The sequence below is a fragment of the Dipodomys spectabilis genome, unplaced genomic scaffold (assembly GCF_019054845.1).
Source record: "Dipodomys spectabilis isolate Male_0828 unplaced genomic scaffold, ASM1905484v1 ptg000567l, whole genome shotgun sequence".
In the NCBI taxonomy this organism is placed as follows: Eukaryota; Metazoa; Chordata; class Mammalia; order Rodentia; family Heteromyidae; genus Dipodomys; species Dipodomys spectabilis.
In genome coordinates this window covers 3,156,456-3,228,544 of record NW_024871244.1, presented here as the reverse complement: position 1 = coordinate 3,228,544, position 72,089 = coordinate 3,156,456, and positions in this window count along the sequence as shown.

The following is a 72,089-nucleotide window of genomic DNA, read 5'->3' as shown; positions in this document are numbered from 1 at the left end:
ATAGTCTCTATAACTGAATAATGTATAGACATCTCTGGCACTCTATAAACATATACATTTATTAGTGTACTGCAATCTGAATGTCAATCTGTTCATATTTTGTCAAACCCTGGGGCTCTATTTCAGGTCCTGGGAACTGCCGGTCAGCTCAATTTGTCCCAGGATGGCATGCTGACACTCACCCATTCATGAATTTAGCCCTATAGGCCATAAGTTCAAACAATGAATCTTGGAGTAAGAAGCTGATGGTGACACATATTGTCCTTTCCTGTGAAAGTCCTTGGTGTCAGGTATAACTGTAATACATATGCAGACCTATATCCTATGTAATCAATGTAATCAATGTTCTATGTGCTATAATAATCAATAAAATAAACAGTCACTACATGAATGAAATAAAACATAAAATGAATACACTGAATGCAATATGGAGTCAACATACGTGTGTAAATATATGTCATATATTTAAAATGTATATGAATAGGATGTTATCTACTGCTGGGGATCGTTTCAGATCTAAGGAGCACACATGAATTTCTTGACATCAAGGAAGCGAGCTTCCCCTCCCCACACAGTGCAACAGAGTTACGCAGACCAAGAGTTCCAATCCCAGTTCTGGCAGAAAAAATTGGCGCCTTTTTACTATGTGACGCCCAATTCTTAGGTATTTCATTATGCCTACATTCAATGAATGTGATTGTTTAAATGCTTCATAAAGTATTGATTGAAATCAATCAGTATCCTATAATAAAATTGTGTATAATTTTTTTCTAGAATCATTCGAGAACTGCCTATTCAGTCATAACATACATCACATTCCACTGGTATTCATATAGATAGAAATGAGATTCTATGGCTCTCCTGCCATTTGGTGGTGGCAGGACCAGGATTCCAACTGTGGGCTCCAGCTCCCACCACTTAAACCTGAGGATAGGGTACTCACTGGTATGTCCAAGAACAGTAAGATCAATGATTAGGCAGGCACCAGTGGCTCTCAGCAGTCCTCCTTGATATTTATAAAGCTGTGATAGGAGGATCATGGTATAATTCACCCTAGGCAGGAAAGTCCTTAAGACCCCTGTCCAACTTTATTGCCAACAAAGCCAGAAGTAGAGCTGTGTGGCTCCAGTGGTAGAGGGCTAGCCTTGAGCAAAAGCAGCTCAAGGAATGTGCCCAGATCCTGAGTTCAAGGTCTAGGACTGGCAACAAACAGATATATACAACAATCTGTGCAGCCATCCCTCTAAAGCAGGTCACCCTCTTGTACCCAACTGAATTGGACCGAGTTCCCTGGGAAAGGAACTGGGGAAGGCGCTGTCAGCTTGACTCCGCCCATGCTGCTTGCATCACAGAATTCTGGCCACACCCCCATTCTTTCATGGATCTTTCTGATCAATGCGATACAAGAATCATAGCCATGCCCACATTCCATGCTGCCCACCACCAGGATTCCCTCAGTTGGTTGAAACTACCACCAGCAGTTGAGGAAGGTAGAGGGGAGCAGGAGACTCGAGGAGACTTTGGATTAGAATAGGAAATTGATGTCCTAGTCAGTGAGTGGGAGAATAGAGGATTTCCCAGAGCCTGGGAATGTGGCCAACCCATCTTTCCAGTGCTCAGATGTCTGAAACAAGACTCCATGAGAGAGCTGCGGACAAGAAACTACTGCCAGAACACCAGTGGAAGAATCCTCCCATCAGACCTGCAACAATCAAGAAAACAGAGAACACGAAAAAGGGAGGGATCCCCAAGACAAACACCACTGGGGAGCGTGATTCAATGGAGGGTCTGGCCAAAGGTGATCCTGATTGCGGGCCTCCCTTGCCTTTTGACACAGTCACAGCCACCAGGGTCCAGAGTGTCATTATTCCCAATACCACCAAGGATCTGCAGAGGTGCTAGCGACACGTGATGCCCACCCTGGACTGCAGCAAAAGAAACCAGGCACTCTGTGCCAAGATCCAACCACTGAAGCAGGAAAAGACAGACCTGTGGGATTGACTGGAGAAAGAGAGGGAGAAGATAGCTCCGGTGCACAAAGCACCAAAATCAGAGCCAGAGATCCACAAGCCACCCATACAGAGTTTGGTTTCAGCAGAAAGCGATTTACAATCTGCACCGGCCCAAGTCAAGCACGCTGCCAATGGCAGAGAAATGGAGCGAGAAGCTCTCGCCAGCTGCCTGCAGGTCTCAAAGTGGCGCATAGCAGAGTTGGAAATGGTGGCTTCTGTGGTCACTACTGAACAGAAGGTGATAGAAATGCTCTTCAAACAACTGAAAGATGTGACATTTCAGCTCTAGGAAAAGACTAAAATTTCGACGACCTGGAGCAAGTGAACACAGAGTTGCAGGAGAAGCTGGAAGTGTACTGGACAGAGAAGAGTAACAGGAAGAACATAATTTGCAAATTCCAACAAGTGCTGGCGAGACATGTGTACTGAAGGGACTATTGGACAACATGAGCTGGATGGTGACCTCCGCAAATCTGAAGAGAGACACCATCACGGAGGATCTGAGCATTGAGAGATCTGAATGGAAGGAGGAGGTTCAGTGGCTCACCGACCAAGTAAACCAACTGACAGAGGAGAAGGAGCGAAGGATGAGGCAGGTGCTGGACAAAGAGAATGAGCTGGGGGAACTGAGAAGGAAGCAGCAGAACCATCTCAGGCCTAGCAGCAGTGGCTGGCCCAGGCCTACCACACGCAGGTGGAGTTGAAAAACCTGTAGGAACAACTTCACATCCAGGTCAAGGAAAACCAGAGGCTCTGTCTCCAGAATGCAGAGCAGCAGGAGCAACTATGGAGACTAGAGGAGAAGGTCAAGGATCTGCAGGAGATCCCGGAGATCCCACGTTTGCATGTGTGTGCAACCCATAGCAAGAGGAACAGCTGGCTCTTCTGTGGGATGCTCTCCACAGTGTGAACGGTGAGAAGGAGGAGCTCGCTAGCATCCTGGACGCAGATTAGCAGGTGAAGAAACATCTGTTGGAACAGCTAGACTACCCAGAGGAGAAGATAGAGGAATGGAAAGAGGTGGCTGAGAGAGAGAGCCAAGTGGCTTGGGAGCTGCAGGAGTGGCAGGAGCAGTCCCTGGACAACCTACCGGAGCTCAGAGCCACCTGTGAGCAGCACATTGCCTCCAATATGTGGCTGAATTCTGAGAAGGAGGCCCTGCAATAGTACCTGCAGAGGCAGACCCATCTGCTTTTGCAGCTGAAGCAAGTGCAGGGCCCAACCAACTGGGGGGAACAGATGGTGCCCCGAAAGTGGCAGGACACTCTCAAGTGCCTGGAAGTCACCAGACCACAAGAGGAGCACCTGCAGGCCCAACTGAGCCTCCTGGCTTTCCCTGGGGAGGGGAAGGTGTGAGCCCTGGAGAAGCAAAATGTGAGAAGGTGACTCCTCCCAACGTAACCATCGCAGAGTTTGGAGACATGCCCCAGACCTAGAGTGACATGTCTCTGCAAGCACTCTCAAAGGCTGAGATCCACAGGCAGAAACTCCTGATGCAGTAGCAGCGACACTGGTGTAGGTGCCAGGCCCACCAGGCAGCTCAGTGCCAGACAGAGCTGGAGCCACAGGCACCCTACCCCGTGAGCTTCCACCACAGCAAGGGTGGGGATAGGATGTGGCACACGTGGGCATCTGAGAAGAAAATCTTCTTCGTTCATAACCTGCATGATGAGGTGGACATCCATAGTCCAGCGGATGAACTCCACCATACATGCAGATAGCTGTTGGCACACATTTGCATCATAGCAGAGTCCATCGTGGCGTGTAAAGAGCAGATGTTTGTCCTGGTTGAGCTGTGTCAGGAGAAAGCTAAGCACGTTTGCCAGCTCTCCTAGGAGAAGATGGAGAAGAAGAGAGAGCTGTGGGAGCTGCTGTTGCTCCTCGCAGGGGAAGGCATTGACAGCATGCTCCATATGCCAGCACAGGCTGAGCCCCCCGACACCACCGCCACTTCAGATGTTTCAGGCTCCGAAATGGGCGAAAGGAGGGAGGAGCAGGAAGGTTTTGAAGAATTGCAACTTCAAGACAGTTTCGAAACTGCCAAAGGAGAGGTCAGGGTTCCTGACCACGTAGAAGACTCCGCCATGGAGCCCCCCGTTGCTTTAGGAGCCCTTGTCTTCTTTGCTCAGTCATATTTTCACCTGAGGAGGGTCCCAGAAGAGCCCAGTGGGGAGGTAAAGGCACTGGGGGTTAGATAGGAGGTGAATATTTGAGAGGAACACACCCCCTCCGACACACATACACCTGTCCTGTTCTCCCCCCACTCCAGCTGTTAACAGTTCTCACAGGGTGATCACATTTCCCAGTTCTGCCAGCTCTGCTAGTCCATCTAGTTTCCTCATTCTCCCCAAGAATCCACAAAGTCATGTAGAAGCACCTAGGATGGAAGTAGGCAGGACATCCATGTATATAGCATTTAGGACCCTATCAAATTCCCCAACAATGCCCCCAGTCCAGGTCAGACACCCCTCTGGAGGCACCATGACCCCCTGCTTTGTTTTCTCTCCCAGCTCTGAGGAGCCACCTGTCTCGGGACTCCTTCACCCAGCGTCCTGGCCTAGGGTTTTAGTGAATGGGGAGTCAAAGCTGGTTGCTCCCAAGGGGTAGGGTCTGACCCTGGAGAAAGGGCAAGGCAGTGTGGTTCTGCGTTATTAGAGCAATGTTCCCCTTGGGTGGGAGCTCTGGTTCTGACAAGGGAACCCCCAAGCTCAAGCTTGTTCATTTCCCAGATGAGGAACCAACTAACTCGGGAGAGACACTGATCTGAGTCTGTGTGTGTGTGAGAGAGAGACAGAGAGAGAGAGAGAGAGAGAGAGAGAGAGAGAGAGAGAGAGAGAGAGAGAGAGAGAGAGAGAGATCACAGCCTGACTGTGCTCAGGTAAATGATCAGTTGGCAAATGGCAGGTGCTGCACGGATGAGTCTTCTGTCACCGGTTTAGATTTGTGTGTGTGTGTGTGTGTGTGTGTGTGTGTGTGTGTGTGTGTGTGTGTGTTGGGAGAGTAGGGAGATGAGAACAATGAAAATATATTTAAGTCACCATGTCTAAAAAGAGCAAAAGCGTTTTATTTGTGTGTATGTGTGTGTTTGTTGTTCTTTTTTATGAATACCCAGTACAAGCCCAGCCACAATTTGTTTTCTCCTTCAAAGTTTTATGGCTCCTTTGGGGAAGTTTTCAGTAGATTTCCTTTCCATTTCTTTCCACCTCCCTCTATCCCTTTTCCATAGCCCACTGTAGCTGCTGGGCCTGTGTGGTTCTCCCATAGGAGGCCTGTGTGAACCGCAGACCAGACTGGACACCTGTCCTTCTGTCTTCAGCCAGAAGGCTCATGAGGTGTGACCACAGCCGCACACTTCCAGTCAGACACTCTGCTCTCCTGTGTATAGCTGGAACTAATTCAAGGGTTGAGAATGTGTCTGCCAAACATAATTATGGAATGAGATGGAGGTCGTAGGGCAGGGGCTGTGCAGCTAGGAGGGTCTGGGAAGTGGCGAACGGTGTGATATGGCAGATGGTTCACTATGACAGAGGATGAGAGGGGAACCTTACCCAGGGCATTAATGTTGTCCGTGGGCATTTGGGCGGGGGCTCCAGGCCCCCACTGGTGGTGTGGATTCTCTTCTGTGTCAGTGCACTCCTGAGCAGTCCTTCCTGGAGTCCTGTAGACTCAAATCTGTGTTCCGACTAGGCCATTTCCAGCTGGGCAGTGGTAGGCAAGTGCGTTCTCCCTGCTGGAGCCTACGCAGTATGAGGACATGGCAGTTAGCTAGGACTCTCTGAATGCCAGTTTCTGTAGCCTGCTGAAGGGTTGTCTGGAAGGAAAAGGGCCCACTGACTTTGGAACCCTTTAAGTTTGATTGGGAAAAGTGAAATGCCACTTTTTCCAGGGTTTTTTTCTTGAAGTTGGCAATTTCCACTAACACCTGGGATTATGGGAAAAATTAGACTGACCATTTCAGCTGCCAAACAATGATGTTCAAAGCAGCACAGGCAGAGTTCCCAAGCCAGATGCTCTCCTGCTATGAACGTTGTGCCCTGACTGCCTTTCTCAAGCAGCTACTGATTAGCCTCTGGGCCTCTCTAGGTTGATCACCACAGTCAAGGACATCGTGGGGAGCAGAGATTGTGACCTCACCTTCCCCAGCCTGCCAGCTCTGAGCAGAGATGATTCCTTGCACCTGTACTGGACTCTGGGAGGTTCAGAGACCCGGGATGCCTCAAGGATCCTTTCTCTGCAATATGAAACTTGGGAACCGGATATGGTGGACCATCCTGTCTGGCCCCAGGGGGGGAAAGGAGGCCCCTTGAGCCAGACGTTCAGCTCACTGCAAACTTGTTCACACCTGAGTGGGGAATTGAGTGCCACAAAGCTACTCAGCCGCTGGACAGAGATCTTTGGGAAGACAGGCATCCAAGAGGCCTCAGAATCCAGTGAGTACATCGTGGCTTACGTTCTCGGAGTCAAAAAGTTAAGTGCAGTAGCACCAGAAAGGCGGGAAGAGGGAGTAGGGAGAAATGTGGGAGAGCTACATGAGGCTTTGCCCCCACACAAGATGATTGCCAGAATTGGATGGGACATTTTCATAGTATTGTCGTAGATAGATGCTCATTTATTTATCCAACAGAGTTACAGTGTGCGCCAGGCTCCAGGGGGTCATAGATGATGAAAATTTCCAGTGCTGGTTCCACAACACATGAAGAAAACTTGGTTTGAGCTGACTGCTGGTGCTTCATGCCTGTCATCCTAGCTACTTAGGAGGCTGAGATGTGAGGATAGAGGCTTAAATTCTGGGAAGGAAAGCCTGTAAGACTCTAATCTCCAACTAACTGCCAAAAAGAAAATGCCAGAAGTGGATGTGTGGCTCAATCCGTAGTCTGTTGGCCTTGAGGAAAAAGACTCAGGGGCAGCAACCAGGCTCTGAGTTCAAGGCACAGGAGTCAGAGAAAGAAAGGAAAGAGTGAGAGAGGAGGGAAGGATGGTGGGAGAAAAAGAAGAAAGGAAGGAAGAAAGGAGTATACGAGCCTTGGTTTGGAGTCCTTGTATCAAGGGAGCCAACCATTCACAATCTCTGTGGGGACAGTTTCAGAGCCTAAAGCCAGTATGTAGGACAAAGCCACTGACCCCTCAGCAACTTCATGACATCCAAGAGCTTTGTGGTCACCGACTGCAGAGGGAAGCAGCCTCAGGTAGACCTTAGGGCTCAGAGTGTGCCTCTAGGTTTCGAACATCTCTAGCCCCAACAAGTTTATTTTCTGGTCCAAGAGCTAGGGAGGTTTTGGGGTGAGGGAGTGTCAAGCGGGGGGTGGGGCAAGGTACAAGCAGGAAGATGAAGAGGGAGGACAATCCCAGGTCAGGTGTGTCAGGACATTGGAGCCATGACCTTGCCTGAAACCTAGACCTTCATTGATAGTGCCTTCAACCCAGCCACATGGGTATTAAAAGTCCTGGCACCTTGGGTTCACCATTGACCACCCGGCTGTCATCTGCTGCAGGATGCTTGGGGACTGGGACTTTCCCAAGCTCAATTTGAAGATGACCTTGAGAAGCCTGAGGCCTGGGTGACTCCATCTTGAGTTAATGAGCATCTTCTGAGGTATGAGTTATGCAGCTGACCATGAACCCTACCTGGGAATGAACAGAAGAAGCAATTCCCAGGTGACTAGGAACATAAACAATCCTTGGTAAAACCACAGGCAGGCAGGTGCTGGAGGGCTTGGTGAACCAGCAGTCAGGCCACAGGTGGTGTTCGTTTAAGAAAGGAGCTCTGCAGTTTATCATGTATCCTCTTGAGACTCCCCTGTGGTGCAAGCCACAGTTTAAAGAACATCGGGACCCATGACCTAACCAACAACTTGTTTCTGGTCCTTTCCCACTTTGTAGTGCGCCAATCATACTATAGAGTTGTTTTATGATTTTTCCCGTGGTTTATAGTGATATGTTACAAGAAATTATGATGTATGCAAAACCCTGCCTTTCCTAAAAAATTGTATAATAAGTGTTGTAACCGTTGGCTTGGTGACGGTCTCTGGTAAGGATTCCTGAATTAGGCTTCACAACACCACCGGTGTTCATTCCTCCACCAGAGACAGAGGTAAGTGTGCCACTGGCACAGGACAGCCAGGGAATGAGGGCAGGAGTCGGGACCCGTGTATCCCCGAGACTTCCTCTAGGGGCCACTAGGACCCTTTAACTGCCATTCTCAGAGGCATAGGTGGGTCTCTTTTCTGGCTCAGCCTTTAGTCTAGATGGCAGATCTGGGATGCAGAGAGGGCCAACTGAAGGTGGGGCAGGGTTGGGTAGAGGCTGGTGGGAAAACAAGAGGCCCTGGGCTCTGAGCAGGGTTGTTTCTTTGAGGATACTCACAACCCAGGATCATTGCTGGGATGGATCAGCCCTTTTCTCCTTCCTGAGAGAGAGGGACCTAGAGCCCTCCAATCTGCGTCCATTGGCTGAGAAATCCTTTCATTCACACATCCTGTGGTTGGATAACTAGACCTCACATCACTGCCCAGTGTCCAAGCAGGACAATGAGAAATCCTGAGTCTTTGATAAGGTCAGGGGATCCTCAGTATGAGATTGTACTTGAACGTCCTAACTTGGTGCATGGTCTTTCCCATCTAAGACCGCCATGATATAGGACATAGAATATAGAGAATCAGAGCAGGATGGGGTCTGTTCTAGGTGGCTTGAGTATTATGTGTGAGCTTTGAGCTCCCGTGTGCTCATCTGCTTCCTTTTCTTGGGTGGGTGTATGATCAAAAAAGCTTGAAACTAGGGACTGGGTCCTATCCCTTGTCTTTGATGCTCAAAGCTAGCACTCTACCATTTGAGCCACAACTCCACTTCCAACTTTTTTGGGTGTTTAATTGGAGATAAAGAGTTCTCATGGACTTTGCTGCCAAGGGTGGCATCCAACTGTAGTCCTCAGATCTTAGTCTCCTGAGGAGATAGGATGAAAGCATGGAAAAGTATCTTTGGCTGGTGCCAGTAACTCATGGCTGTCATACGAGATACTCAGGAACTGAGATCTGAGGATCACAGTTTAAAGCCAGCCTTGGCAGGAAAGACCCTGTGACTCTTATCTCCATCAAACCGCCAGAAAACTGGAAGTGGTGCTGTGGCTTCCAATTTTCAGTAGTAGACTGCTAATGCTAACTGTCAGGAGACAGTGGTGATGCTGGAGCCTTAAAAAGTGTCTGTGAAGCAGGTTTGGGAGGAGAGCATTTGGTAGTGATATCATTTCCAGGGCTCATGAACTAGAACCCCCAAACATAAGGAATCAGAGTCACATTTTGTTTGTTCATCCCTATCCTGGAATTTGAACTGAGACCCTGGAACTGTCACTGACTTTTTTTTTTTTTTTTTGCTCAAGGCTAGTTCCCTACTACTGGAACTATAACTCCACTTCAAAATTTTGGTGTTTAATTGAATATAGATTCTCATTGAATTTCCTATTTGGTCTGGCTTCAACTCTAATCCTCAGGAGGCTGGGAATGTGGCTCAGTGGTAGAGCGCTTGCCTTGAATGCATGAGGCTCTGGGTCGATTCCTCAGCACCACATAAGCAAAAAGAAAAAAAACCGGAAGTGGCGCTGTGGCTCATGTGGTAGAATGCTAGCCTTGAGCTGAAGAGCTGAGGGACAGCACCCAGGACCAGAGTTCAGGCCCCACGACCAGACTCCCCCCGCCAAAAAGAAAATCTAATCCTCAGATATCAGCCTCCTGAGTAGGTGGGATTCCAGGTTTGAGGCACGTTAACTTGGCTAGAATCACATTTTAACTGTTCTCTATTCTATTTTTTTAGCTCCCTTACCGAAGATTAGATGGCTATATGTCTTTAGGTTCATTTCTTGGTTTTCAATTCTATTCCATTGGTCCTGAGGTCTGTTCTTGTGCCAGTACGAAGCTGTTTTGATTACTATGGCTTTGTAGTAGAGTTTGAAATTTGGTATTGATATTCCTCCAGCACTGTTCTTTCTGTTGAGGAGCATTTTTGCTATTACGGATCTTTTATCGTTCCATATGAATTTTTGGATTGCCTCTTCTATTTCCTTGAAGAATGAGGTTGGGATATTGATAGGTATCGCATTGAATGTAGATGGACCCATTGCAGCAATTTGAGGTACAGTCGTTATGTGGAAAAACGAACTTTACAACTTTCGCCAGGTGTCGGGTGGGGGTGGGGGGGTGGGGGTGCGGGATGGGAGATGGGAAGGAATGGGAAAAGGAAACAAAGGAGAAGGCAACAATGCTTGATTAGAAATGTCCTCATTACATTGCCCAAGTAATTGTAACTGTACCCTATTTTCACAATAAAATTTTTTAAAAAGTACTTTCTAGGTTTTTCTGATATGTGTGGCTACCATTTGAGCACATTGGCTGCAGTGGGTAACAAAACAATTAGAACAAAATCAATTGTTTCTCCTTGTAACTTGTAGCATACAATATCTATCTAATTTATTCCTGTCTTCACATCTGTTCTATTTCTTTCTTTTGTACCATTCCTTTCTTGCTTCGTGAGCTTCAGCATGTCAGTGCTGTTTACCTTTTGTGAAGCAAGTCAGGTCCATTCCCCTCATTGGGGTTTTACATGCTGTTCTCACTCCCTGGAAAACCTGCTCCTGAATAATTGCATGGACGATGGCCTTGCTCTCAGATCAAATGTCTCCTCCTCAGGGATGTCTCCTCTCATCCCTACTGTGAAGTTATTCCCACCACATCACTAACCTCATGCCTGTGATTTACAGAAATTATCATAGTGATTTCTGTTTGTCTTCTCCGGTGTGAAAGCTGCATGGAGGCAGCTGCAATCACTTTTGTCTCTCCAAAGACAGCAGTAGTCCCTGGTCTTTTAGATCAAAGGAGAATTTTGTGGAATTGAAGCTGATTCAGCTCTGGTAATCTTAGAATCCAGTCAGGACAACTCATCAAGCTGTAGTCTGGTAGCTAGCTGTCATTTCCTCTCCTTATTTTTGCCTCTCTGGGTAGCTGAGTCCACTATAGGACAAGATTAGTGCTTGACACCTATTTGTTGCCATGGGAAAGGTGGCTGTGATACATAGAAGTTAATCGCCTGGGCTGGGAATTTGGCTTAGTGGTAGACTGGTTGCCTACCATGCATAAAACCCTAGGCTCAATGCTTAAGCAGCACACAAACAGAAAAAGACAAAAGGGTCACTGTGGTTCAAGTGGTAGAGAGCTAGCCTTGAGCAAAAAAAAAGCACAAGGACAGTGCCCACACACTGGGTTCAAGTCCCAAGTCTGGCAAAATAAAAGAAGTAATATATGGCTATTGTTTTTTGAAGCTGTGAGGGGGGACCACCACCACCACCACCTACACCCCCACCTGAGGCACACAAGACAGTGGGGTTCCACACTTAGGAATCTTACTTACTCAGGACGCTGAAATCTAACAATCAAGTTGAAGCCAGTCCAATAGCTCAGCAACCAAACCATCAAACATTCCCTGATATGATCAGACTCAGTGTAGGTGTTTTCATTCTTTCTCTATATCTTTCCTTCCTTTTTTATTTCTTTCTTTCCTTCCTCCTCCCTCCCTCCTTTCCTTCCTTCCTTCTTTCTTTCTTTCTTTCTTTCCTTCCTTCCTTCCTTCCTTTCTCCTCCCTCCCTCCCTTCCATTTTTCTTTTTTCTTTCTTTCTTTCTTTCTTTTCTTTCTTTCTTTCTTTCTTTCTTTCTTTCTTTCTTTCTTTCTTTCTTTCTTTCTTTCTTTCTTTCTTTCTTTCTTTCTTTCTTTCTTTCTTTCTTTCTTCCTTCCTTCCTTTCTTTCTTCCTTCCTTCCTTCCTTTCTTTCTTTCCTCCTTCCTTTCTTCCTTTCTTCCTTCTTTCTTTCTTTCTTTCTTTCTTTCTTTCTTTCTTTCTTTCTTTCTTTCTTTCTTTCTTTCTTTCTTTCTTTCTTTCTTTCTTTCTTTTCTTTCTTTCTTTCTTTCTTTCTTTCTTTCTTTCTTTCATTTTGCTGGTCATGGGGCCTGAATTCTGAACTCTGGGCCTGGGCACTATCCCTCAGCTCTTCAGCTGAAGGATATTGCTCTACAATTTGAGCCACAGCACCACTTCTGGCTTTTTCCTGCTTATGTGGTGCTAAGAAATTGAACTCAGCACCTCATGCTTGCAAGACAATCACTCTACTCCTAAGCCACCTTACCAGCCCACATTTTATTTTAAAAATAAAAAAATTCAAAACATGCTTGCTTTGATTTCTCATTCAATTTATTGAAACAAAGTATATGTTATTTAAGCTGTTTTAAAAATGTTTTTCTTGTAAAAATATTGTACAGAAGGGTTACAGTTAAATGAGTAAGGTAATGAGTACATTTCCTAATGGCATTGTCACCTCCTCCTTTCTTTTTCCCCTACCATTTCTTCCCTCCCCACCTCACCAACTCCTCCCCCGCCCCCCCAATGTTGTAAAGTTTGTTTACAAAATACTGTCTTATACATCTCATTGTTACAATGGGTATTATCCTTATTTAAGTATTAAGTTATTTCCTTTCCTTTCCTCAAATAAAAAATATACATACAAGATGCAGGTCACCAGAAACAAATACAGTGAAAACAGGTGTAATACTGTGTTGGAAGAACATACCAGAGAAATAAAAAAAAATCGCATAGTACATTATAAATACGTTAAAAACAATAGCAAGAAAAAAAAAAACCTGTTCCTGTCTTGGGATACATTTCGCTTAACATCACCTTATATGGTCAAATGTATATAGCTTTTGACCCTTTCTGCATGTCCTAGACATATACTAGTTATTGTAAAAAACGGAAACTATAGGGCTTACGTTTTTGGGGGCCTGGCCTACTTCACTTAATATAATTTTTTCCAAGTCTTTCTATTTCCTAACAAGTGGGGTGATGTAATTCTTTCTTACGGAGGCATAGAATTACATTGTGTATATTTTCTTGATCCAATCATCTACTGAGGGGCATCTGGGTTTGTTCTATATCTTAACTATGGTAAATAATTGTGCAACAAGCATGGTTGTGCTGGTAGCTTTAATATAGCCTTGTTTGTGATCATTTGGGTAAATGCCAAAAAGTGGAATTGCTGGGTCATAGGGAAGCTCTATGGAGTCTTTTAAACATTACCCATATTGCTTTCCAAAGTGGTTGAACAAGTTTACACTCCCACCAACAATGCAGTAGGGTTCCCTTTTGAACACATCCCCTCCAGCATCTGTTATTATTAGATTTCTTGATTATAGCCATTCGAAATGGGGTGAGGTGGTATCTTAATGTTGTTTTGATTTGCATTTGTTTTACGGCTGGAAAAGTTGAGCATTTCTTCATGTGTCTGTTGGCCATTCATATTGCCTCTTCAGAGAAATTTCTCTTTAAGTCTTTAGCCCACTTATTTATCTGGCAACTGTTTCTTTGAGGATTTGTTTTTGGGGGATTCAATTTTTTGAATTCTAAATATATTTTAGATATGAAACGCTTGACCATTTTATTGCTAGTGAAAATCTTCTCCCAGTCTTTTGGCTTTCTATTGATCTTGCTAGCTATGTCCTTTGTCATGAAGAAGCTCTGCAGTTTGATGCAATACCATTTGTCCAAGCTTTGTTTAATTTGATGTGTTTCTGGGTCTTTATTAAGAAACTTTCGGCATGTCCCAAAAAGCCTTAGAGTTTCTCCGCTTCCTTTCTGTAATGTCTTCAGGGTATCTGCTATGACTCCAAGGTCTTTGATCCATTTGGAGTTGATTCGGTTGCAAGGTGTTATATAAGGATCTAGTTTTAGTTTTCTACAGATGTGAAACATAGTATATGTTTTATAAGTCTTTGTCCATCTCTCTAGAACCCTCCACAAGTTTATATGTATTTGTAGTTGGGAAGGAAAATAAGATTTAAATCAGGACAGTAGGAGGCTATGGATTTAAGGTTCATTTGAGACCCTTTTGGAAGGAATGTTAACTTTTTCCATCTGATGTCCTACAGATGGTACAGGAATTGAGTAGACTATCATAGGATAGGAGGCTTGTACTGATTTCTTTTGACTTTCTCCTGGGTACAAGGAGGGTGAAGTAGCTATGGGCATGAATCTGTGGAGGGTTTGCAATTAATATCTATTGACTTTGTATTTCTAATTTCTGTTGCCACAGGCCAATGTGTGAAAGGATTTTTCCTTTCCTACTTTAGCTGTAACTAGTTATTTTTAATTTTATTTTATTGTAAAGATTCTATAGAAGGGCTACAGTTGCATGAATAAGGCAATGAGTACATTTCTGGTCAAGCATTGTTACCCCTTCCCTGTTTTTTTTTCTGCTATCCCTTACCACCCCCTCCTCCCATCCGCACCCGAAGTTGTAAAGTTAATTTCCCACATACTGTCTTATGAGTATCATTGTTGCAACAGGTCGTCCTGTGTCCTTGTTTCAGCATTTTGTTATTTCCCTTCCCCTCCCCAAATTAGAAAAATGTATATAAAAGAGGCAAAGTATCAAAGTCAAGTACAGTGACAAAAGTTGATATATCATAGGGGGAAGAATATACAAAGGAAAACAAAAACTTATATATTTAAAATAACAACAAATTAACCCCAAAATATAGTAACTTGTTTTTATAGAACATTAACCTAAAACTCCCTAGATATATTAAGTTTGGACTATTTCTTTTTTTTTGCCACTCCTGTGATTTGAATACTGGGCACTCTACCACTTGAGCCTCATAGCAACACTTTGAGCTTTTTCTGAGTAGTATATTTTATATAGAATGTCATAACTTTCCAGCCTACGCAGGTTTCAAGTAATGATCCTTAGATCTCAGCCTCCTGAGTATCTATGAGTACAAGCATGAGCCACCACAACCTGGCTTGAATAATCCCATAGTTTTAACTACAGCTGTTTTCATATCCCCTACCAACCATGCTTTCTGATACCCTTTCTGAAGTTATCTCTAAATAGCTTATGAAGGAGTTTAAGCATTGCTTAATCATTTTTTCACTTTCATTAGTATATACTAGTTGTACATAGTGAGAGGTTTGATGGAGTTAATTCCATAAATGCATATGATGTACTTGCTCACATTCACCCTGCCTTGCCAGTGTGAAGCGCCTGAATTCAAGGCCCAGAACCACTGTACACATACAGACATTCACTGACACACACACACACACACACACACACACACACACACAAACACCCACACACACATATACACAGCAGAGCAATTAGCAACGTTATACAGTGGATCAGGAACTGCAAGGAAACGTGGGAAAATAGATTGTCTTTTCCCTGTTCCTCTGTCTTCCTCCATTCTCTGCTGTTCCTTAGACCAACTCAAGCCCCACACACCTCACTTCTTTCTACTGTGAACACCCTGTGTCTGGATTCTAGTATGTCATTCATAGGGAGCTGCCATTGCTTGGATAGCTGGTCCTCAAAGTAAGCAGAGGGTCTCAGGTCATTTTTTATTTTTCCATTTGGAGTGTGAATGCAGGCCCTGAGACCATAAGTAGCATCTTGAAGTGTATGGACAGCTGTGTTGAGCTACAAGACTCACCTCAGAAAAGGAGCAGAGGAAGTGGGATACAATGTACACAACCGGAACCAATGGACCTATAGGTGACTGATTGTCAATTTGCACATTACTGGAAGGGCACATACATTTGAAAAGAGGTCTACAACAATTTCAGGGACCAAATGGACAAGTCTGGCAGGAAGCCACTTATGTGTGTGTGTGTGTGTGATTGTGTATGTGTGTGTGTGTGTGTGTGTGTGTGTGTGTGTGTTCCTGAAGGGTGGTCTGGGGCCCAGGCATAGGCTGGGTTCTGCCAGACCTTATGCCTTTTTTGCTCCAGGCTAGTGCTGTACCAGCTCAGCCACAGCTCCACTGCTGGCTTTTTTGGTAGTTGATTGGAAATGAGAGTTTGATGGACTTTCATACCCAGGAGGCTTCAACTGTGATCTTCAGATCCTACCCTCCAGAGTAGCTAGTATTAAAAGAGTGAGGCACTGGCACCTGTCAGGAAGCCTCTTAAATAACAGACCAATTCACAGGGAGACAGGAAATGCCTCAGTCCAAGAGATGGTGTTGAGTTTTCATGTTTTAAAAGAAAAATTGCACTCAATAGAAAAGTATGAAGTAATATTAAAGCAAAGAAGACAATAAACTTTCATAAATCTGGGTATGTGAAAGCCCATCTGACATGAGACTTTTATATAAGAATCAGAATAATATCTATGTGGCAACATTGAGACTCACCCATGTGGTCACATGTACTGGTTGAAGACCTGTTCTCAAACTGACATGCCTCCAGAAGTCTGAGATTCTGCTCTGTGGAAGATGTTTCCCAGTCACACTGATAAGTCTCTTAGTTCTGGTTTTCACACTTCTCATCCTTCATTCTTAGTATTAACCAAGTATCTTTTCCAATGCTGCTCCAGAAGATGCTTTCAATGTCACTGTAAGGATTCATCTAATAAGAGAAATATGTTTGATGAATTTTAATACTTATATTAATAATATCATTACTAATAAAAAGTAATATCCAAGAATGACTTTAAGATCAACAAAACATGATTTGGAGCTGCTATGTGGCTTGGATATTAAAGCTGATAAAAGACATGTATTCCTAGGCCATTATGAATCTGTAGTTATTGCAATCTCACAATAAAATGTTCTTAAGAAAGCAAAAATGTTGATAATATAAGCAACCCAATATTTTTTGAATAAGACAAATACAATGAGGACCTCCTTTGTACTAGTACACACTGGTTCTTGCTCTGAAAGAATCACCTATCTGTTCTGAGAGACAGTCAGGGTTAAAAAGGGACACATGCTTCCAGATGAGTGACCTGGCATTCACTGCCTAAATCCATTCAGGCCAAAAACCCTATAGCCAATATAGAACAACCTTCAGAACAGTCATCCTGTCTTTCAGGCTCAACCTGTAATCCTAGCTCATCAGTATACTGATGTCTGAACATTGTGTTTCAAAGTCACCCTGGACAGCAAAGTCTGGGAGACTCTCATCCCCAGTTAACCACGAAAAAAGTGGTTAGTGAGAGAGATAAACTGAGAGCAAGGGAAAAGGTGTAATTGTCCCCCCAAAATGTATTCTTTACCTGATGACACTTTCATCCAACTTACTTAACTGTTAACCCTCTGAACATCATCTTCCTAATAATACTTTTTTTAAGTAAAGGAAAGATGAGGCTGGGAAGGTGGCTCAGTGGTAGAGTGCTTGCCTTGCATACATAAGGCCCTGGATTCAATTTCTCTGTACCACATAAGCAGAAAGAAACCTGGAAGTCACTCTGTGGCTCAAGTGATAGATCACTAGCTTTGAGCTGAAGAGATGAGGGACAGTGCCCAAGCCCAGAATTCAGGCCCATAACTGACAAAGAAAATATAGAAAAAAAAATAAAAAAGGAAGAGAGTTGCTGCCAGGCTCATCGGCCACGCCTGAAATCCTAGCTATTCATGAAGCTGAGGATCAGTGATTGAAGCCAACTTGGGCAGGAAAGCCTGTATGACTTTTACCTCCAATTATGTACAAGAAGGGTAAACAAAGCAGGAGGATGTAATGCTTGATAAGACATGTACTCATTATCTTGCCCTTGTAATTGTAACCCCTCTATACATTATGTGCACAAAAATAAAAATAAAAAAATAAAAAATAAATAAAAATAAATCTAGAAGTAGATTTGTGGCTCCAGTGGTAAAGCAGTAGCCTTAAAGGGAAAAAATAAACTTCAGGGATAGTGTCCATTTCCTGAGTGCAAGACCCAGAATGGCACAGAAGTTGTGATGCCTTTGTTACAGAAGATTATTGACTGAAACTCTGAACAGGGCATACTAAGTCTGGAATTTTTGTGCACAAACTGTGCACAACCATCTTAACTCTTTCACTATTCTATAGTTGCAGGCTGCATTATCTTCTCACCATGGAAGAGGCTCCAGTTTTCACTTTCTCTATGGTACCTGCTTCCTTGTCCTCAGCTCTTTACTCACTGACAGCAGCATTTTACCTGAGAACACAAGGAGGAGAATTGGCAAGACCTTGAAAGAATGGAAGTTGCTAGAAGTGGGTGAGATGCTGGAGATAATGCCCAGGAACAGCTAAGCATTTTGATGATGACTGGCCATAGTGAACCAGTCTTTATCAATATGCTGAGGGGCCTTGGACAAGAAGATGAGGCCTCAATGCCTACTGGGGTCATTCAGACTACACAGATATAAGCCAGCTAATCATCTTCTCACTAGCATGGAGTTATGGGCCCTGCCTGGAAAGGGGACTCATGCCTACGCATGGACAGCTATCCACACACCATCCAGTTGTGACCTCTACATTTTTAAACATTGAGAGCAGTTCAGCACAAATAACATGGAGCATGTCAAAATCATTAAAGGGATGGGAAAGTGGTTCTGTGCTGTATGGACCAAGGCAGTCAGAGATCACCATACAAGTTTCCTTTCAGAGACCCCACTTCTTTTCAGTGGCCAAGAGAACACATGTGAAAACTTCCAGGAAGAGGAGGTATGCATACCCCTATATTTCTAAACTGGACCCTTCACTGCATGATTTCCCAAAGCTTATGGACACAATAAAACTAAATCTCTCCAAGATCTGGCACTGAAGTCTCTCAGAGACCATTGCCCACATCTGTGAGGAGAGCATAGGAGGTAAAATGGCCTGTCAGGGAGGGGAATAGCCACAGAGGTTTTCCATGACATCTCTGGCATCCAAGATTCAGATAATTTGGGAAAGTTTATGAAAGCCTCTTTGGCATGGATGGTGAATCATTGAAGCAGGTCGCACAGAATATGGGAAAGCCAATTGAAGAATACATGGGTCCCATCAAAGACCCAAGATGTGCAGATCTACCATCAAGAGAGTTGGACATTGTGTTGGATATGTTACATGACAGCCTTTACTAATGGACAGGTCTTGGACACATATTATACTACAGTGACTCTGCTGTCTATTACCACAAATGCATGGAAGAGAGATAGAATCTTGATACAGTTGCTGACATCAAAAAATCATCCTAAGGAAGAATCTGATAGACATTATCATCTGATTGTTTGTGGGGGTGGCGGTGGGGACGTGTGTATGTGTGGACACTAGGGCTTGAACTTTGGGCCTGGACACTGCCCCTAAGCTTCTTTTGCTCAAAGATTGCACTATAGCTCTTATGTCACAGCACCACTTCCAGCTTTTTTTATTTTTTTTGATCCTCACAAGTATTTACTTACAAGATAAACTTTAATTATTAGGTAATATGCTTTTAAAGATGATATAGTATACTACTATGCAAATGCAATAAATAAAAATGGGAAGCAAAAAGACACTCTAAGGACTATCTAGGAGGTTCTTTGAAAGCCATGAAATTATACCTAAAAAAGTGTTATTCGTGACTTAAACAGCAGTGCCAAATTTCTTGTACTGGATAAAAGAATGCAGTCAGTTATTTCTGTTTAAATGTCTAATATTATTTTCTGTTTTTACTGTGTTTGTAATCCATGCTATTAATATTAATAGGAGTAGAGGACTCAAGCTGAGATGTTGAACCTGGAAAAGGTTTGAAAGGTTGAACGCCAACTCAATATTACATAGAAAGCTGAGATCTGACCGTGGAAGGGTTAAAACACAACTCTGGAGAGGGTAAATCTATTGCCCCACATTCACACATGGAGCTTTAAAGTCCTTGAAGCCTGGGAGGTAAAAGAGCTGACAACTTAACCTAGGAGGCTAGATAAAGTAGACCACATGTCTGGACTTTCTCTGGGTTGCAGTATTCTTTCTCAAAACAACAAGGGAGCCAGTGTTTCTCACTCACCGTGTGGCTCTGATTGTAGTATCGATGCTTCATTTTTTCATGTATCCATAGTAACCTTCCCAGTGTGAATTCAAATAAATATGATTGCTTGTGTGACCTGGGGCCCAGGTGCAAGTGAGCCTTGGGATCCCGTGTCCTCACTGATTTTGTTCTTTTTCTCTACACTTGTCTGTGTATTTTTAAATTTTCTTCAGCTTGGTATCCATTTGCACTGTCTTGGGTTGTGATTAGCAATAAATAAGACCATTCTTGAGTGTAAAATATAAAAGGCTTACAAATTTTCTTATCCCAGATGGCTTCAAACCACTATCCTCAAATCTAAGCCTTCTGAGTAGCTAGGATTACAAGCATGAGCCCCTAGCATCCAGCACGCATCTGAAGACTTGATGTCAGTGAGTTCTTTCTTGGGAATGTCTGCACATTTCTGTCCTCTTCAGCTCTGTTCCTTCCTGTTTCTCAAGCAAAGCCAAACAATTTCACTCCTTTGTGTTCAAAATCCTGGAGGTTAGTGAACTGATTTGCCTGCCATGTACCTCCTTTCCATAAATACATTAGTGGGGTTTTCTCCTTACCATCGATTAATTTTATTAAGTAAGTTAACTGGGATCCACACAGAGGTGACATGTCCTTTTCTGGATTGCAAACTGTACACCAGTTTTTTATCTATATAACTTTATCTATAAAGTTAACATTACTAATCTTGTTTGAGGTTTCTTAGTTTTCCCATATTTATACCTTCTCATCACTCTTCCCCTTGCACAGAGGGAAGAACCATTTGCAATGTTGAAGAGTAAGTTTTTAGTCACTCTCTGAAAAGCTTAGTAAATGTATCCTGATTTCCAAGTACTGTGTAACTGGCCCTCAAAGTGTGGTCGTTAATCTCTCCTCAGCTTACACAAATGGCCATGTATATCTAAAACAAGGCTATAGGAGATGAGCTCAAGAATTAGTTCCTGGTTATCAGTCAGGAATCCTTATTACCTGGTCACTGCGCATAAGTTTTTTTGTTTGTTTTGTTTGAATAGATCAAGCAGTGGGTACAATTAGTACCAGAATTAGACTTCTACATTTTTTTTAACTCAAGGCTTGCAGGCTCTCTTATTTGAACCACAGATCAACTTCTGCCCCACCCTCTTTTCCTTTGGTGGTAAATAGGACAGAAATGTACCACAGGAGCCAAGGACACTACACAGTATCCTCAAATCTGAGGACTGTGGTTCACAGCCAGCCTGGGCAGGAAAATCTATGATCCTCTTATCTCCAACTAATCAGCAAAAAGGCAGAAGTGGAGCTGTGGCTGAATTCGTATAGCAGCAACCTTGAGCATAAAAAATGTTAAGAAAAAGCTAAGAAAATAAGGCTTAAAAAAGCTAAGTGTAAAACAGATTTAGCACTAAGACAACCACAAAATATATTTTTTAAATAGTGGAAGAGAGCACAGGCTATTAAAAATGATAAAATGACCAAGAAACTGCTGGCTCACACTTGTAATTCTAGGTCATCAAAACACTGATATTGAGGATCATCATTCCAAGCCAGCCTGGACAGGAAAAATCATTGTGTGTGTGTGTGTGGGGGGGGGGGTGGGGTGTGTGTGTGTGTGTGTGTGTGTTTGTGTGTGTGTTTGTGTGTGTGTGTGTGTGTGTGTATGTGTGCGCGCGCGCCTTTCTGGGATAGGAACTACAATTTTTTGCTTGATCATTTCTGGTTTTTTGGAGGTTAATTTGAGATGAGTCTCATGATCTTGCCCATGTAATTGTAACTCCTCTATATGGTATTTTCATAATAAAAAATATGTGAAAAAAAGAGTCTCATGGACTTTCCTTGCCCCCTGACAGTGAATCACAATTAGCACAATTCAGGACCCTGAGGGAGTCTGTATACTTACTTCCTACTAACCACTAAAACCAAAAAGTGAACCAAAGTGAAACTGTGGCTAAAGTTTTAGAGCATGCTATCCTTCAGCAAGATTGGAGAGGCCCTCAAAACAAGCCAGAGAACCAGCAAAATAAACAAATAAATATATGTGAAGAAGAAAAAAGCCAATTAGTTTTTAAAATATGTGGAGAGCTGCGGGAGCTGACCAAAGATGGCGCGGCCGCATGGCATGGCCAAGCCAAAGATGGTGCTGGCTTCCACCTTCCGCCTTCCCGATGGCGAGTGCTCTCTGTGAAAAACAACTCCTTATATGGCTATGGCTTGGCTACTGGCTTGCTTCCGTGTTTGCGACCATATTGGTATATGCCACGTGGAACCTCGGGATTGGCCATCCAGGAGGCTTATAACCGGAGTGCGGGTGCGGGGCGAAAGAGAAGCTAATAATCAAGGTTCCTGAATAAACTGCTTTGAGAAGAATCCCGGGTCGTGTCTTCCTTGCTGGTTGAGGTGGATGCAACAAGTGGTGGCCCGTACGGGGAACTAACTCCACAAGGAATCCAGAACTCTTGGCAGTCAGGGTGGTGCACCGGTAAGTTCCCAGGTAAGTGGGAATCCGCGATTAAAGCGGGCATAATACGGGGCTCTTCTCTGTAGATAAAGAGAGAGCGGAAACCCGGGAAAAAATAAAGGCCTAAAGTGAAAGTAAAAATATAAATATAAAAAATAAAAAAGGGAGTAAAAAAAGATAAAATTTTTATAACTGAGATGGGCGCCGCGACGTCTCATCCAATTTTTCTGGCCCTGAATGAGCTCCTACGCTGAAAAGGACTAAAGTTTAAGAAGGATGTTTTACAGAGTTTCCTTGAAGAATGAAACATTGTAGCTCCTTGGTTCATAGTGTCCGGGAGCCTTACAGTAGCCTCGTGGGAAAAATTAGGGAGGGATTTGGACTTTGCCTATGAACAGGGCACATTAAAGGCAGGAGTCCGCACCATTTGGAAACTGATAAGGGGCTACCTGGAGGACCAGCGCTGCTGTGAGGTTATAGAAAATGGACAGTCAGCACTGGAGCAGTTACAGGAGGAGAGATCAGAGAAGGCGATCAGTGAAAAGGGAGACAGTAGACAGGGCAAAAGGGGACAACTATACCCAGATCTGTCTGAGCTAAAATCGGAAAGAGAAAGTTACAGTGAGTTAGAGGAGGAAGAAGTGAGAACACTTATTCAACAGATGAAAAGGAGTCGTATAAAAAAGGGAAAACATAAGCTAAGCCAACCTGTGCTTAATGAGGATGTGGAAAGAACTTTTGGTCAGGCCCCTTTAGATGACGTAAAAAGAACTTCCGGTCAAGTCCCCTTAGGTCCTCCTCCATATCAACATGGAGCCAATGGGCATACGTTTTGCCTGGATACTTGGCGGACTGCCCGAGCAGAACTCGCCTTCCCAGTTTTTCAAGACGGTAATCAACAGAGATTTCATGAGCCTCTAGAATTTAAAGCAGTTAAGTCCCTTGCTGAATCTGTTCGGACGTATGGGATTACAGCCTCTTTTACTGTAGCTCAAGTGGAGGCTATAAAGAGATACTGTATGACCCCCTCTGATTGGGCAAGCCTAGCACGGGCATGTTTGAGTCCAGGCCAATACTTGGATTGGAGGGCATTTATGCTGGAATTTTGTAATGAACAGCCATCAATCAAGCAAACAGACACCAGGCTTGGGATAGAGATATGCTCTTAGGACAAGGCCGCTTTGCTAATGTGTGTGGTTTCCCCTTTTGAGTTTTTGATAATTAACAACACCTCTGTATGCTCAGATGATGTGTGTGCTTGTACTAATAAAACCTGTTATTATGCTACCTGCTGGAGTTCTCAGTATCTGTTAGCTATAGTTACACGCATTCCGCATTGTGTGCCTGTGCCAGTAGATGCTTCTCAAGCTGTAACCTTGTTTAGACATAAGAGAGATTTTGGCATCACTGTGGCCATTGTAATTGCTATAGCTGTAGCTGCTGCGGGTGCGACGGCTGCCGCTGTCGCCATATCACATACTGTGCAGACGGCTCAGACTTTAAATAACCTGTCGGCTACTACAGCCAGAGCTCTGGATTTACAACAAGTGGCCATTGCACAATTAAAAGGACTGATGCTGGTAAATCAAAGGATTAATCTTGTGCAGGAACAGGTTGATATCATGTGGCAGTTGGCTCAGCTGGGATGTATTCAAAAATATGAAGGGCTTTGTATTACTGCTATTCAGTACTATAACTATACCCAGGCAGCAAATTTGTCTAAACAACTGTCAAGTTATCTTTTAGGCAACTGGATGGGAGAATTCGACCAATTGATGTTGCAGCTACGATCGGCCATTGTCGCGGTAAACTCCACCCGGATGGATGCTGCCCTGTTACTAGATGTTTCCTCCTGGATTTTGACAGCTGTGGATCATTTGAAGGAGTGGGCGGGAATAGGCTCCCTTATCGGTATCCTGACATTGGTGATCTTGCTTTGCCTGTGATACATATGCCGGATTAGGAGCTCACAGCACAGGAGTATGGCTATGGTGGTCCAGGCCTTCATTGCCATTGAGGCCGGACAGGCCCCTACGCGTGGCTTGCCATGTTAAAGGAATAGCACAGGTTGTAAGACAAACACACTGCACTTGGGCAAACGCACTGCACATGGGAATCACTTCCTGGCATGAGCCCAAGAAGAGCATGTTGGGTTGCAAGTGGGTTGATGCCCAAGGTCCCAACTCTGCAAAAAAGGCATCAGACGGGCCTGGTCGTCACTGGGGAAGGCGCCCCTCAGGCGCCAGTGCAAGGTCCTCTCATTAATGTTTTAGAAAGAGGCCCAACCTCTACTTTTACCTGTCGCTTAATAAAACAAAAAGGGGGAGCTGTGGAGAGCTGCGGGAGCCGACCAAAGGTGGCGCGGCCGCATGGCACGGCCAAGCCAAAGATGGCGCTGGCTTCCGCCTTCCGCCTTCCCGATGGCGAGTGCTCTCTGTGAAAAACAACTCCTTATATGGCTATGGCTTGGCTACTGGCTTGCTTCCGTGTTTGCGACCCTATTGGTATATGCCACGTGGCACCTCGGGATTGGCCATCCAGGAGGCTTATAACCGGAGTGCGGGTGCAGGGCGAAAGAGAAGCTAATAATCAAGGTTCCTGAATAAACTGCTTTGAGAAGAATCCCGGGTCGTGTCTTCCTTGCTGGTCGAGGTGGATGCGACAAAAATATACAGTCATACCTTTAATCCATTCTGAAATCTAAAGATCACGGTTCGAAGACAGCCTTTGCAGGAAAGCCCAACTAAATTCTTTTTGAGTGTGCTAGACATGGGTTTGAACTTGAGGGTTTTTGCTCAAGTTTAAAACTATTACTTCCTGTCTCATATGGTTAATTGGAGATGAGACTGATGGACTTTCCAGCTCAGGCTGACTTCAAATTGTCCAGAACCGTCATCATAAAAGGGTGTTGGATCTTGTCAAATGTTTTTCTGCAGCTATTGAGATAGCCATGTGGTTATTATCCTTGCTCATGTTATGTGATGAATTATATTAATCAATTTGCATATATTGAAGCGGCTTTCCATCCTTGAATTGAATCCTGTTTGATCGTGATGTAAGATTTTTTGGATGAATTTTTGAAGTCGATTGGGCAAAATATCGTTGAGGAGTTCTTCATCAATGTTCATCAAAGAAATGGGTGTATAGTTCTCTTTCTTTGATGAGTCCCTGCCTGGTTTTTGGATGAGGGTTATGATGACTTCATAGAACGAATTTGGTAGTGAACTTTCTCTTTCAAATTTATTGAAGAGTTGGAGGAGTATTGGTGTGAGCTCTGCTCTGAAGGCCTTGTAGAACTCCACTGTAAATCCATCTGGTCCTGGGCTTTTCTTAGATGGGAGGTCTCTTAGTACAGTTTCTATTTCAATGCTGGATATGGGCCTGTTAAGATGGTTTAACTCATCTTGACTTAGTTTCGGCATGTCAATATTTGCTAGGAAAAGGTCCATTTTTGCCAGGTTCTCAAACTTATTAGCAAAAAGTTTTGAGAAGTATTCCCTTATAATGTTTTGAATCTTGGTTGTTTCTGTGGTGATGTTTCCATTCTCATCTCATTTATTCATTTGGGTGTGTTCTCTTCTTTTTCTGATAAGATTTGCTAATGGTCTCTTTATTTTGTTATTTTTTTCAGAGACCCAACTCTTTGTTTTGTGGATTCTTTCTATGGTTTTTTTGGATTCTAATTCATTTAATTCTGCTTTAATTTTAATTATTTCTTTCCGTCACCTGGATTGGGTTTATCTTGCTGATTTTTTTCAAGGAGGTTCAGAATGTCACATTAAACTGTTAGTTTCAGAGCTCTCCAATTTGTTGATATAGGAACTCAGACTATAAACTTGCCCCTGAGTACTGTCTTTGCTGTGTCCCAGCAAAGCTGGTAATTTATGTGTTCATTTTTTTTGAATATCATGAACATTTCAATTTCCTTTCTAATCTCTTCCATGACCCACTGGTGATTCAGCAGTGTGTTGTTCAGCCTACATGTGTTACCAGACTTTCTTTGGTGGCTTTTGGTGTTGAGTTCTAATTTTATTCCCTTGTGGTCAGAGAGAATGCAAGGTATAACTTCAATGTTTCTGAATTTGGACGTTTGCTTTGTAACCTAAAATGTGGTCTATTGTGGAAAATGTTCCATGTGCTGCTTAGAAAAACGTTTATTCTGATGCTGTTGGGTGAAATACTCGGTAGATGTCTGTTAAATGTAGTTGATCTCTGCAGTTGTTTAGGTCTGTGATTTCTCTGTTGAGTTTTTGCCGAGTTGATCTAGTGTGGAAAGTGGTGTGTTAAAGTCCTCAACAATTAATGTCTTTGGATCTATGTGAGATTTGAGGGAAAGTAGTGTTTCTTGGATAAATTTGGGTGCTCTTTTGCTTGGCAAATAGATAATTAGAATTGTAATATCCTCCCGAAGGAGAGATTCCTTAATTAGCATGTAGCAACCTTCTTTATCTCTTCTCACTAATTTTAATTTGAAGTCTATTTTATCTGATACTAGGATTGCAAATCCTGCCTCTTCATGAGGGCCCTTTGCTTGGTAGATTGTGTTCCAGCCTTTCATATTGAAAATGTGTTTGTTTTTATGGGCAAGATGTGACTCCTAAAGACAGCAGATAGTAGGATCTGGCTTTTTCATCCAACTAGACAGTCTATGTCACTTAATTGGAGAGTTAAGTCCGTTAAGATTGAGAGATAGTACTGAGAGGTTTTTGGGAGTTCCTGCCATTTTATCCACCTTCTTTGGTGTTACAACAACTGGGTTCTTCCTATGATTCCTAGATTCACAGTTTGGATGCAGTTTCTTGGCCTTTATTGTGGTCTTGTTGGTTTTCTATGTGTAGGACATCTTTTAGAATCTTTTGTATGGCTGGCTTGGTGGAGATATATTGTTTCAATTTTTCTTTGCTATAAAAATCTTTGTTTTTATTGACCAAGTGGCGGATGTGCCATCTTGGCATCTTGAGAGCTCAGCTGCTGTTTCCCACCAACTTGATTTTGCACCACTTCAACTTGATTCTTTGTGTATATGCTTATGTGTGTATGTCTGTGTCTGTGTAAACTTGTTATCTGGCATTGTTATCAGGTTATTTCTTAAATTGTCTGAGATTCCTGAAGTGTGTTTAGTTTGGATTCGTAGTTCAGTGAAAGCCAGTCTACATGCAGTCCAGATCCAGTCCATCTCCTCCAACCTGGAAGACAGGCCTCACTCCTGACTAGACCATCCTGACTACCTCCACCATGGTAAAAGTAGACTGGAGTCTTGTTAGTTTCCATCACATGCAGCTGATTTCCTGGTGAAAAATTACTTTGGATTTGTAAAAGCTAAGGCTCTTTGTGTAACATTGACTAAGTTAAGAATTGTTAGGGTTATCGGAAAGAAAGCAATACTATATCTGTGCTAAAATTCTCATCACATCCAATGAGGTTTGTCATTTCAGAATATGTGTTGGTCAATTCTTGATAAGAAACAGGTAAGCTCTACTTATTCTAGTTGATCTCCTTGTTGCTTTAATTTGAAATAATAAAGAGCTTTCATGGCAAAAATTGCAGTTCAAAGCCAGCCCTGGCTGAAAAATCACTAAGACTCTATCTCCCAACTAACCTGCATAGATTCAGGCTGGAAGCATGGCTCAAGACTACCATCTCTAACCTGCAAACACTGCAAATGGTACTGTAACTCAATGTGGTTGAGTGCTGACCTTGAGCAGAAGTGCTCAGGGACAGTGCTCAGGCCTTGAGTTAAAACCTCCTTGAATAAAAACTAGGACAAGCCATCCCAGTAACGAGCACCTAGACTCAGCCAGTCTGGGGAACAAGGGACCATGGAGAAGAGTAAGAGATGATGTCACATCAGCAACTTTGTGCCTGCCCTTTCAAAATTAACCAGAGCTGGGAGATCAATAGAAGTAAGAAGCCTGCCCATCCGATGTCTATACCTGTCTACCTATTAACTGAACTGGAATTTATATTCTTGCCTTTGTCACCAGACTTCTCTACCTAGTCGCCAGATGTCAGAAGTAGCTAGGGACATTTCTACCAACATTTTTATCCCCAAGTCCTTCCTCTTGCCATTTATTTGCTCTCTAGTATTTTTTTTTCCAGCCCCTCAATGCTCATGAGACTTTTCCTGACTTCAACTAAGGACTCACGCCAACAACGGACAGCTGCTGCTCACTGCCTTCTCTGGGAGAGTACCAAATTCCAGCCTTTTACCACTATTGTTGATGCCCCTTGTCAGCAGGAAGGAACCAGAGAGAATCCTCACCCTATTTCATGATAATTAAAAGACTGGAATGTATGGTCTGCTCCTGGATAGCTAGCAGACTCCACCCTCCTCGCAGCAAAGTCTCCACCCAGTACCTGCATTACCTAGGCACCTGGGGCACCTGGAAGAGGTCACATCTGCATCCGCTGAGGACACATCTGAATTTGATGTGGCCACACCTTTCTCTGGCCATACCCTAGATAAGGCCTAGCCCAGGGCCAGAAACCCTCTCTGCTCTTTTCTAGCTCTTTTCTAGCTCTTTTCTCTCTCTTTCCTAGCTCTCTATCTCTTTCCCAGGCCTTTCTGAGCCATGTGAAGTGCCACCCTTGCCTGGTCCCAGCAGGTCTACTGAATAAACCTAGCCCTTACCTGAAAAAAAAATCCTTCATTTTTATTTGACCTTCGGTTTTGAAGGAGAGTTGGGTACAGTATTCTTGGTTCATAATTGTTTGTCTTTAGGGCATGGCATACATCATTCCAGGCTCTTGTTGCTTTGATTGGCTCTGCTGAGAAATCTGAGGTGATTCTATGTGGTTTCCCTTTATAGGTGATTGCTCTTTTCTCCTTGACAGCTTTAAGGATCTTTTCCTTGGTTTGAATTGATCCTGTGTGGATGATAATGTGACGGTGGGATGTCCTATTCTGGTCTGTTCTATTTGGAGTTCTAAAAGCATCTTGTATCTGAATAGGCCTATCTCTTTGCATGTTTAGGAAGTTCTCTGCTAAGATCCTGTTAAACAAATTTCCTAGACCATTATGTTCTGTCTCTAGATGCTCCTCTATATCCATTATCCTCAGATTAGGCCTGCTGATGGTGTCTTCCAAATGTTGAATAGCTCTATCATATTTCTTGGATTTGTGTTGAATGGTTGTATGTTCTTTCTCTGTAATATCTAGGCTGTCTTCAATCCCCAAGATTCGATCTTCTGCATGGCCTAACCTACTATCAAAACTTTCTACTTTTTTAAAAATTTCTTTTCCTTCTAGTTAATCAGCTTCGATGGCTTCAAATTCCTTTTTGGGGTTTTGTTTTAGATCTTGTATGAACTTCTTTACTTCCTTAATTTAGTTCTTAGTGTTTATTCTCAAATTACTTAGTTGATGGGTTGTGGTTTCATTGGACTCCCATTCTTTCTGTTGGGATCCATTCAGTATTCCCTTTGTGGTCTCCCTAACTTTTTTCAGCTCTCTGTTTATGGTTTCCTTTTTTTTTTTTTTTTTTTTGCTTTTGAATGATTCAAATTTATTACATACATTATCTGGGAAATTCCAGTAACTTATTTACATGTAGGATTCAATTAAAAGCCAAAAATAATTAGAAAGAAATATTTCAATTCTAATTATTTTATGAAGCAATAAGATTTTTTTTTTTTGGGTCCGGTCATGGGGCCTGAACTCTGGGCCTGGGCACTGCCCCTCAGCTCTTCAGTTCAAGGCTAGCAATCTACCACTTGAGCCACAGCACCACTTCTGACTTTTTTCTTTTTGCTTATGTGGTGCTGAGGAACGAAACCCAGGACCTCAGGCATGCAAGGCAAACGCTCTACCACTGAGCCAACTTCCCAGCCACAGCAATAAGATTTTTTAAAGATGACCAAAATATATGTACATCATTACTAAAATGGAAACCAATTATATTTAATGTAAAAAAAAAGTTTGGCTGCTTCTTTCTTTTTTTATTATTTTATTTATTTATTTTTTGAACACACTGTACAGAGGGGTTACAATTACATGGGTAGGATAATGCATACATTTCTTATCAAGCATTGCAGCCTCCTCCTTTGTATACCCTTCACATCCCTTCCCAGCCTCCCCTCCCACCACCCAATCCTCCCCGCCTCCCCTCCCCACCCCCCCACTCCCCCCCCCACTCCTCACACACGAACATTCTAAAGCTCGTTTTCTACATGACAACTTGTAATTCTCATTGTTGCAACTGGTCCACCTGTATCCTTAAACTACTTGTTTTTCCCCATCTCCTCTACAAGTTATAATGACATCAAATATAGTGAAAGCAGGGGTTATACTGTGGGGGAGGGACATACAAAGCAACAAAGAGATAATCTTATAAATGCGTTAGAAACAAATGCATGAAAGAAAAAAACATTAAAATACATATCTAAGGATTCATTTTCCTAACATCACAATATCTCACATTTTCCACTTGACTCATACATATACTAGATATTACAAATAAGGGAAACCATGGGACCTATGTTTCTTTGGGCCTGGCTTACTTCACTTAATAAAATTTTTATTAATTTTTATTAAACTTAAAAAAAGTTTTTCCATTTCCTAACAAATGGGGCAATGTCATTCTTTCTGATGGAGGCATAGAATTCCATTGTGTATATATACCACATTTTCTTGATCCATTCATCTACTGAGGGGCATCTATGCTGGTTCCATATCTTAGCTATGGTAAATAATGCTGCAATAAACATAGTTGTGCTGGGAGTTTTAGTGTGGTCTTGTTTGTAAACATTTGGGTAAATGCCCAAAAGTGGGATTGCTAGGTCATAGGGGAGCTCTATGTGAAGTCTTTTGAAGAACCTCCGTACTGCTTTCCAAAGTGGTTGAACAAGTTTACATTCCCACCAACAGTGAAGTAAGGTTCCCTTCTGTCCACATCCCCTCCAGCGTCTGTTGTTGTTAGAGTTCTTGATTTTTGCCATTCTAACTGGAGTGAGGTGGTATCTCAATGTTGTTTTGATTTGCATTTCTTTTATGGCTAGGGATGTTGAGCATTTCTTCATGTGTCTCTTGGCCATCCTTCTTTCTTCTTCAGAGAAGTTTCTCTTAAAGTCTTTAGCCCACTTATTTATTGGGCAGTTGTTTCTTTGAGGATTTGTTGTTGGGGGATTTAATTTTTAGATTTCCACGTATATTTTAGATATGAGACCTTTGTCTGTTGTATGGCTAATGAAGATCTTCTCCCAATCCGTGGGCTTTCTATTGATCTTGCTAGCTATGTCCTTTGCCATGCAGAAGCTCTGCAAGTTCATGCAATCCCATTTGTCCAACCTTTCTTTGATTTGTTGTGTTTCTGGGTCTCTATTAAGAAAATTTTGGCCTGGGCCAAGAAGACCTAGGGTTTCTCCTATTCCATTCTGTAATGTTTTCAGAGTGTCTGCTTTGACTCCGAGGTCTTTGATGCATTTGGAGTTGATTCTGGTGCAGGGTGATATATAAAGATCTAGCTTTAGTTATCTACAAGTAGTTAACCAAGTTTGCCAGCACAGTTTCCTGAAGAGGCTGTCTTTCTTCCATTCTATTTTTTAGCTCCCTTATGGAAGATTAGATGGCTATAGGTCTGTAGGTTCATTTTTGGGGTTTCAATTCTATTCCATTGGTCCTGAGGTCTGTTCTTGTGCCAGTACCAAGCTCTTTTGATTACTATGGCTTTATAGTAGAGTTTGAAATTTGGTATTGATATTCCTCCAGCAGTGTTCTTTCTGTTGAGGAACGTTTTTGCTATTAGGGTTCTTTTATTGTCCCATATGAATTTTTGGATTGCCTCTTCTATTTCCTTGAAGAATGACGTTGGAATTTTGATATGTATCAACTTGAATTTGTACATAGCCTTGGGAAGTATTGCCATTTCCACGATGTTGATCTATCCAATACAGGTGATGGGTTGTGGTTTCCTTGGACTCCTATTCCTTCTGTTGGGTTGCATTCAATATTCCCTTTGTGGTCTCCCTAACTTTTTTCAGCTCTCTGTTTATGGATTCCATGAATGCCTTTAGTGATCTTTCTGTATTCTCATCCTGCTCTCTCAATTCTTGTATTACTCTTTGGTTAGCTTCCTCATGTTCACTCAATTCCTGTAGTTTTCTTTAAGTGTTCTCTGCCTGCTCACGCCATTCCTGACTTTCGCTTTGACTGATATCAGCCTGCTCATGCCATTCCTTCATTTATCTTTGAGACTTCTCAAGCAGCTCACGCAATTCCTATATGATTCTTTGAGTAGATTCCTCTGGCTCATGATATTCCTGTATTGATCTTTGGTTTGCCTCCTCTCTCTCCCTATCACGCTCATACAAAGTCCTTTACAGGTTTTCAATCTTTTCATTTGCTATGTTTACCAGTAGTTTTTTTAGAGCTTTTTGGGAAGTCTCTACTGGATTATTCATTATCTGTCCTGTTCCCAGATTATCATGAGTGGGAGATCAGATACCTGGACTGGCCATTTTTCTTGTATTTTTCCTACTTGCTCTGCCCATGAGGGATGAAAGTAAGACCTGTTTTGTGCTAGAACACTATCTTAAGGAAAGCATCAACCAAAGTCTATAGTTGCACGGTCAAAATCCACAGATACATATTAGTTCAACAGATATACATATTCAACATCAAAGAACTATGTATTAATGGGCTTCGAACTGCAAATAAGAATTTAGCAAACCAGAAATTATTAGGTTTAGGGAGAGATGTTAGTTAAAATAGGAATAGAGGGATGTGGAAAGGCAGAGGGAGAGTTAACTAAGTCCTAAACTCAAAGCGGGAAAGTTGTTGGAGAGAATGATAGTAGAGAGAGAGAAAAAAAAGAAGAAAGACAAAAAAGAGAGACAAGAAAAAATAGAAAAGCAAATATTAAAAAATAAAAAGTGGAACACTTAAATATATGCAAATTTAAAACTGTAATATTCAGAGAAGAACGTGGATAGAATAAGAGAAGGGGAAGTATATAAAGGAGATGTGAAAAACTTAAATATAAAAATGCTTAAAATATTACATAGGAATAAAGAGGTTGTACTGCTATTAAAGAATTAAAGTTTAAGGGGTTTTGAATTGACTAATAAATTTCTGGATTAAGTGTGTACACAATGGGGGATAAGGTCTAATAATCGACTCCAGGTATATCTGAGGATGAGCAAAACAGCAATTTAGTTACAAAAGAGAAGAAAAGGTGAAAAGAATGAGGAGTGAAATAAAAGGTTCAAAATGTCAGTAGAGATAAACAAAAAAAAATTTAAAAAAGAAAAAAAGCTCACACACATATACTCCTAAAATAAAAATTATAAGAGGAAGAAAAAAAGTTAATAGTAATCAATGTTTTTGAAAAGTTAGAAATTAAATATTAAAAAAAGTTTTAGAAAAAAATTTTATAAAAGGTACTGCTTTGTATGTCCCTCCCCCACAGTATAACCCCTGCTTTCACTATATTTGATGTCAGTATAACTTGTGGAGGAGAAGGGGAAAAAACAGTTGTTTAAGGATACAGGTGGACCTGTTGCAACAATGAGAAGTACAGTTGTCATGTCCAACACGAGCTTTACAACGTCGGTGCGGGAGAGAGGGGGGTAAGGGGGGGAAGGAGAAGGATTGGGATTGGGGGGGAGGGGGGAGGATGGGAAGGGATGTGAAGGGTAAACCAAAGGAGGAGGCTGCAATGCTTGGTAAGAAATGTACCCATTATCCTGCCCATGTAATTGTAACCTCTCTGTACAGTATGTTCACAAATAAAATAAAATTAAATTAAAAAGAAAAAAGGTACAAAAAAAGATTTCTTTGATTTTTTTGGGGGTTGGGAAGATCCTATATCTCTCTTGTGTCCATAAACCAGTCTCTTGTTGGTCTTTGTGTTGTTTGATTTTTCTGTGCCTTGGTTGGTTTCTTAAGTCAGTTTGTTTGAGCAGGCAGAAAAATCCTCTGCTTTACCCAGGATTTTGTGATTGTCCTCCCAGGCTAGTTCAATGGGAAGGAGATCTGATTTGAGTATCACAAAAGAGGGAGATGGCTGTTTCTTTTAGTTTGGAGATGTTGTGATGAGGCTAGGTTCTGGGTGATTAATAATTTTAATGTTACCATAGAGCATGCAGCCATACCAAAATTTTGAACAAATAAAGAAACAACAACAACAAAACATATCAGGTAGTTTGACTATGTGCTTATAACTAATTATTGAATAGCTTTTTTAAGCATTCCAAATTCTTAAACATTATGACACACAACTACACATAACTACACACAAATATTTCAGAGTTGGAACACAATTTTTTCAAGTAATATACTATAAATGTTACTATAATATCATGTGTATATCTAAAATTCCCTTGAAAATAATAATTATACTTTCTATTGAAATATTATTTATTTTATTCTAGGAAACTTTAAGAAAAATAGACTGTATCATTCAAATGAAAAAGGTCAAAAATAGAAGCAAAAAATTTTAGAGGTTAGAGGAAGTCTGTCTTCAGAAATATATATATATATATATATATATATATATATATACATACATATAATATATGTTACGTGTGGAAAGACATACAATTTTAGAGATTATTTGTCATCGGAAATATGTACATATATCTAAGTTCATGTGTAGAACAATGTACATTATAGTGAAACAAAAATCTTTTTTGTTAATTTTTATTTTTTTATTGTGAAAATACTGTACAAAGGGGTTACAATTACATGGCCAAGATAATGAGTACATTTCTTATCAAGAATTGTAGCCTCCTCCTTTGTTTCCCCTTCCTGTCCCTTCCCATCCACCTCCTGCCCCCCCACTCAGTCCTCCCCACTACCCCCCCCACCCGCACCAAAGTTGTAAAGTTCATTTTTCAACATAATGATTTGTACATCTCATTGTTGCAATGGGTCCACCTGTATCCCTATTTAAACGATTTGTTTTTCCACTTCCTCTCCACAAATTATACTGACATCAAATACAGTGAAAGCAGGGATTATACTGTGGGGGAGCGACATACAAAGCAACAAAGAAATAATCTTATAAGTGTGTTAGAAAAAGTCTCATGGATGAAAAAACGTTTGAATACATATCTTAGGGTTCATTAGCATGAGAGGTTTTTCCACTTTATTTACCATAGCTAAGATATGGAAACAACCCAGATTCCCCTCAGTAGATGAATGGATCAAGAAAATGTGGTATATCTACACAATGGAATTTTATGCCTCCATCAGAAAGAATGACATTGCCCCATTTCTTAGGAAATGGAAAGACTTGGAAAAAATTATATTAAGTAAAGTAAGCCAGGTCCAAAGAAACATAGGTCCCATGGTTTCCCGTATTTGCAATAACTAGTATACATCTGAGACAAGCAGAAACGGTCAGATAAGTTGATGTTAGGTGAAATTAACCCCAAGATAAGTATCCAAATGATTATTTTATTTAATGCGATTGTTTCTAACATATTTATCAGATGATTTCTTTGTTACTTTGTTTGTCCCTCCCCCACGGTATAACCCCTGCTTTCACTGTATTTGATGTCAGTATAATTTGTATAGGGGAATGGGAAAAACAAATCGTTTAAATAGGATACAGGTGGGCCCATTACAACAATGAGATGTTCAAGTCATTATGGAGAAATTCAAACTTTACAACTTTGGCGGGGCTGGGGTTGCTGAGAGATGGCAAGGGATGGGAAGGGGAAACAAAGGAAGAGGAAACAATCCTTGATAAAGAATGTACTCATTATCTTACCCATTTAATTGTAACCCCGTTATACAGTTTTTTCACAATAAAAGTAAGTAAGTAAATAAATAAATAAATAAATAAAGCAATGCTGTAGTCTGGATCTTAAGTGTCCACATAACACCTATGTTTGAAAGATTCAGCCCTTAGCTTCTCAGAGATGGTGCAAATGAGAATGTAAGGCCTAGTGGGGGGTCTTCTGGTTATTTAGGGTGTGTCTTTGAGATCTTCTGGTTATCTAGGTGGTATCCTTGAAGTAAGAAATAGGACCTCAGATTTTTCTTGACCATGAATAGTTTTCCTACACCATACACCCATCAAGTCATCCCCAACCTCCACATACAAGTCCTTAACACAATAGGTCTGCCTGATTATGGATTGGTACCTCAAAATTTTTGAGCCAAAATAAGCTTTTCTTTTTCTGGTGTCTATCTCAAATATTTATTATAGCAACCAATAATTAAGTAACTCAAGCACAATTGTAGAGAAGTCCGCAAAATATTTTCAAAATCTTTTATTCATGACATCTCTACTAAAGACAGATTACTGTCTGGTGTGTATATATTTATAACTTACCTATGCCTCAATGGAGCACCTTGAGCACACACCCACTTTGCAGATTGGTGACTAGCACACTGAGTGAACATGGCATTTGATTACTTTCTCAGCCACTGCTTAGCTATATTTCAGGAAGCTTTGCAGAGTGAAAAGCAGATTGCAGGGGGAGAAGCAGATAAAAAGCTGATAACCAGAACCAAAGCTCCAATAAAATAAAAACTACCACTGGACACTGGTGGCTCAGACCTGTATTCCTAGCTACTCAGGAGTCTGAGATCTTGAGGATTGTGGTTCAAAACCAGCCCAGGCAGGAAACTCTGTGAGACTCTTACCTCTAATAAAAACCACCAGAAAACCGGAAGTGGTGCTGCAGTTCAAGTGGTAGAGTGCTAGCTTTGAGCTGAAGAGCTGAAGGATATCGCCCAGGCCCAGAGTTCAAGCCAAAACACCGACCAAAACAAAACAAAACAAAACAAAAAACCCTACATTTGCTCACTACCCAGCAGGCTCACCACAAATGGGTGCCTACATTTTCAGAATAAAAAATGGGAGATGCTTATAATTCAAATGTTAAACAGAAAATAACAAAAAAAACTTGAGAATTGAAAGAAGGCCCCTCATGGAAAAGAATGAAATAGAAAAGTTAGAATATAAGCACTATCTGAGTTAACATAAAGCTTCTTGCTTTTTAAGACTTTTTAACCTTGTTGGCACAATCTATAGTCTATATTCCGTAAGTAGTTTTGCTTACAATCATTTATGTAAAAGATATTAAAGGTAAACAAGAACACTCTAGGACTCGAGTAAGAAGCAGCTAGATGAAGAACAGGAAAGATGAATGTGATAGAGATGAAGATGATTGAAATGCATTATATAAAGTGTGAGAGTGGCCATAAAAAGAGAAGGGAAGAGTGATCAAATTCTGTTTTTATAATACACTTTGTATGCATGGAAGCATCAGTTAAAATCCCTTTGTATAATTAATGTACAATATTAACTTGTGTTTTTCCAAAGCTATCCCAAAGAAGAAGTTAAGTGTATCAGAGCAGTTGTTGGCAATATCTTGGTATTTTCTCCTATATAACACCTCATATCCCAACTCGAAAGGAACCCAGTAAGGCATAATCTACTTCTGTAGAAGAATGTGCTACTGACAGGAAGCCAAACAAGCATGTTGAACAGGCAGTCTACCATTGGCTCTCACTCATCACAATTTCGGGATCATAAACTTTCTTGCTCAGACAAACTTTCAAACTAGACAAAACCAATACATCTGGGCAAAGTTTGTCAGAAAAACAATCTTAACTTCTTGTAAGATAACAGCTATCCTTTAAAAGGCAGTTCATATGTCAAGTACTTTGGCAGAAAAGATTCTAACTCCTACAGTTCTGCCTTCTTTTATCTGTTCTTCAAACCTGGTCAGCTTTAATAGACTTTCCCATTCAGCAGTATACAAAGGGAAAATATTTAAGAAATGGGTGTTGTTTCCTGTATGAATGAGGGCAGTTTACAAAACAAACACAGGCATTGCTATGAAAACGAGTACTAGAGGCAAATATGGATTGCAGCATTCCTTTGTCTTCAAAAATATTGATAAACAAGCTAGGAAATGGTTTACTTTTTGCCAGCCTTCAATCTTTGTAAGGCCTTTGTGCATCATTGGTTTCTAATCACCACGGAGACAATTCCCTTTCCAGCTAACATACCTAGCGCTAGCCTTTCCATGACATCCTACTAGTGGCATTCAGTTGTTTTGTTATTGCCTTGATGGTGTATAATTATCAAGGCTCTGCTGATAAATCGAATCCAATCTACATAAGTCTAACCCAATCTACATTTTATAGGTATTACCAGTTTAAAGCTGGAAATAAAATAGCAGGTCTTGGTGAGGAACACTTTGGAAGACTCCAATAACATCTACATAAATATGAGGGTTGGAAGACCTTCTGGGGATGAGATCTTTCTTCTTACGTGGTTAGCATTTTCTCAACCTGACCAGTCCAAACAGCTTGAGCGAAATGGGTGTATGTTGAAACAAAGTGCAGTTTCCAACCCAGGTGGCCAGTAAGTTCTTCAACACTGGTCCTCTGCAATACCAGGCACCTTTCTAGGACTTAAATAATAAAGTTGTTTTTGGATTCTATTTTGTCCTTTGATGATCAAACCTTGCTCATAAAAGTTGGTGGATTTGAGCTGACCGGTAAGTATTGGGCCTGGCTCAACTGAGATGTGGTTCCCACCTTTTCAATTACCCTGGAAGATCCAGGGAGTTTATCTTTATAAAAAGGAAAGTTCTTACATGTCCAGGATGATCTTTTCTGGCTCTTTAAGTTCTGACAGTCATGCTTGATAAGGTCTGACATCAGCCCTCCCATTAAATATTTTGTTGGTTTTACACAATTGCTTAGATGGTAAATCATCCCCCCCCTCCACCCACATTCCTCACCCAAGGCTGTTTGAAACATTTTTTTTCAGTAGTGGGGCCTGAAGTCTGGGCCTGGGCACTATCCCTCAGCCCTTCAGCTCAAGATTAGTGCTCTACCACTTGAGCCACTACACCATTTCCGGCTTTTTCTGTGTATATGGTGCTGAGAAATCGAACCTACTGCCTCATGCATGCACAGCAAACACTCTACCACTGAGCTACCTTCCCAGCCTTTGAAACAATCTTGACTGGCTTAATATATAACTATTCCAAAAACATGTACTCATCATTCCTGTTTCCTCTATTTGCTGGTCTTTAAAACCTTCAAACATAAATAACATACTTTTCAATAAAATATCCAGGAAAAAGTAATCCTATATGAAGTTTTTTATACAGTAGTCATAAAAAGAACTTTTTAGACTTGGAACATTGTAAATAACAACTTCAAGAGCCTTTTGCTACTCAGTTAATTTGTGAATGCCTGTAAGAGATCCTTCTGGATATATTTACACAGAGACAGGCATCTAGAGGATTTAGTATACCAAATGCACATAAAAATTAGAGCACAAAAATAAAAATCAGGCTTAACAATTATTTTCATATCTTTCCCCACATTCTCCCAAAAAGACAGCAATATTACGTATGTCTGATGGAACCTTCTTAGCTCCAATTTTCCTGGGCTTCCTAGGTTTAGAATTTAGAACTGTGTTTCTTGTTTACTGCTTTTCTCAATTCCCTTATTAGAGATTTTTTCAGAGCTGACTCTGTCTCCAACTTTTCATTCTTCCCAGCTGGACAAATGACGCGGCACATCAAGACTCTTAGAGACAAAGAATTGAAGAGTCTGAATCTAAGACTCTTCTCTCATACACAGTCCCTTCAAGGAAAACCACCAAAGCAGTATTTATAGTTTCATATTTTTTCTACTAAGGCCAATGCATGAGATTGCTTGCTTCTGAGGGTACCTGTTTGGGCTACTTCCTGATGTTGTGTATTAACTTTACATCTCAGGTCCATTTTCAGCTACAAAGTATGGCAGGTTTAGCCCATCCAGGAGTTTGGCTCAACAGGGCAGCTGGATGTGTCTCTTCTGGTGGGATTCATAGAGTCCCTCATGAATGGCATGGAAGATCTGTGTTGGAAATACCGAGGGAAATTAAGGTATCCTTCCAACACCAATTCAGCCAGGCAACATTTAATCCTGCAGAAGGCATCCTGTCTGTCGCATCTCCAAGTTAAATAAGCACACCACTGCCTCCCACGAATTTGAAATTTGGGATCGTCTTTCATGGTGGCTCAAAATTTTGACCCCATTCACACTAGTCAAAAGCATTAATAATCAACCAAATCAAGAACACCTGGCCATAGTAAAAGAAAAATAACCAACTTTTACCCAGCTGGTGTTCTACCACTAGTGCCATGCCCTCTAGCCTCTAGCACTTCTCCAAAATAGCATTAGAAATGTTGTGAATACCTTTAAAAGGGCAGTGCTCATATCAGTCAACCACTTCATGATTTACCTTCTACAATTCTCCCATGTGATTTTACTTTCTTTTCTTCCAACCTAGTAAGCACTGACTTTCCTATCCAGCAGTATCCAATAGGATATTTTCGTTAAAAAAATGTTTGGTTAAGTTTTTGAGTCACTGAACAAAACTTATACAAGCGATAATGCACCCATCCACACATTACTCTGAAAACAATTGCTAAAGAGGTAAATATTGACATAATGACTCATTTTTAAAATGCTTGTTCCATCATCAACCCAGTAACGAGATGTGCCATGACACATAGACACAGAACCTTTTTTTAAAGTGACTCTGGGTTGGTCTTGGGTTTGATCTCATGCTCTGGGCATTGTCACAGAGCATTTTTGCTCAAGGCTACCACATTAGCCACAACTCCAGAAGTATCTTTTTGCAGGTTAATTGGAAATAAAAGTCTCCTCTTTCCTGCTTGCGTTGCCTTCAAACACAAATCCTCAGAACTCAGCCAACTGAACATCTAGGATTACACTCAACTTCATCTCAGTTTTTAGGTTACTTGTTTGCCAGTATTCAATCCTTGTAAGTCTTTCTGTAGCATTGGCTTCCAACCACGACACAGATTCCCTTTCAATTATATTTACTCTCTTTTGTATTACATTTATTGTAAAATACTGCATAGGAGTTAGTGACATGAGCAAGGTAAAGCGTACATTTCCTATCAAGCATTGTTACCTCCTCCTTTGTTTTCCCCCTACCATCCCTAACCTCCCAGCTCCACAACTACACTATACAGATGCCACCACCCCCTCCTAAATTGTAAAGTTTGTATTTCAACAGTGTCTTGTGCGTCTCATTGTTACAATAGGTCAACCCATATCCCTATTTAAGCATTTTGTTTTTCCCCTCTTTTCCTCCCCAAATTAGAGAAGTGTATATACAAGATGCAGGGCACCAACATCAAACACAATGGAAACAGGGGTTATACCGTGGTGGTGGTGATGGGGAATACAAAGAAACAAAAATCACAAGGAACATTATAAATATGTTAGAAACAATAGCAAGAATGAAAAAAACCACTCATTTCCATATCTTGGGGTTCATTTCTCACACCATCATCTTATCTGACCTAATTTTTTCTATTCAATCCTCCCAGTGATTCCTAGTCAGTTTTCCATGGTGGCATTTCCAACTAACAAACCCTGATGATAAATAAAAGCACTAATGGGCATAATTCGATTGTGGAGATCATAGATTGTGGAGATCAACAGAATAAAAGTAATTTGAGCTGCTGTTTCTGGTTTCTAGTTTTCAGCTCTTTGGGAAATTTTCAGGGGCCCTTAAATAACACAGTTGTAAATATGAAGTTTGAATGACCACCTAACTCTGAAGTCTCTCCTTACTTAATTTATGTGTTTGAGAATGGTCAGGTGCGGGTTAGCCAATTGACACAAAGCACAGATTCCATTCCAGTTGGCCAGTAACCTTTCCAATAGTGGTCTTCTGAAATACCACCAGACATTTCCCCTGGCTATTGGTACTTATTGCTCATCTCAAAGGGTTGGCCTTCACTACATCCAGGTAAATTTCCCAGAAATGTCAAATTTTCCCCAGGTATAGTTGACCTTGAAAGAATGGAGCTGGTCAGTTTCAGGGTTTTTGAAATAGACTCTTTCTTTTGATAAGAGCAACAGTGTATTCTAAGTTGTCTCATATCATATTTTGCTGACCTATCATGAATTTCATGCCCATCGGTCTGAGCCCCATGACAGCACAAAGAGGACCTTTTGTGTGGCCTCCCTACCACACAGTCATAGCAGTACTCAGTATGTGGACAGAATCACCACAATATTTACCTCGCTTATCCAGTAACAATTTCAATCTGGCTAGACTGAAAATTGGAAGTCATACAGAGTGTCTGCTCCATGACTGAATTTGCAATCATATTGTAGCATTAACTAGAGGGTCCATTGAGGCCCTGGAACTAAGCAAGGTCACATTAAGGGCATTAAGACTGTTTGGAGTTCCCTAAGCAGGATGTTATCACAAGTCAATACCTGACAAACATTAGACATTTATCTGGGCATTATGAAACTGAATGATGATTTTGACCAATTTGATCATTAACACCCTCCTTATTAGAAGGCAATCCCTCTCCCACTAGAAGGGGAACTTGCATTCCTGCTAGATAGAAATCTACCAAACTCCTTCCTTCTTGGTAGGAAACCCTCCGTTTCTCTTGGTAGGAAACCCTTTATGTGTAGCTTGCCTTTTTTTCTTTTTTGGTCAGTCTTGGGACTGAACTCTGGGCCTAGACACTGTTCCTCAGCTCTTTAGCTCAAGGATAGCGCTCTACCACTTGAGCCACAGCACTGCTTCTGGCTTTTTCTGCTTATGTGTTGCTGAGGAATAGAACCCAGAGGCTCAAGCATGCAAGGCAAACACTGTACCGCTGAGCCACTTTCTCAGCGCTTTATCTGAGTTTTTAGTTCACTCACTTGCCAATGTGGAATTCTTCTAAGGCCTTTGTGCAGCTTTGCCTCCAATCACCACACAAACTCTACCCTTTACAGATAAGGTTTCTAGAATTAATTTTCCAATGCCATCCCACTAGAGCATTTAATTTATGGGTTTAAAAAATCTTTTAGTATAATTAACAAATCTCTGTTGATCTTGTTCTACTCTACATTTTATTTTGGCCAGTCCTGTTGCTCCCTGAGCTTCTTTTGCTCAAAGCTAGCACTCTACCAGTTGAGACCCAGTGCCACTTCCAGCCTTTTCTGTTTATGTGGTGCTGAGGAATAAAACCCAGGGCTTCATGCATGCTAGGCAAACAATTTAAACTAAGCCATATTCCTAGCCTCCAAACTACATTTTATTTATACTAATTATACTAATTTATTTATACTAATTATACTGATTCATATGCTGCTATCTGGGGCCTGGCTTGAATTTTTGGAAACTTTTGGGGGAGGATCCTGAATAGTACCTATGTAAATATGAAATATGAATGACCCTCTAGGGAAGGGGTCTCTCCTAACTAGTATAAAATGTTTGAGAATGGACAGGTGGATGAAATGCTAGGATGTAAGTGATGGTAAATTGAACCAAAACACAGGTTCTACTCTATTGGCCAGGAAGGTCTCCAGCACTGGTGCTCCACAATACCATCAGATATTTTCCCTGGGAAGTGAACCACTTGTTTTTCTGGTCTCTGTGCCACACAATCTTAACAGTAATGGTGGGCAGAATATTTAATCCATTTCTCACAAGCATTAATTTTTGTTAATCATAGGACTTGAACTCTGGGCCTGGGAGCTGTCCTTGAGCACTTCAGCTCAAAGTGAAACCCCTACTACTTCAGCCACAGCGCCACTTCCAGTTTTCTGGCGGTCAATTGGAGGACTATTCTGCCCGGCTGACTTTGAACCCCAATCCTTAGATCATGAGTAGCTAGGAATTCAGGTGCAAGCCACTGGCTCCCGACTTTGGACTTGAATTGCAAGTCTACCCAGAGAGTCTGCTTCTGAAACTGAGGTTGCAATGTCATATATCCTTGGATCAGCTAGAGGATCAATCCAGGCTTCAGAGTCAAAGTGGGCAGCTGAAGGAGTTTAGTGAGTAGAACTTTTTTGAGTTCCCCTTTCAGGATATAAGATTTAAAAACACACAAAATCAAGCACATATGCATAACAAGTTTTCGTTTGGACAAGTGCACATTATGGAGCTCAATAATGAAAATCATCCATTAAATAATAAATAGTGTTCTCAGACCTTTTTGACCATTCTCCCAATGGATTAACAGAATCCTGTCCTTGGATCATTTTTCTTGGGTTCTTTTATTTTTTATTTTTTTTGGGCTGGTCGTGGGGCCTGAACTCTGGGCCTGGGCACTGTCCCTCAGCTCTTCAGCTCAAGGCTAACACTCTACCATGAGCCACAGCGCCACTTCCGGCTTTTTTTTCTTATGTGGTGCTGAGGAATCGAACCCAGGGCCTCGAGCATGCAAGGCAAGTGCTCTACCACTGAGCCATCTTCTCAGCCCTTTTCTTGGGTTCTTTAGGCCTAGACTTCTTATCCCCCATTTTAGCAAGTCTCTTGTGATTTTTTGACGCACTTAATCCTCCCTATTGTACGTTTCTTGTGCACCCCTCTCATACTCAACTCTCCCCATACTGGAGATTTCTAAAAAATGGCTTCCTCCAGCTCCCAAATTTTTATTCTTGGGTCAGAGAATGAAAATACAAATCAAGACTCATGTTCTATTTGTGCTTAAGGCTCACTCAGCCCATGAAAATCCCAAACAACAAGGTAATCTGCTCCAGTCCAATTTTTCCTCTCATAGCCAATGCATGAGGTTGCTTGTTATTTGTGTTCTTCCTTGGGCCCTTGCCTGACATTGCTGATACGCTTTCCATCATTAACCATAATGGATGGTGTTTAACCCAACCTTGAGCTACTTCAACAAGGCAAAATGAGTTTCCTCCTGAGGGGCTCCCCGCATTCCCCTTGCATGACAACTCCCCAAATTGTTCGACTACTCTCACAGTGTAATCCAATATTCCAAGAAAGATCACCAACTTGAAAGGAACTTAGCACGGCAAAGTTTAGTTCTGTTCAAGGGCTTGTTATTGACAGGAAGCCAATTAAACAACCACTCTTAGTAGTAATTCTGCCCAGGTTTTACCCATATTGAGTTACTAATTCTGGTATTGATCATAAGTTGTGTTCACAAACTTGCTCAATTGTCTCTTTTGTAGTTCAGCTGGCCAGTTTGAAAGGGGTCAACAGTTTCAGAGCACTCCACTAAACCAGGACAACCAGACCAGAAATTCCTAGAAAATTCTTGTTCAGCAGGTGCACTGTGGATTAAACTATGCTTTAAGTCTCTAGAACGATTTTAGTTACAGGATAAACTTTACTTAAAATAGCTTTTTGTAAGATGATGGCTACCCTTAGTTAATGCTTTCCCTCAAGCAATCACATTCAGAGAAAAAAGATTCTCCTACACAGTCCATTTTCAGACAGAATTTATTATCAGCAGCTCCCTCTTTGGAATAGAGGCTTACGTGCTTCCAGGTAAAAACAACTTATTCATATATTGCCTTGACTCCATTAGGCAAATTCACCTCGCAAATGGTTATGAAACCAACAGCTATGTGTGGCTGCTTCATCACAAAGAACCGGTCTTGTACCTCTGCTCCTACTGCTAATAGAAAGAGGAAAGTCTGCTCTCTCTGGAGGCACGCAGCTGGAGGACACATATGGAACCCTGAGCACAGATTGGGCTGCAGCATTTTCAGAGCCATAGATGAATCAGTCAGATCCCAGCTTCTTGGCTGACCACAAGGCACAATTCTGATGCCACATTTCTGAGGCAAAGCAGTTCTAAGCTGCTAAGACACTATGGTAGGAAGAGGCCTGAGGGAGAATTCTTGGTGGGAAGGAGAAGGTGAAAGTTTGGATTTAGCTTTTAGGAAATGCAAGCCACTTTCTGAATTCTTGAGGTAGCGAGCAGATCAACATGTTTTCTAGCCCTCTAGTTGCAGAGGATGAGAACACTGCCCACAACTTACACTCAATCCCTCCTGCTTGGCAGTCTTCAATTCGCTCTTACAGGAGTTAAGCAGTCTCTAAGACCGAAAAAGGTCAGCAAACCTGATCTAGCTGGTGAGGAAAGCATATCTTTCAGCTTTAGAATAGATAAAATTATATGTCAGAACAAGAGGAAGAAAAGAAATCACATTCTACAGAATTTAACCTCTTAAACATACTAGCCTCTGCATTAAGTTTTCATTGTTAGATTCATAGAAGAAAAAAAAGAAATGCTGATAATTTCTGGACCCTTTGCTACCCTAGTACTGGGTACTTGTTGTTTTCGTTTTGTTTTGTTTTCCTAATTGTTTTTAATGTTATTTTTTGTGCCTCCTCTTTGTTTCCGCTTCCCATCCCTTCCCATCTGCCTCCATCTCCCACCTTCCCTCCTCGCCCCTCCTGCTGTGCCAAAATTGTAAAGTTCTTTTTTCGACATAACATCTTGTACATCTCATTGCTAATTCTTTTAGAGATTCTAATAAGAAGACTTGAGCCAATGCAGACATTAGCTTGGTTCAAATTAATTTGAAACCACACCATCTAAGTTATCAAATTCTAAATCTAGTCTCAAAGCTGAAGACCAAGGCTTCCCTCCAACCAACATCTTCAGAATAGCAGTATTGTCTATGTCTGACCTTTGTTTTCTTTAAAGAATTCGAGAGCAGAAAAGTTTTTAAAGCCCGTCTCCTTCAAACAGAAAACAGAGCAGTGCAACAGACTCCTCATCAAAGTGAAAACAGAGCAGTGAAACAGACTCCTCAGGGAAAAGAGGAACAAGAGCTGGTTGGAAGGGGCCCACATCCCTCAGGTATATGTAGAGCCCTTTGTCTCTGCTCCTTAGGACGTGTTCCTGGATTGACTGGTCAATGGGTGGGCTTGTGCTACATGGCGTTTCATATTTGGTTTCCCAGTCTCAAAGCATAAGGATGGAATTTTCCTTATTGGATGCCCCATCTCAGAGCACAAGTGCGGAAAACACTTTTGATTGGATAGGAAGTAGAGGGACACTCCCCAGACCATAGTCAGAAACAGTGCCTGTGTTAGCTCTTAAAGCTTGATGGGAGCAAGGTGTGTATTTTTTGCTGTGTCATTCAGCCACGCCTGGTTGGAACCTGTTCTAACCATCATCTTTTATCCATAACTACCTAGCTGAAGTGATTTAACTCCCTCTGAGTGGCACATCTCCACTTGTCACTCACAGGGCACTGTACCTTGTGGTGTCCCATGAAACACTATGATGACAAAGAGATTGGCTGTCTACATTGCTGTTTTGAAGCAGCAAAGCCCTCTGACTTAAAATTGCACACTTACTTTGAATGCAATTTGATTTCTATTTGCAGAAGGCAAATTCAGTTCTGGTTTTAGCCAACATAGTAAGATACCTTTAGCAAATCTAGGGCAGAGAAATAAATGGACTGTATTTCTAAAGTCCGTTGAAGTAGGAGCCACCATTCCCAGAGTGCATGTATTATCTTCATAGCCCTATATTTTGATGTGGGAAGTAATTTCTCCAGAAGGTACATTCTGAGCTGCATTCAGGCAAAAGATCATATTTGTGCATCTGAAAGCATATACCTAGGAGTCTAAACTGCAGATGACGCAAGCTCTTAGTAGCAAAACAGTATGTTCAATATATAACTGGTAATGACATTTTGATGAACAAATGAAAGAAAAATGATAAAAGGAGTGATATCGATCAAGGTCTTTCTATTGATTCAGAAAAGAAGAGTGGATATTATGGTAGGCACCTGAGATGTTTTGCTATGTATATCGAGGGCTCTAGACCTAATATGGAATATTTTACTATTTTTCATAGGGAATAGACGATGCATTTTATTTGCAATTAGAAACTACTTTCAAGTATAAGAAAAAGAGGAAGGTACCTTATATGTTACATATGTTATAATATATTGAAAATGTGTATTATAACATCCAAATTACAGCAAATTTACAATGTATTTTGACAAAAGGTGTTTTTTTTTTCCTTGAGCCAACTCCCATTACATTAAAAAACAATCTCACCGCACTCTATGGAGGGAAGCCAGGAGGAGGGATGAGTGGGAAACAGAACAACATACAACCAAGAGGCCCATCAGCTGCACTGCTCATAGAAGGAAAAGAACTAAGCAATCCAAAAACACTGATAGGAAGGGAGGAATAAGAGTGAAAGAAGGAATAGCCTACATTAAGCATAAGGCAAGAAACGTAAACATTACGTGATGTGGAATAATAATTTGTATTGTCAAAGCTCATAGAATTCACAAACTTTATTGAGCATGAAAATGATAATTTTCCTTGTGTAGTTTAAAACATGTTTATGACTTTAACTAACTATCATGCTTCCACAATACTGTGAAATATATGAGTAAAATGTAATTACTTATCTCAATTTAAAAAAAAAAAAAACAGTGGGAGAAAGGTTGGTTTAAGAAGGATGGGTGATAATATTGTCAGCCCCCTTGTATTCATAGGCTGTTTTGTAGAATGGGAACTTGTTTATGCAACTGCTTAAAGATAATAAAAATAAAAACATGTTTAAACAAATGGCCTTACACACTTAAGTAAGATATAATTTTGAACTCAGGTTTCGTGAATGCTGGCAATTTTAATTGTTTTCCCAGCCTGTGGTTGTTTTTTTTCTTTTTCCTTTTTATCCATATTTGTGTTCAAACACAAACAACTTAGAATTTATTATCTTTTATAAACACTGTATTAGCATTAGCTAGATAAATAAGTGGATTTCATTTTGATATAGCCACATAGGCATACAATGTACCTTGATTATACTAACCCCTTCATCATTCTCATTCTCCTCTCCCAGGTTTTATTATCTTAATCATTTTAAGAATACTGCATAGTTGTAGTAAGTAAATGTACAATATTGTACAAGTTCAAGGTCCACACTATTTTCATCTTCCATGATGCAAATTCTATATTCATTAAAACAATTTTCCACTCTCCTCTGCTTCAAGATATGCATCAAGTTCGATTTTGCTTCCTGTCTCTATCAATTTTACTGTTCTGTGTAAATGATATAAGTAGAATCATGTAATATTTGATCTTTTTATGACTAGCTTATTTCACTTAGCAGAGTGTCCCAAAGATTAATCCATAATGTATCATCTGTCACAACATAAATTCTTTTTGGGACACTGTTGATTAAATCCTTTGGTGCATTCTTATTTGTGTTTCCCTGCAATGAATAACCCTTCTCTGATGTCAGTTTCCTGTATGGCTTCTGGTCCTCTAACTATTAACCATCATATTGATTTACACTTCTGTTATTGTAACAGTGAACTAAAGCTACATAATTATGCTCTGGTCGCCAATCTACTTCCACTTTTGGATCTCTCTGCTTCAGCTTTTAGTAAAGGCCTTGGGGAATATCCACAAATTATTAGGTACTTAAAAACCTGTAGAACGTTACAGCCCTAAAATTTAGTTAGTTCTAATGGGAAATATGTGACTTTCAATTACATTTTTTTCCTTTTTGTAAGTTTTGATTGTAAGAATACAGAGGAGTTACAGTTACATAAGCAAGGTAATGAGTACATTTCCTGTGGAACATTGTTGCCTCCACCGGGCAAATAAAATGAAAAGTAAGAGCTTCATAATGTAGAATCACACCAAAATTCTAGGTATATATTTTTCTTCATATGAGTATTTAGAATTTTGTGAAGCTAGAGATCTAAGCTACTTGAAAGTTAATAATGAACTTGTCACATTTTTAAAGATGCTAGACGATTTATGATGTGTGTATATTTGTGTCTGTGTGTGTATTTATATATTTGAAGTGAATCTCCCAGCCCTCAGTGCCACTAAGTAAAGATAGCCATGTGAAACCTATACAAACAATGGATTGTGACTTTGAGCAACTATGATCTCTATAATGAGCAATAGGCATGCCTGAACTTTACATTAGAGGATGACAATAGCTGAGGAATAGCTTGTAAAAATATTTTTGAAAATGTAATATAGAATATAGAGGAGTTAGTGTTCACTTCTAGATATGCAAGTAATTGAGACTGCCATGGAATTTTTCTTTTTCTTTTGTTTCTTTAAGGTTCCTAGCTACCAAGACCAATACATATTTCTCCTATTAAATACAAAGCTCTCCTTAAAAATGAGGCATGACAATTTATTGAGAATACTTATTCTTTTTCTAGTTCTAAGCCTTAAGTTGAAATAGGGACATCAATCCTATCCAGAGTACAATTCAACAAAAGAAATTGATGGAGTTCAAATTTTACACATCTAGAAACTTTTCTCTTAGACCCATTTCTTAATGCAGGTGTGGAAGAAATTAAGGGAAAAATACATCCACAAATATATTTTAAGAAGATATTCTATGCATTTTAACAGTAATAAAGGATTACATTTCAGTTTTTTAGTGTGTGCATATTTACAGAGTATGTGCAAAGAATCAAAGTTCATTCCAGGCACTATTATGGAATAGAATGTAGCAAATTTTCTATATTTATTTGTATATTTATAGAATTCACCTCTCTGACTTCTCTCCATTTTGATAAACTAAGCACCTGTTTGACATATTGAAATACAAACATTATTTTTCTACCTACAGGATTCTTCACATTTTGCTGTCCACTAAATATACAAAAATTCATGCTCAACCCTCACCTTCAGGGAGCAATTCTCTGTATCCCAAGCAGCTTGTGTTTATCTCCACTCCTTTCGTCCCAGCTGTCAATCTAGGTGAGTGATGAATGAATTCTATAAGACAGAAAAGCTCTAGCCTTGAGCGAGCTGAGGGACAGCCCTCAGGCCCAGAGTTCAAGCCCCACGACCGACAAAAAAAAAAGACAGAGAAGCTCGGTGAGTGATGACTGAATTCTATAAGACACAAAGCTATGATAATTCACAGGCATGCAATTAGGATCCAATGGAACTTTCTTCACTTTGATTATACTTTATCACCATATTTGTGAGAACTTCCGCTTCCTTATTTGGAATCTGAGCAGATAAGAGTGAGTAGATGAATCTCATTATTCAAAATTCTATTCCTATCTCCTCCAGAGATTTTAGCATGAATGAATGTTGAATTATATCAAAGGCTTTTTCTGCATCTGTAGAGATAATCATGTTATTCTTGACCTTGGCTCTGTTGATGTGTTAGATTTACTTATGTATGTTAAACCATCCCTGCATCTCTGGGATGAAGCCTACCTGGTCGTAGTGTATGATTTTTTTTATATGTTTCTGGCTTCTGTTAGCTAGCATTTCTTAAGGATCTTTGCATTTGTGTTCAAGGAAATTGGCCTTTAGTTCTCTTTTTTCGTTGGGTCTTTGCTTGGTTTGGGGATGAGTGTGATATTGGCATCATAGAATGAGTTTGAGTTAGTTTCCTGCTTCTCTGTTTCTCTGAAGCGCTTAAGGAGTACGGATATTAGTTCTTCTTTCATGGTCTTATAGAATTCCCTTGTGAATCCATCTGGTCCTGAGATTTTCTTTGTTAGAAGACTTCTGATTGCTTCCTGCACCTTGTTGTAAGATATTGGCTTATTTAATTGATTTATTTCTTCTTTGCTCAGTTTGGGCAACTTGTATTTCTCTAAAAATGCATCCATTTCTGCCAGGTTTTCTTTCTTTAGAGAGTATAACTTTTGAAAGCAGTCCATTAAAATTGTTTGGATATCTTGGGTACTTGTTGTGATTTTCCCCGTGGCACCTCTTATCTTGTTAATATGGGTTTCCTCTCTTCTTTTCTTAATTAATCTTGCCAATGGTCCATCAATTTGATTTATTTTTTCAAAGAACCAGCTTTTTGTTTTGTTAATTTTAGCTATGATTCTCCTACTATTTCATTAGTTTCCACTCTTAATTTGATTTTCTGGCTCTGTCTAGTAACTTTAGATTCCATTTTTTCATGTTTTTCTAGCTGTTTTAATTGCGACATGAGATTATATACTTGGTCTGTCTCTATTTTCTTGATGGGGGCACTGAGGGTAATAAATTTGCCCCTCAGGACTGCTTTTGCTGTGTTCCACAAGTTTCTTTGTGATGTGTTTTCATTGTCACTGAGTTGTAGGAATTTTTTAATTATTTCTTTAATCTCTACTGTTACCCAGGTATTACTTAGAAGTGTGCTGTTCAATTTCCATGTATTTGAGTAATTTCTGTGGTATGCTTTGTTCTTAGGAACTAGATTGATTCCACTGTGCTCAGATAAGATACAGGGGATCATTTCAATCCCCTTGTATTTGCTTGAGTTCCTTGCATGAATTATGTTATGGTCTACTTTGAATAAAGTTCCTAGAGCTGCTGAGAAGAATGTGTACTGTCTTGTTTTAGGGGAAATACTCGATAGATGTCAGTTCTGCTTGAAGTATATCCTCATTTAATTCGGTAGCTTCTATGCCAATCCTCTGGTTGGTAGACTTGTCCTTTGGTGAGAGTGGGGTGTTAAAGTCTCCTAGTATTATTGTGTTAGGATCTACTTTATTCTGTAAATTTGAGAGTATTTGCTTAACATATTTGGGTGTGCCAATGTTTGGGGAATATAAGTTAATAATGGTAATATCCTCCTCTTGGATTGTTCCCTGTTTTAATATGTAGTGTCCTTCCTTGTCTTTTTCTATTATTTTAGTGAAATGTTTATTTTGTCCAATATCAGGATTGCTACACCTGCTTTCTTACTGGGGGCATTTGATTGGTAGATCCTTTTCCAACCCTTCACTCTGAGTTTCTTTGTATGTTTGGCTGAGAATTGGGTCTCCTGAAGGCAATAGGTGGATGGGTCATTTTTTTTTTTTATCCAATCTGCAGTTCTTTTTCTTTTGATTGATGAATTAAGACCGTTAATATTAAGAGATAGTATGGAGAGATGCACTGTGGTCCCTGTCATTCCTGTTTTCCTCAGTTTTTCTTCTTACCTTTCCTCCTGTGCTTGCTCAGTTAGACTTCTATTAATGCCTGTCTGGGTGCGGGTTCCTGTTCCTGGTTGCTTTCTTTAGGTTGTGTTTCCCTTCATTAGTATTCTTTGTAATGCTGGCTTAATGATTATGTATTCATTTAGTTTTTCTTTGCTATTAACATTTTTCTGTTCTCCAGCAAATGTGAATGATAGCTTTGCTGGGTATATCAGCCTGGGTTGGCAGTTATTGGCTTTCAGGGCCCATGGTACTTTCCCAGGCCTTTCTTTCATTCAATGTCTTTGTGGAGAGATCTACAGTGATTCTAATTTTTTTCCCATTCTAGTATAGCTCCTTCTACATTATTTCTGCATGCAAAATTGTTTTCTTATTATTCAGATCTATCATTTTTACTATAATATGTCTAGGAGTGTTTCTCCTGGGATCTTGCATCTTTGGTGTTCTATATGCTTCTGTTATGTAGGTAAGATATTCTTTTTTGTGATGGTGGAAATTTTCACCGATTATCTTGGTGAATAGGTGTTGCAGTCCCTTGCTTTGATATTCCCCACCTTTGTCCACTACAATTATACAAAGGTTAAATTTCTTGGCACTATCCACTTGCTCTTGGATTTCCTTTGGCATAATTTAAGTGATTTTTCCATATCTGTCATTTTTTGGTCTAGTTGGTGTATTCTGTCTTTTGTATCTGACACTAAATTCCAATTCGTTCACTCTGTTATCTATGGCTTCCATTGTGGTTTGCATGGAGGAAATGGACTCATTTATGCATTCGATGTTTGTTCTCAAACTACTAATCTCCCCTCTTATGAGGTGTGTACTGCCTCTATTTTTACACGAATCTCACCTCTTAGTGAAGTGTGTGCTGCCTCTATTTTTGCATGCATCTCCTTTTTGATATCCTGCATCTCTTTCCATATTTTGACCCAGTGTTCTTTACATTTCTGGTCTATTTCTCGCTTTAATTCTTGAGTCATTGCCTCCAGCATCTCTTGGATGTAGCTTTTGTCTTCCATTCCTGCTTTGCTCCCACTGGGGCTCTACCCTGAAGTCCTGGATTTGATTCCTCAGCAACACATAAACTAAAAAAGCTGGAAACCAAGCTGGGGCTCAAGTCGTAGAGTGGTAGCCTTCAGTGAAAGAAACTCAGGGACAGTGTGCAGACCTTAATTTCAAGCCTCTACACTGGCAAAAAAGAAAATCAGAATGAAATGTGTAAAAATATTTTATCACTACGTTACTTTTTTTATGAGAAGATGAAAAAAGAAAGAATTACAGTTTATATATCCACGTGATTTGGAGCATCTATACCCAATAGTGGTGTGTGAACCTATAAATTGTTATCAACATACTGAAAAATTGATTGATATCTCCTTGTAGATGAATAAAAGTCCTCTGTATCCATATTGAATAGCTATAAATTACAATGTTTATCCTCTTAGCTTTAGCAGTTATCAGATTTTTATTGAAATTCCAGCTCTAGCATCCTTTCTAATTTCTTTTTATTTTTAAGATGATTTACAGGGATGCTATAGTTATCACAAACTTTCTTTTTTTCTAAGTATAAAATCCAGACTTACTTTAAGGGTTTGGAAGAAGCAAAATGGCTTCTAGAGCTCAGAGCTGATGACATGAAGGGAGGGAGAACATGTCCATAACTGGCCAAAGGTAGACAGAATTTGATGTTTCCTTAGTTTTTAGGTTTGAATGTATAGGAAAGAACCCTCAGGGTTAAGGACAGGTTAAGGACAAAACAATTCCTTGACTTCTACATCAAATGAAGCAGAATGTTCTCTTACATTAGTACACAGAAAGGTAAAACTACATATGATCATATGTATATATTTAGGTTAATATCTGAAAAAGTTGCAGAAAATTGGTGTTGTTTATACCATTGATTACTACTAAAGGATGAGATTATAAGAGAAATGTGTTTTGTGTGTGTGTGTATGTGTGTGTGTGTGTGTGTGTGTGTGTGTGTGCATGCATGCACTTTGCCATAAGTGAGAAATGGAGTTTGAACTAGTCCTCTCAGTAATTTTAGTGTTTTTGTTCAAGGTTATTACTCTACCCCTTGTGTCACATCTCTATTTTTGGATTTTGGTTGGTTAATCAGATATAATTGTGTCTCAAATTTTTTGAACAGCAAGCTTTAAATGAGAACCGACAAATTTCAGACTCCTTTGCAGCTAGGATTAAAAACATGAGCCACTGGTGACTAGCAACTACTTTCTACATTAACCATTTTGGCATGCGTGAATTTTAAAGTAAAACAAATGTAATTTTTGAAATAATAATGCCTAAAAGAACTAAAAACCAAATCTCAGAATGAGAAGTTACTGAATCCAAGATGAAATAAAGTTTTTAGATTGGGCACAGAAACAACTGCATTTTTGGAACAAGAAGCCATCCATCAGGCTCCACAACAAGCATTATACATAGCAATTTCCACATTATGATAAAAGAAAGTTTAATTATGGTTTAAAAATAATTTTAGCTTGGCACTGGTGGCTCATGGCTGTAATCCAAGCTACTAAGAAGGCTAAGATCTAAAGATCATAGTTCAAAGCCAGCACTGGCAAGAAAGTCCATGAAACTATTTTTTGCCAGACCTGGGCTTGAATTCCGGGCCTGGGCTCTGTCCCTCAGCTCCTCAACTCAAGGCTAGAGACCTACCACTTGAGCCATAGTGCCACTTCTGGCTTTTTCTGCTTATGTGGTGCTGAGAAATCGAAGGCAGGGCCTCATGCATGCCAGGCAAACACTAGCACTGTGCCAACTTCCCATAAGTACATGAGATCCTTATCTCCAATTAACCATTGGAAAACTAGAAGTGACGCTGTGGCTCAAATGGAAGAGCACTTGCCTTGCGTGCAGGGACAATGTCCAGGCCCAGAGTTCAAGCCCCATACAAACTACTACTACTTCTCCTCCTAATAATAATAATAATTTTATGATATTTTTAATGTGTTGTATAGAATGGCTACCATTTCATAACCATAATTTTCATTTTACAACAAATCATCAAAGAAACAACTGCCCAATAAATTAGTGGGCTAAAGACTTAAAGAGAAGCTTCTCTGAAGAGGAAATACAAATGGCCAATAGACTCATGAAGATATGCTCAACCTCTCTAGCCATAAAAATATATGCAAATCAAAATAACATTTAGATACCACATCACCTAAGTTAGAATGGCTATAATCAAGAACTCTAATAGCAGCAAATGCTGGAGGGGATGTGACCAGGAGGGAACCCTACTGCATTGTTGGTGGGAGTGTAAACTTGTTCAATCACTTTGGAAAGTAGTATGGAGGTTCCTCAAGAGACTCCACATAGAGCTCCTCTATGACCCAGCAATCCCACTTTTGGGCATTTAACCAAATTAAAACAAACAAGACCATACTATAGCTACCAGCACAACTGTGTTTATTGCAGCATTATTTTCCATAGCTAAGATATGGAACCAACCTAGATGCCCCTCAGTAGATGAATGGATGACGAAAATGTGGTATATATCCACAATGGAATTCTATACCTCCACTAGAAAAAATGACATTTGAAAGTAGATCTATGGCAAGTGGTAGAGCACTAGCCTAAAGTAAAACCAAAACAAAACCAACAAAAAGAAGACTAGCACACATAAAAAAATCTAAGTGACATAAATTCAGTTCTGAGTGTTTCTGGGCCTCACCTCAACTTCCTAATGGGATGCAAATATGGGAATTTAAATTATTTTTTATTTTTAAAAATAGATTAAAATTTTAATCATAATGAAGAATTTTCATATGGTCAAACAATTATTAAATCTGGAAATGAGGCTAGCTCACTGTATGTTGTCATGTGCAGAAACTTATTGGTTGGATTTTAAAACCCTGTTATAGTTTCTACTTGCCATGACATAATTTTGGTTCAAGTTAAAGTACTTGGCATAAAAGAAACCTTTATTTTTAAGATATGAATTCTCTTCATAAATCACTGCAGTTGAGGACTGATTTCTATTGTGTTTAATTTGTTCATGTCACTCAATGATAAAGTACCATAAGATAACACCTTCATTCACTCATAGCCTTTCAACAAAACTTAAGTAGTCTGGCTAGCATGAAGGGTATCACATGGGAAATGTAGCTTGCAAAATGGCAACAGAGGAAGGGGAGGGGAGAATTCAGATCACAGCAACTCACTTTGGGTGAATTGGTGTCCCTGATGTGAATGTTGATGTCAAAGACCTCACCACTAAGCTTTCAAAAGTTATGATGTAGGACAATCCCTTCCCCTCCACAGCTGTATAAAGTGAAGCAAATTCTGTGTCCTACCCCTGTAGCACAAAAATGCTTATAACATCTTAAGGATTTGATTTTAGAGTATGACTATAACACTAGGAAAATCAAAAAATAAAAATCTGAAGTAATCTAATACACTGGAATAAACTATCCTTACGATGCTCTGCGCAGTTGGAGAGAGATTAAAAGAGATATTCTTAATTCTGTGATAATTTCTATGACAGAAAATGATTACTTTAAACATTTTTTCTGGGACATCAAAACTGGAATCTGAAAAGACATTGTTCCTAAAGCAAAAATTGAGAATTGTAACCCATACTCCACATCTCCTGAAATTAATTATTTTGGTCATGCAGGTTTATCAGCCAATATATAAAGACTCATACTTTTAAAATCATATCATATTTAATATCAAAGCCTTTTTTATTTCAATTTTGTTTGTTATTTTGGGAAAAGAGTCTAGGATTGTAGACAGCTTCAGTATTAAGTCAGATAATTCATATCTAATATATTAGATCCTAGCCTAATCATCACTGCTTTTGGAAAGCATTGCTTTATTTCTAGACATTCCTATATTTTCCTTCAAGGTATCTGTCTAGCATTCTCTTCTTTTTTTCTGGTCTTGGGTTTTGAGCTGCTTTTATTCAAAGTTTGTGCTCCACCACTTGAATCACAGTGCCACTTCCAGATTTTTCTGTGATTAATTGGAGATAAGAGTCTTGTGGATTATAGGTGTGAGACATCAGTGCCCAGGCATTCTCAGAAGTGGACTGTGGCTCTAAGTTGTAGAGTACTAGCTTTGAGCAAAAGAGCTCAGGGACAACATCCAGGCCCTGAATTCTCGCCCTATATCCAGAAAAAAGAAAAGAACAGAAAAAAAGGGGTAGAATCTTTAAGAGATGATCATGAAGGAGAATGCTGCCCTCATAGACAGACGACTTCATTATGAAAATGATCCTATTGCAAAATCAGTTCCATCTTATCCTCTCAGTCTCTCATTTATGCTCTTTTTCCTTTCTACCTTCCTTCATGGGGAGAGACAGAAAAAATATCTCAGTCACATATGTGAACACCATGCTCTTGAAATTTCTAATACCATAAGCCAAATAAAATTTCATTGCTCATAAATTAACCAGTCTTTGAGCATTCCCTTTATTTAAAAGTATGTTTTAAAACTTTTAAGACTTTCTAAAATAGTTATATCAATTTTCATAAAAAATCTAAAATTTTAGCAAACCAAGCTTTAATTTTCTCATTTACAAGAAAACCAATCAGCATTCTAAGCTGGGAACCAGAAATCCATGTCTGTGATCCTTACTACTCAGAAGGCTGACATCTGAGGGTAGAAATTTAAAGCTAGCATGGGCAGGAAACTCAATCCTGAGACTCATCTCCAATTAAGCAGCAAAAACACCAGAACTGGAAGTGTAGCTCAAGGGGTAGAGTACCAGGCTTGGTTGGAAAAAAATTAGGGAGCTCATTGAGGTCAAGTTCCGCTAAGGCCACACACACACACACACACACACACACACAAATAAGTATTCTACCCTTTGGGTATTTTAATATACAGAACTGCAAAAATTGCTATGACTAAACAATAAGATTTTTTTGTTGGTTATAGGACTTCACCTCTGTGCCTAGGCGTTGTCCCTCAGCTCTTCAGCCCAAGACTAGTGCTCTACTATGTAAGCCACAATACCACTTCCAGGTATCTTGTGGTAAACTAGAGATAAAAGTCTCATGGACTTTACTGCCCAAGTTAGCTTTGAAGCATGATCCTCAGATTTCACCCTTCTGAGTGGCTAGTGTTAGAGGCATGAGCCACAAGTGCCTAGCAACTATAGCATTTCTAAAGCATGTATTTCCCTCATATATACAGCAATTCTTATATTGCTGGAAAAAACTAACTGATTAAGTTTTAATAACTTAATAATCTAGCTCCTCTATCTAAGAAAAGAACTATAGATATTTAAGATGTTTCATTGTAATAAAGAAATACCATAATTTTACTGGAAATAAGAAGCACATAGACTTTCTTACCTAGGCTGGTTTTAAACCATGATCCATGATGCTCAGATCTTAGCTTCCTGAGTTGCTAGGATTATAGGCATGAGCTACTGATGCTCTGTTTGACTTATTTCTTTGATATGTACAAGACGTTATGTCAAAAACCGAACTTTACAACTTTGGCGGGGGAAGGGGTGGATGCGGGAGTATAGGGCAGAATGGGGAGGTGGGAAGCCATGGGAAGGGGAAAACAAAGGAAGAGGTAACAATGCTTGATATGTACTCATTACCTTGCCTATGCAATTGTATACCCTCTGTACAGTATTTTCACAATAAAAAAATAACAAAAACAATGTTTACACTGGCTAGAAGAGAAAAAGTGACCAAATGTATTAATCAAAGGTCAGGACACTAAAATGAAACATGTGTAAAATGAAAAATATCTGCCCTATCAGTGCTTTAGAGGTTAGAGGAGCTTACAGGTAAATAGTAACTCCTTGATGCTCCATTATCACATGCTACTACTGCTTCCATCGATCTCTGGGTACACAGCAAAACACAAGTGCAGTCACTGATTTAGAACTTTTTTAACTTCTTCTAATTTAAATGCATTTGGATTAAAGGGAAAGAAACACCCTACATATTTGTTAAAGAATGATGCATATCCTTACCAAATGAAATGGGAGGCACTGGTGAACCCCAGGCTAAAGTGTACACAGACTTCTTATGGTACACCCTGGAAATCTGTGGACGTCTTTGGAGTGGAAGGTGGTGCAGAACAGAGGAAGATTTTAAAGTTAAAAAGCAATAGTGAAAATAAACAATGTTTTACGAAAATGATTTTACTACAAACTCAGTTATTCATTTAAAAATCATTTCAGAACCTTCTTCAGTTGATTGGAAAAAATATTTAATATATGAAGTAAGCCAAAATATAGAAAAACTAAACCTTATCTAGAACACATAGTCAGTTCTCAACCAGTGTGGGATAGTTTTGTTTTGTATTGTTTTGGTTTGTTTTATTGGTCATGGGACTTGGACTCTAGGCCTGGGTGCTGTCCCTCAGCTCTTCAGCTTAAGGCTAGTGCTCTACCACTTGAAGCACAACACCACTTCTGGTTTACTTCTTGTTTTCTTAGAGGTCTGTTGGAGATAATAGTCTCACAAACTTCCCTGCCTGCGCTGGATTTGAATGGCGATCCTCAGATCTCAGCCTACTGAGTAGCTAGGATTATAGGTGTGAGCCACTGGTGTCTGGCTTAGCTGTCCCTGGAGGCAGCCTATTTCAAAATTGCCAAGTATTCTAATACAGCTCTAGAATTACTGAAGTATAAATACTATGACAACTAGAAATTTAAGAAGCTATAAATCCTACCTGTCAAGACAGTGATAATTATTTTAAATTATTGCTTAGCCATACATCATCACTATTCAAATATATTCTTAATTTGACAAGATTTGAGTATAGACTGATTTTCCAAATTGACTATCTTTTTAAGGAAATTTTTTCTAGTGATGTGTGTCAGTAAAGCATGCTTTAGACAAAATCGCTATACTATATGACTTAAAATACAGAGTATCTTGTAGGTATCGTTTTAGAACTCTAAAATCAATGACTAAACCAGCTCTGTCATTATTTTTATGTACCTCACAAATTGATAGGAATCATTGTATACAATGACCCAGATTTTCTTCAGCTAAGACATAGAATAAAGTATCTGGATTGGATGCCTAAAAATAAAGCAATATCATTTCCCCATTGACATTATTAGTGTTAGTCCTGAAAATTCACCGTATAATATTTTAGTAATAAAATTATTTAGCAATTTTGTGTTGATACAGAATTATTTGATGAATAGATCAAGAAAATGTGGTATATATACACAATGGAGTTCTATGCCTCCATCAGAAAGAATGACATTGCCCCTTTGTTAGGAAATGGAAAGACTTTGAAAAATTATTTTAAGTGAAGTAGTCCAGGTGCAAAGAAACATAGGTCCCATGGTTTCCCTTATTTGCCATAACTAAGATATGTCTGAGACATATGCAGAAAAGGTCAGATAAGTTGATGTTAGGTGAAATGAACCCCAAGATAAGTATTCAAATTTTTTTTTTCTTTCTTGCCATTGTTTCTAACATATTTACAGAATTATTTAAATTTACACAGTTTTAAGTTGTTTACTTCTCTGGAATGGTTCCCATACGTCCATTTTTAAATTAAAAGAAGGTATAGAATTTGTTTGGATATAGGTTCTACTTGAAAACTTAAAAAAATGTAAGGTGGATGCTAATTCTCATTCTTGTAATCACAAGCTTATAATATCGTGGTTCCAACGCAGCCCAAGAAGGAAAGCCAGTGAGACTCTTATCTCCAATTAACCATCAAAAACACAAAAGTAAAGCTATGGTTGAAGAGGCAGAGCACTAACCTTGAGGACAATAGGTCAGAGAAAGTGTCCAGGACCAAAGTTTAAGCCCCTGGAAAGCTATACCCTCACCAAAAACAAAATCATACACAGGGCTGGGATTCAGCTTAGCAGCTTAACATGCATGAGTTTTGATCCCTAAAACAAGGAAGGGGAGGGATTGTGGAAGCGACTGGGGGAGGGAAGAGAGAAGGAGGGAGGAAAGGAGAGAGATAACTGCATATAGAAAAGAGGGTAGCTCTGCATAATAAATGATGTTCACTAGGGAAAAAGGTCAGGCAAACATTTTCTGTAAAGATCAGAGTAAGTATGTCCAGACTTTGGGAGCCACATGGTAAGCTGTCAGTATTCCATTCTGCTGTAGCAGTATGACAGAGGACACAGATAGAATGAATGCATTAAAACTTTACTAACATTCCCTGAAACTTGAATTCTATTTTTATTTGAAATATGGCTATTGAAACTGAGTGAATGTTTGGTTTTATGTATTTTGCTTACTTGAAGTATTGTCACTTACAGCTTTGTGGCTGGCTACTCAATTGATTATAACATGTCTGGCTTCTGATGAAGTCTCTAAAGCACCTCAAAAGTCAGCCATCAATAGAAGTCATTGAAGTCACTCAGCTTTTTGGTAGTCACAATAAGAAAAGCTAGAATAAGAAATAAATAAAAGCCTAGATTTAAAAACACCAAGGGAGCTTTTATCAAAATTCAGCATAAATTATCTTGTATTTAAACCATAATCCTCAGATCAGCATTCTGAGTAGCTAGGATTACAGATGTGAACCACTAGCATGTGATTGTTAGTTTTCTTAAATACCAAGACAGCATTGTATTTTATATTGGACTCATCTCCATTCCTGCACTCAGCCATCACTTGGACCTAAGAACTACTGTAATGGATGAGGAACTCTAGGCCTACTTTGTAGTTGGTAGGAAACACAAGAAGTAGAGAAATCAGATAGAACGCACCATAAGAAAATAAATGAGGAAACTGGGTGCAGGTGGCTCACACATGTAATCCTAGCTACTAGTGAGGCTGAGATCTGAGGAATGCAGTTCAGAGCTAGCACAGGTAGGAAAGCTAATGAGATTCTTATCTCCAATTAACCACCAGAAAACCAAAAGTGGGCATTGGTTCAAATGATAGAGCACTTGACTTGAGCTGAAAAGCTCAGGGACAGCACTAAGACTGACAAAATATTAAATAAAAGAAAAACAAATCGGCGCCCATAGCCAATGGCTCACATCTGTAATTCTAGCTTGTCAGAAGTCTGAGATCTGAGGATCAAGGTTCAATACCAGACTGGGAAGAAAATCTATGAGATTCTTATTTCCAATTAAGCACTGAAAACCATAAGTGGCAATGTAACTCAAAGTGGTAGAGCACTAGCCTTGAGCACAAAAGCTCAGGGACAGGATCTAGGACCTGAGTACAAACCCCACAACCAACAAAAAAGGAAAACGAATGAGAATCCACCTTAAAGAAATAGCTAGGTGAGTAAAATATAAAGAATATCTTATTAAAAAACTAAATTAGGATATTTTGACTTAAAGGGCAGTATCATGAAAAGGAAAGACTGGGGTGGCATGTTATTTTATTTTATTTTAATTTACTTATTTACTTTGGGTGTGGAATAGGGCTTGAAATCTGGGCTGGGCACTGTGCCTAAGCTATTATGCTCAAGTCTAGTGCTCTACCACTTGACCCAAACCACCACTTCCGCTTTTCTGGTGGTTTATTGGAGAAAAAAGTCTTACGAACTTTCCTGCCTGGGCTGGTATTGAATCATGATCCTCAAATCTAAGCTCCTGAGTAGCTAGGATTATAGGCATGAGCCACCAATGCCTGGCTGGGATGATATTTTAGAGTACTAAAAACAAAAGAGACATAACAACATGAAATGAACCCTAATGAAAAATTAATTTGAAAATTTAATTTGAAAAATAGCAAGAATAATATCTGTCTCAAACAAGGAGATATGTATCTGTATTTGATATAATAACAGTATTATGAAAATATCATTAATTTTCTTAAGTATAATGAAGGTATAATGGTCTATAATGGAAGAATATTCTTAAAATTTAACTTTGTTCCATAAGCTTCTGTGTGTTTATATAGGAACATACAGATAAAAAAGTAAGGAAAAAAATGTCAAAAATTTTAAAAAGAACCAAGGCACTTTTTTGGTGGCTTTATTTAATTTTATTATATATATATATATATATATATGTATATATATATATTTACCAGTACTGGGTCTTGAATTCAGGTCTGCTTTCTCCTGCTTGGTTTTGTCACTCAAGGATAGCACTCTATTATCTGAAACACAACTCTGTTTCAAACTTTTTATGCTTAGCTCAATATAAGACTCTAACTCTTGCCGGGTCTGGCTTTGAACCTTCATTTTCAGATCTCAGTATCCTGGCCAGTGACAATTACAAGCATGAGTGACCAAATGCCTGGCCTAAGTATGATTTTTAAGAACCAAGTATGTGAAGGACTGTGCTCATTATGATCAGAAAGGAGGAAGACCTAGCCCCTGCCTACAAATTCACAGAATTTCTTGTTTGGGCTAGCTTTGAATCCAGCCTCCTGAGTAGCTAGGATAACAGATTTGAGCCACCATAACCTAACTTAATATGTGACTTTCAACTTCATAAAGGCATGATAGTTTTTGAAAGAGAATGAGTTCATTTTGGTGGTTTGCAAATGCCAAATTACTACAAAATGAAGAACAAACATAATTTATTGTTATTATTAAGGTATTGTAAGGTGTTCACAATTCAGGAAATGTATACATTTCTCTGTTTCCCCCTAAAGCCCAATGAAGAGATATTTTAAAAATAAATTTCTGAGCAAGGCAGCAGTGGCTAAGGCCTGTGATACTAGCTAGCAAGAAGGCTGAGATCACATAATCTAGGTTTAAAGCCAGACCCAGAAGAAAACTCAGGGAGCAATTATATCCAATTAATTATTTAAAAAAAACAGGAATTGTAGCTCTGTCTCAAGTATTAGAGCACAAAAGTCCAGGTAATGACCCAGAACATGAGTTCAAGTCCCAAGACTGGTTGAATAAATAAATAAATAAATATATCTGGCCAATTACCTATAACCCTAGCTACTTAAGAGGCTAAGACCTGGGCGTAGATTTTCAAAACCATCCTGGGCCAGAACATTTGTTAATAATCTTTATTTCCAATTATCCATGAAAACCTGGAATGGGAGTGGTTGATCAAGTAGTAAGTGCTTACCACTGTACCCTCAGTTCCAGTCCTAGGATTGGCACCAAAATAAATAAGTAAATTTATTTATTTTTGAGTTTTGAATCTTAGCATGGTAGATTTTTTGAAAGTCTTTCAGATAATAATGATGTGCATATATGTTTATTAACTCAAAATTGAATTCATGCTGATATTTTCCTCAGTCATTTGAGTAATAAGTAAGCCTTATCAAGTTCTTACTTGTTGAAATAGTTGTCATACAATCCCACTTTCCCATCATCAGTTCAAAAAGCCCAACAAACCTCTTTGTCTGGGTGCCAGCACCTAGAATGGAGTTTCTGGGCTGGGAAGGTGGCTCAGTGGAAGCGTGTTTGCCTTGCATGCATGAGCCCCTGGGTTTGATTCCTCAGCACCACAAAAGCAGAAAAAGCTGGAAGTGGCACTATGGCTCAAGTGGTAGAGCACTAGCCTTGAGCTGAAGAGCTGAGGGACAGCGACCCATGACCATAAATAGAGTTTCCCATACAAACTTCCTATACTGAACCAAGAAAATATCAACAAACTAAACAAAGGAATAACATAAAAGTAAACAGAAGTCTTCCAACAAAAAGAGCCCAAGCCCAGATGGATTCATTACTCAATTCTATAAAACATTATATTTTGTCCAGTCTTAGGGCTTGAACTCAGGGTCTGAACCTGTCCCAAAGCTGTTTTTGCTCAAGGCTAGTTTTAGTACTAGTGCTATATCACTTGAGCAACCATGCCATTTCTGGCTTTTCTGTGTATGTGGCATTGAGGAATGGAACACATGGCTTCATGTATACTAGGCAAGCATTCTACCACTAACCCATCTTCCAAGCCCACTATAAGGCTTTTAAAGATGAAGTAATACTAATCCTCCTCAAGCTTTTCAGTGAAATAGACGCAATAGGGAGCAAACCCAAACTCATTCTATGAATCCAATATTACACTCATCCCAAAACTAGGTAAGGATCCAACAAAACAAGCGAATGAATGATCAATTTCTCTGATGAACATAGATGCAAAACTCCTCAATAAAATATTAGCCAACAGAACCCAGAAACAAATACAAATCATAAAAATATGATCAAGTAGGCTTCATCCCACAGATGCAAGGTTGATTTAATATATACAAATCAATAATTCACATCAGTAGAGCCAATATCAAGAACCACATACTCATCTCAGTAGATGCAGAACAAACCTTAGACAAAAGACCACGCATTGACATTAAAAGCTCTGGAGAAACAAGGAATAGAAGGAACATTCCTTAAAACAATAAGAGCCATAGACAACAGGCCATACTAAATGGGGAAACTAAAACTATTTTCCTTAAAATCAGGAACAAGGCAAAGCTGCCCCTTCACTCCCCTCCTCTTCAATCTATACTGGAATTCTTAGCCAGACCAATAAGGAAAGAAAAGGACATTAAAGAGCCACACAGAGTACACAAAAATTAAACTAAAGGTTTTTGCTGATGACCATTTCTTATATTTGAGGACCCAAAAGCTCAACTCCCAAACTCCTACAGCTAATTAATACTTTTGGCAAAGTATCAGAATGCAAAATCAATCCATAAAATTCAGTAGCCTTGGCCAGGCACCAGTGGCTCATGCCTGTAATTCTAGCTACTCAGAAGGCTGAGATCTGAGGATCGTTGATCAAAGCCAATCCAGGCAGGGAAGTCCATGAGTCTCCAATTAACCACCAGAAAACTGGAAGTGGCGCTTTTGCTCGCCTTGAGGTGAAGAGATGAGGGACAGCGCCCAGCTCAAAGTTCAAGCACCACGACCCAAAACAACAACAAATGGTTACTGAACCATTCCTTGGGCAAAGAATATACAAACAGAAAGGGAAATAATGAAAATGCCACCATTTGCAAAAGCTTCAAAAAATAGTAATTAACCTAACCAAAGATGTAAAAATTGCAAAAATCTAAAGAAAGAAATCAAAGAGTATATCAGAATATGCACAGACCTTCCATGTTCATGGATAGGTAGAATATTGTGAAAATGGCCATAATGCAAAAAATTGATATAAAATTCAAGGCAATCCCCATCAAAATCCCAATGATGTACTTTACTCAGATAAATGAAAGAATCCAAAAGTTCATATGGAAAAAAAAAAAAAACCAGACCAAAACAGACAAAGCAATTCTTGGCAAAATAAGCCACTCAGGCAGTACCACTATACAAGACTTCAAGTTCTACTAAAGAGCCACAATAACAAAAACAGCTTGTTATCGGTATAAAAATTATTTCTAACATATTTATAAGATGATTTCTATGTTGCTTTGTATGTCCTTCCCCAATGATATAACTCCTGCTTTCACTGTATTTGATGGTGGTATAATTTGTGGAGGGGAAGGGCAAAAACAAATCATGTAACTAGAGATACATGCATAACCATTGCAACAATGAGATGTACAAGTAGTTATGTCGAAAAACAAACTTTACAACTTTGGTGGGGGGGGTAGTAGCAGGTGGGGGGGGAGAATGGGAAGGAATGGGGAAGGGGATACAAAGAACAGGCAACAATGCTTGTTAATAAATGTATTCATTATCTTGTCCATGTAATTGTAACTCCTCTTTAAGGTATTTTCACAATAAAAAAAGAAAAATACAAAAAAAAAAAAAAGATCCGAAGACCAATGGAAAAGATTATATTAAGTGAAGTAAGTCAGGCCTAAAGAAACATAGGTCTCATGGTTTCCCTCATTTCTAATAACTAGTATACATCAAGCAGAGATCTGAGGGACAAGCAGAAAAGTTCAAAAGCTATGTACATATGACCCAATAAGATGATGTTAAGAGAAATGAACCTCAAGATAGGGACCGAAGTGGTTTTTTTTTTCTTTCTATTGTTTCTAACGTATTCACAATATACCATGTGATTTTTTTTTTGTTTCTTTGTATGTTCCTCCCCCATCGTACAACCCCTGTTTTCACTCTATTTGATGTTGGTGCCTTGCAACTTTTATATACACTTTTCTATTTTGGGGAGGGGAAGGGAAAAACAAAATGCTTAAATAAAGATATAGGTTGACCCAATGTAATAATGAGATGCACAATACACTATGTGGGAAAATGACCTTCACACTTTAGGCCGGGGATGGGGTGAGAGTGTAGTTTTGGTGATGGGAGGAAAGGGATGGTAGGGAAAAACAAAGGAGGAAGTAACAATGATGATAAGAAATATACTCATTACCTAGCTTATGCAACTGCTGTGATCTGAGGATAATTTTTCAAAGCCAGCAGGGACAGGGAAGTCCATGAGACTCTTATCTCTAATAAACCACAAGATAATGGAAACCGGAACTGTGGCTCAAGCACTAGCCTTCAGCTGATAGCTGAGGGACAGCGCGGAGACCCAGAATTCAAGCCTCACGACCGACCACATACACACACACACACACACACACACACACACGCACGCACGCACACACACACACACACACACACACACAAATCATAGCTTCTTCAAATATTCCTGTTGGGGCAACTTGGCAGCCATATGCAGAAAACTATAAGTGGATCTGTGCTTTCACTAGCATCAACTAAAAATGGATTAACTACCTTAAAATCAGCCAAACTACTGTAAGACATAATAGTGATGATATTAGAATTTATATGTACAGGCTGGAACTTCCTGAATAGAGTTCCTGGGGCAGAACAGATAGGAGATAGATCCAACAAATGGGACTACATTAAAGGAAAAAAAAATTCTGCACAGGCTAGGACATAGTCACTAAACTAAAAAGACAGCCACGGAATTGGCAAAAGATATTTACCTGCAACACATCAGACATAGGGCTAATATTCAATGTATAAATGGATCTCTGGAAAGTACCCCTCCAAAACCTCATAAACCAATTATTAAATGGGCAGGGGAGCCAAGAAGAGACTTCTCAGAAGAAAAAGTAAAGAATGGGAAAGAAAAATATTAGGAAAGGTTCCTCATCCCTCGCCATAAAGAAAATGTAAATCAGAGCAATCCTGATATACAATCTTACCCAAATATTCTGAATTCTGACAACAAATGCTGATGGGGAAGTGGAGAAAAGAGGAATCCTACTGCACAGCTGGTGGGAATGTATACTAATACAGCAACTCTGGAAAGCAGTCTGAAAGTTGCTCAAAAATCACAACACAGACCTTCCCTAATACCCTCCCTACAGCCATACCACTTGTAGGCATCTACCCTGAGCATCATGAACCAGAATATGGCAAGGACACTTGCACAACCATGTTCCTTGCTGCTCAATTCACAGTGACAAGATATGTACACACCCAGATGCCCCACAATAAATGAATGTATCCAATAATTATGCTATCTATATACAATGAATTTTTACAGACAGAGACATTAGAAAGAATAAAATAATGTCATTTGCAGGGAAATGGAAGGAACTAGAATAAATCATGTTAATAAAGTTAAGAAAAGATCAAAAAGACAAATGGCACATTTTCTTCCTGATTATGTGGAAGTTAGATTTAAAACACAATGGGATATGAAAACTGTACAGGATTCTAGGCATCATGTACAGTAAGTACAGTAGGGGAAAGCCTTTGTAGAAAATCACCAAGTTATAATACACAAGCACCTCTTCTTATGTATATAAAACAATATATATATATATATATGCATATGCATATATATATATACATATATATATATACTAAATTGAATTCTAAAGATAAAGAAACAAGGAACTTTTCTTAATTTCTCTTTTCATTTTCTGATGACTGTATTCTTTACCCAATATACACTATATATGCATGCATATCTGATGGAAGATGGGAGAAGGGCACAGAATCACTGGAAAGTGGATGAAAAATTGCAGCCGCGGAGCCCACTGGCTCTACTGGATATTGATGAAAGTGAACCATGCAACTTGCGGATCGACATGGGAGGGAGGGAATGGAACAGAATGGGGGAACAGATTAGACTATGTAAAAGGAAGGAAATATACTAGCTACCTGACATGGAGAAAGATAACCTTGCTGTATATCACCGCTAAAACAACAATATTTTTTCAAAAAGAAGAGAGCTCCCAAATGAGAACATACGAGAAAAGGGAAATAAAGAGCAGATAATCATGTTTTTGTAAGTCCTTGGTACCTGATAGTTTCAATCATTAGCTTTTTTCCTACCAACTGAGTCACACCTCTAAACCCAAAAGTCCTTACAATATTCAATTTTTTCCCTTGATTTCTTCACATTTTCTATTTACTTTTTGTTTTGTGTGTGTGTGTGTGTGTGTGTGTGTGTGTGTGTGTGTGTGTGTGTGTGTGTGTGTGTGCCAGAAATGGAGCTTGAACTCGGGATCTAAGTGCTGTTCCTGAGCTTTATTTTTGCTCGAGTGCACTCTACCACTTGAGCCAAATCTTCACTTGTGGATTTTCTTGTGCAGTTTATTGGAGATAAAAGAATCATAGAGACGTTTTACCATCATTAGATTCAAATCATTATCTTCAGATCTCATCCTCTGGGTTACAGCCATGAGCCAAGGTACCTGGCTTATGAATTGTCGTTCTTTTTTTAACAAGCTGGTGCCAGTGGCTCATGCCTGTAATCTTAGCAACTCAGGTGGCTGAGATCTGATAATCGAGGTTTAAAGACAACCTGTGTAAGATAGTCTGTGAGACTATGATCTCATTAACTGGTTACCAAGAAACCAGAAGGAGCACTGAGATTCAGACTGGGAGAGTGATAGCCTTGAGCACAAAAGAGCAGGGACTGCAACCAGGCCCTGAGTTCAAGCACCACATAAAAAAAATAAGTAAAAACGAATTTGCAATCACTTGTGATCTCAACATCCTCAATTCGTGGTTTATTTAAAGCCAATTTGCATCTCAGTTTGCACTTATTCGGAGTGTAACTAAACTTGTATAACTGTTAAAAGAAAAAAATGAGCAGCTGTGTGCAGGTGGCTCACGCCTGTAATCCTACCTTCTCAGGAGGCTGAGAAATGAGGATGGTGGTTCAAAGCCAGCCTGGGCAGAAAAGTTCCCATGAGACTCCTATTACCAATTAATCCCTAAAAAACAAGAAATGGCACAGTGTTTTAAACTGGTATGCTATACTCCTAACCTTGAGTAAAGGAGCTCTGGGACAGCACCCATGCCCTGTATTCAAGCCCCATATCTGAAGGAAAAAAAAAAGAGTTCAGTGCTGGGAAGGTGGCTCAGTGGTAGAGTTCTTGACTTGCATGTACGAGCCTCTGGGTTTAATTCCTCAGTACCACATGAGCAGAAAAAGCCAGAAGTGGCACTGTGGCTCAAGTGGTAGAGTGCTAGCCTTGAGCTGAAGAGCTGAGGGATAGTGCCCAGGCCAAGAGTTGAGGAACCATGACCCACAAAAGACAAACAAACAACAAAAAGAGTTCAAACATTTAAATGATGTGTGCAATAGACTATACACTAAAGATGAAAGATTATACGAATGAATTAATAATTAAAATGATCAACATTGTTTTGTATTTATAAGTAGTGGATGTAGCAGAGAAAGTGATAAGAAATAATTATTCATTCTAACCACTCTTGTATTGTTTTAAACTCATTTACTACTTTTAAACTAAAGGAGCACATAAGTATCGTTTTACAGAAAAACAAAAGTTGTACATGTATTTTAACCTGAATTCCACATTTTAAAATTTGCCTTTTAGTAAACAATCAGTATATTTTTATATAAACTACTTGTAATCCCTTTAATACTTCAGGTCAGTCTAGTATTTGATTATATCATAACTCCTCCCTTCTTTCTTTTCTTCATTCCATTCCTTCACATCCTTTCCTCCCTTCTATCCTAGCAATTAAACTCAGGGCTTCATGCATTTTAGGTAGGTGCTCTCAAGGTGAACCATACACCTGCGCTTTTTGCTTTGGTTACTTCTGTTTTGTTAGTCATGTGACTTGAACTCTGGGCCAGGACACTGTACCTTCACTCTTCAGCTAAAGGCGAGTGCACTACTGTTTGAGCCACAATTCCACTTCTGGTTTTCTATTGGTATATTGGAGGCAGGAGTCTCACAAACTTTCCTGCCTAGACTGGCTTTGAGATGTGATCTTCAGACCTCAGCCTCCTGAGTAAATAAAAGTACAGGCATGAACCACCTGTGGCCAGCTCTGCTTTAGCCATTTTTATGGCAGGGTTTTCTGTTTATGAGCAGGCCAGAATGGATCACAATCCTTCTCTTTACCCTTTCTGAG